Here is a 69498-nt window from a genome sequence, read left to right as displayed (position 1 = left end):
AGAACGGTCTCGTTGAAATGCCATTTGTAACCCTCCATGACCAGCTGATGTGCCCGGCAAATCATGTCGATGTCATTTGCTGCGTTGAACTGCGCTACCACATCGCTGCCAAATAAATAGCCAGCACCTCGAGGACTGACCCCCCAGCCTGTAGTGTCTAGGAAGAGCAAAGGAAGAGAATATCGACAACACGGGAACCCAAATGGCAGGCAAACGCTAGGAAAAGTAAACATCTGGTCTTGCAAGCTAATAGAAGAAAGCTGATCAGCTGACAAGGAGACACTGTGGAACAAGGGTCTTCAAACTTGGCCCTTTTTTATGACTTGTGGACTTCAAGTCCCAGAATTCCTCAGCCAGGCATGCTGGCTGAGGAATTCTGGGGGTTGAAGTCCACAAGTCATAAAAAGGGCCAAGTTTGAAGACCCCCCCTTCTGTAGAACACCTCATACCACCACCCATATTCCACCATACAAGTCTGTTTTCCCGTTTACAAAATCTTCTTCAACAATAATACTGCAATGGGAGATACAAAATGTCTGACTATCTGGAAGACTTCAAAGTTTTACCATTTGATTTGATTTGCTGATGACTGCAAATCCACGCAATGTTTATTATATCTGTCTTCCGCAATGTAGGGGCACAATGGCACAGCAGTTATAGATGCTGAGATTGTCAGCTGGAAAGCCGACAGCCTGGGGTTTGAGACCTGAGCGCCCCGTGATGGGGTGACTGCCCATTCCTGCCCCAGTTCCTGACAACCTAGCAGTTTGAAAGCATGCAAATGTGAGCACATAGGTACTACTTTGGTGGGAAGGTAACCGTGTTCTATACACCTAGGCACATAGGCATGCTGGCCACATGACCATGGAAACTCTCTTCAGCAACATTGGCTCGCTTGGCCAAGGAAGGGAGATGAGCAACGTGCCCTAGAGTTGGACATGGCTAGGCAGGGGAAACCTTTTACTTTACCGCAATGTGCTTGGGATATAATCTGCTGCGGTCTCTCTTCAACTACTTCAACCTCATCAGGGTATGTAGTAACACCAACTAGCTCTTTTCGTTCTACTATAATTTTGAGTCAGAATTACTAACACAATACTCCTCAACACTACTTTTGGCATGTGCAATTCCTATCAGATTCCACCAAACCTGTACACAACTTCAGCCATTACAGTGTCTACTATCAACCTAATATTTGCACAAACAGAAAAAAGAAAGACTCATAGCTGTACCTTCAGGGTCAGACCATAGAAGATCACACATGGGGCCATCATGAGGGACCTCTTGTTTGCGATCTATCGTTCGGATCTGGTCCAGCGTCTGGATGGATGGGGATAAGCCACCATGGACACAGAAAATCTGAACAGAAAAGACACACTTATACAATATACATCATGGATCTCCCTCCATCTTTAAACTGTCATTTTTTTTCTCTGATCACCTTACCCCAGAGACATAATATCTATGTGCCCCACTACCCCTTTACAGTCTCCGATATTCAGTTATGCAATTGATTAAAAACAATCGAGTGCTGGATTTGAATTAAGAGAAAACATTCATTTTGAATCAGCCCTATGCCACCAGTGATTAGCCCATAATTACATCTCCTGGCAAGTAAAATGTTGTCCCCCCCCCTCTATTTTTCAGACAGTAAGTCTTTCAAATTAGAATCTGATCTCCTTCAGATTCACAATTCATCATGATTCAAGAATTATACTTGCATACTCACCTTGCCATCAATAATGGCAGAGAGGCTGAGGTAGTCAAAAATCTCAGTGCAATAGCGCCACACAGTGACAGAGCCATATTTTCTCAAGCACTCATCATAAAACCCATAGACCTGGGTGATCTGCCTGCTTTCGTGATTGCCACGGATAAGGGTGATTCTGTCCGGGTAACGGACCTGTAAAAAGAAGTGGATCCATTTAGCTTAGCCTACAGATTTAAAGAGGTATTAGCCAAACTTGCATAATTGCCAACACGTATTGACTTTTAAATTAAAAAAGGGGGGAAAAATAATGCTAACTTATCAGGACTTTCCTTACTTTGAGTGCCAGCAGCAGCAAGAATGTTTCAACACTGTAGAAGCCTCGGTCAACAAAGTCTCCCATGAAAAGATAGTTGGTCTCAGGTACATCGCCACCCACCTGACGCATGAAGACACGGAACACACGAAACGGTTACTTCATAAAATTAGGGAGTCTACAGAAAACAAGCAAAAAGCAGCAGAAGGCAGCGTGGAAGTAGTGGGTTTCAGTACTCACCCTGAATAGCTCTTTAAGGTCATAGAACTGGCCATGGATATCCCCACAAACCTGGGGGGAAAAGCATCAAGGATAAAAAAAAATAAGTTTGCCTGACTGCCGATGTCACACCAGTCTAAGGTATTATGAAGCGTTCCCCCCAAACCCTTACTCACTGTTACTGGGGAATCTACTCGCTGGACATTACTTTCTTCCACCAAGATCTCTCTGTTGGAAGGAAAGGGGAGTTGTGTTATCTGGAATTGCTTTCACATCATCAGCTGCATGCTGCAGTATAAAAGCAGCTACTGCTCAGAAATCTACAAACACTTGCCTGGCCTTTGCACAGAGGGCTTTGACCTCACTCTCCTTGATGAGTTCACAGCGCCGTAGTTGTTCAATCTGACGGTCAAGGTCACTGATTTCAGCCATCTCTCCCCCCCTTGTAAAAATAGGAAATGTTGTCAGTTACATGTGTGGACAAACACATGGATAAATATGTTGCGCCCAGACTTTCTATGAGCACACACAGATTCTTCTTCAAAAGGATTCCAGACCAGAGCAAACCACAACTAAGCACTACAAGTAGTCCTCAACTTACGATCACAACTGAGCCCAGAATTTCTGTTGCTAAGGGAGACAATTGTTAGGTTTTGCCCCATTTTACGATCTTTCTTGCCACAGCTGTTAAACGAAACACTGCAGTTGTTAAAATTAATAACATGGCTGTTAAGTGAATCTGGCGTCCCCATTGACTGGGATACTGCAACTGTCAGAAATACATGCGAATTGCCAAATGCCTGAATTTTGATCATGTGACCACAGAGGGATGCTGCTACAGTTGTGTGAAAAATTGTCAAAAGTCACTTTTTTCAGTGCTGGTGTAACTTCGAACCGTCAGTAAATGAAAGCTTAAGTCAAGGACGACATGTATATTCTTAAGATTGTAATATTGATGAAAGCAAGGTGAAGCTAAAGAAATTCCCCATCCCCAAACAACTCCTAATAAACTACAGGAAAATCTCAGTTATGGGTATCTTTTCGTCTACAGTCTCCTCACTGGAAACTAACAAAAAAGAAACACCAAGACAGGCAGAATGAAATTGTGTTGAAGTATAGCCAGGAAGATAATAATAATAAATAATAATAATAAAAAACCTTTATTGTCAAAGTACAACATGTGTACATTGAGATTAGCTAAGCCTCCCCCCCCCGTGCTCTCTCCCCCCAACACACAGTGACAACAAACCCTCCATCCCACCACACTATGTGAACCGACTACACCACACACCGGCCTCCCAAGTCAATTCTGCATACAATTATGTCCCATTTAAAAGCCTAACAGCCCACGGATAAAAGCTATTTTTCAGCCTGTTGGTACGGCTGGCTATATTCCTATATCTCCTACCGGATGGTAGGAGAGTAAAAAGATACAGTCCAGGGTGTGAGTCATCCCTGAGAATCTTCCTCACTCTTCCAAGGCAACGATACTTTCACACTACAACCAAACCACTCAGGAAGCCCACGTAAACAAGGGATAAAATGCAAGACGATTTCTTCAAATCTTCCCAGTGGACTACAGCAAAGCTACACTTTTGGTAAAGAAATGGAAACACACCTTGTAGAGCCAAGCTAAGCAGTTTCTGGGATACCAATTACTGTACTGAAGTTAAAAAAAAAACCAGCTCATAGAATATATTCAACAGGTTCCTGCAAACTGCAGCACTTGTTCATTTTGTCCTTTGTGCAACACTAATAATACTGCTTGATCCAGCTCCCTTCGGTTCACAGCCTTCCAAAAACCCGGTGCTGTCAAGGTGAGTTGGCACACACAACCGCCCACCGCCACCGTCCCTAAGCCGATATGGCCCAAGCAAAAGAGCAATTCAACCTCCTTAGAAGAGAAGCACCAGAAATCGGGAGAGGAGGAAGCAAAGCTCACTGCACCAAGTTCATAAATTTCTCGGTGGAGAAAGCCACACAAACTTTTTAGGTGCCTTATCAAGGGAGGGTGTGGGGGGGGGGGAAGGGGAAGAAAAGAGAAAGTAAATGCGGGTGTGATGATATATCAAGACTCCCCCTCACCCCCACCCACCCCCACCCCTACCAGTGAAGCTCAGGGGCCGCCACAAAGAAGAGGGAGCCAAGCTCTTCTCCAAAGCACCTGAAGGCAGGACAAGAAGCAACGGATGGAAACTAGTCAAGGAGAGAAGCAACCTAGAACTAAGGAGAAACTTCCTGACAGTTAGAACAATTAACCGGTGGAACAACCTGCCTCCAGAAGCGGTGAATGCTCCAACACTGGAAGTTTTTAAGAAGAGACTGGACAGCCATTTGCCTGAAATGGTATAGGGCAGGGGTCGGCAACCTCGGCTCTTTTATGACTCGTGGACTTCAACTCCCAGAATTCCTGAGCCAGCTATGCTGGCTCAGGAATTCTGGGAGTTGAAGTCCACGAGTCATAAAAGAGCCGAGGTTGCCGACCCCTGGTATAGGGTTTCCTGCCTGAGCAGGGGCTTGGACTAGATGACCTCCAAGGTCCCTTCCAACATCATCATCATCATCATTATTATTAATTATTATTATTATTATTATTATTATTATTATTATTATTATTATTATTATTATTATTATTATTATTATTATTATTATTATTATTAAGCTGGCAGATCAATCAAGCCCAAGGCGTCAGAAGGAACCTCAACCCAATCTTTCCACCCACCCACCCCCGTGGGCCCAGGCTGTTGCTTCACACGACTTTTAACACAATACGGGGGAGGGGAGGGAAGAGGAAGCAGCATAAGGAAGGACCCCCTCCCTCCTTTACCGTAGCAAGCCCCCTCCCCCTCCCCCGACACGCCATATCCACCCCCTCCTCTTAACTTCCCGAGGCGACACCCATCGGAGAAGCCTCCCGGCCGCCTCCCTGCAATGAAACCGACCGACCGACCGGCCGACCGACCCTCCCCTGAGCCCCGCCAGAGCCCGCCGGGCTCCTCACCCGAGCCGGCAACCTCTGCCCTCTCCTCGCCCTCGGGGAGAAGAAGAAGAAGAAGAAGCTTGCCCCTTTTCGACATGACACCCTGGCTGGAGCGCGCCGGCCCCGCCGCCTCACAGCTTCCCCAACGAGGCATCGCTTCACCGGCAGCGCCCCTCCCCCCACACACACACCGCCTCGCCGGCCCTGCCGAACTCCTGTCTCTATGGCAACCAACTTTCCCCCGGCGGCCCCGTCACGAGGGTCGAAGGGAGGCAGAGAAGAGGGCTCCTCGCGCATGCGCGCGATAACCCCCACCCCACCCCCCGCGCGCGCGCGCGTACCTGGAGGGTCCGGGCAGCTACGGCGGAGACAGTAGCAGCTGCTCTGCGGCTCCCTCCGGCTCCCGGGCCCGAGCCTTTAACCCTCCCTCTTTCCGGCTCTCCACTCACTACTAAGACCAGCACGTCACTTCCGCTTCCTTCCCTTAGACGCCAGTGGGAGGAGGCGGAGCGACTTCGGCTCTTTAAAGCAAGGGGTCTTCAAACTTGGCCCTTTTATGACTTGTGGACTTCAACTCCCAGAATTCCTCAGCCAGCGTACGCTGGCTGAGGAATTCTGGGAGTTGAAGTCCACAAGTCATAAAAGGGCCAAGTTTGAAGACCCCCCTGCGAGTTTAAAGCGACTCGCCTGACTTGCGCGTGTGTGCACATATAGACGTGTATTTTATTGATAGGTGGCGGCTTAATGTTGTAAAGTAACGTGGAGAAGAAGATGTCTTCCTTCCAGGAAGGATTTTAAAAGAAGGGGGACACGGCGCCGGAAATGAGGAAACGGAATCGCGAAGAGTTTTTTAAGTACACTTTTTTTTAATGGTATGTGTACTGTAAAAAAACGTCCGGGTGCTTTTTCTGTTGTGCACTTCCCGTTCCTCTTCCTTTCCCCCCCCCAACTTCCTCGTATCATCCGGCAAGATATTATGCCGCTCAGGGTAAAGTCAAGAATGTCTTCCAGTTGAGTTTGACTTCCGGTTGATAAAGTTCGTGTAGTTTCTTGGCAACGGTATGGAAATGTTTCTTTGATTCCAATCTATTGCATTGCTTACTTGGTCAAGAATGTTTGGTGATCACAGGCGGCCAAGCATTTTCGGCCTGCAAAACTCCAAAGGACCACTAGATGGAGGCAAGAAGGCGATACAGAAAACCAGTCCTTTGCTGCCACCCAGAGGTCACCCCATATAAAAGTTAGGCTTCATCTGGAATGTTGCAGGCCATATATTTATTAATTTTTTATTTTAATTCCATTTATATCCCGCCCTTCTCCGAAGACTCAGGGCGGCTTACAAGCTTAGCAGTAGCCTTCATTCTATGTATATGCCTGCTTATTAGGGCTTTCACACACACCCCAAGCGGCATTATTACAAAGTCAGCTTAATTGCCCCCAACAATCTGGGTCTTCATTTTACCTACCTCGGAAGGATGGAAGGCTGAGTCAACCTTGAGCCTGGTGGGATGCGAACCTGCACTAATTGCAGGCAGCTGGTGTTACTTATGGGAACTCTGATATTATTACTGAAGAGAAACACAATTTTATATTTTTAATAAGGTGGAGGAGATTAGCATAGCCTCAATATGATGACAGTGTGCCACATCTAATTATGTGCTGCGTGTATATGTCTCACAACTTTTATTAGAGGATGATCCTGACTGGATAAAGATACTACAAATACATTTTATTTATTAGATTTTTATTCCACCTTTATTATTTTATAAATAAGGCAGTAAACGTACCTAATCTTCCTTCCTCCTATTTTATCCAGCACAACAACCCTGTGAGGTAGGTTGGGTTGAGAAAATGTGATTGGCCCAGTCACCTAGGTGATTTTTTTTCATTCCTAAGGTGGAACTAGCGCTCACTTTTTCTTGGTTGGCTGTCTTTATTTAAAGTTTATTTATTTAAACAAAAATGGTTTAATAGTTGAAATAGTACTAGGCCCATCTTGTTGGACCCAGCCTGAAGCTGTGGGTCTGGCATTTTCCCATGGGGAGAATTCAGCACCCTACCATCTTCTGGCCCCTCTGCTCTTTCCCATTCCTGCAGAAATCAGAGCAACCGCAGCCCTTTGTCCTCATTTCAGCAGATTTTGTTAAATTGAGCTGTATTTTTTTATATTGTGAGACCATGGTAAGGAAGGGCAAAGGCATTGACTGGAAGCTCTTATTGATGCTGCTCTATTGGCCAGGAAATAGGGAGGAGCACTACGTTGCAAGGATATTCATAAAATTGTTTGAAAATATGGCTAAAGATTTGGAGTGTGTGTGTGTGGGGGGGGAGCTAGTGATTTCAAAAGACTTTCCCTGTTGAGATTTAGCTGAAGAAGAGAACTATCCCTATCAGGGTGAACTTTACACAGGTGAGATATTCTCAAAATTGGCTCGGAATGACTGAGAATTATGGAAGTTGCAGCCCAATAATACGTCATGAAACTGTTAGCTGTATACATCCGACAGATGCACTCGCTCGATGTGCCTTGCCCAAACAGAACCTAAACTGGAAAGGTAGATTAAAATCTCTCTTAAGTACAGTACGCAAGTAAGGAAAGGCACCTCAGCCAAGAGCAGAGAGGAGCAGCTTAGAAACGTAAAAAAAATAACTTTCTATTCAGTTTAAACATGTTGGGTTTGGAATTAGTTCTTTCGTTAGGTAACATCATTTGACACATCTCTGTTGCATGCTTGCTCAGTAACTTTAGTATGTAGCATGTAATATTCCATATCATCCCATAATATTCTTAGTACGGATAGGATCTTGTTAATGCTCACCTTCATATTCAGAAGGTAGGATTCTCACAGTATGACGAGCTTGCAAGTAACTAAAATTCAAGTCCTTGTACCAATAGAAGAGTATCCTTGTCTTTGACAAGTTTGAACCAGTTCTTATCAGACTCTACATTCCTCATGGGGAGCTTGCTTTGCAACTTCAAAGACATCTTAAATCTATAGTAACATTAATCAAAGAATTTCCTAGTTACTAAAAACATTAATCAAACAGGCCCCCATCTGCTGCTGCATCAATACTGCAATGGAAATTGCAGATGAAAAATCAACTAAGAGGAATGACTCTTCAAAACAATTGGCAATGTGCGCATTGGTGCATTTGACATGTTGGACTAATAATTTCTGTTTCATGTTCTCATTTTTATGGGTGTGAGCGGGCATAGAAATGCAATAACTGGTCTTATAGAGGAGAAAAATGCAAAACAAATTTGCATGTAAAATACAGAAAAATGAAAAACTATGTCAGCAGTAGTACATTGCATTACTGAATTAAGTGTTCCTCTTTTTTTTTTTTGAACACACACTAATTTGCAGTGTACGGCTACTTTTTCTTCTGAGTGAGTTCACAGAAATTTGCTAGCACCTCTTTTTCCTAGTGGTGACTTCCAAGCTAAATACTAAATAGCATCCTACTTTCTTTCCATGTTTTGGGAAGTAAAAAAAAACTTCTTTCCTAGTGCGGAGCTTCCATCGTGCAAATGATTTCTAAGTAAGAACATTTTTATGAATGCCCCTGTTCTGTTTAAGTTCTATATACAATTTCTTTCAAAATCTTGATGTGGGACCAGGAAGATTGCAATTCAATAGACCAGTATGATTTATACTTTTGGCTACTCTATTAAAAATTGATGGATGGGTGTTTTTTTTTCCATTGGGCTAGTTTGTCAACATTAATTATGATTTTTTTTAACTGAAGAGTGAGGCAGCAGCTCTCCAAGATTAATTCCTTAAACACTACAGAACAATGATAGCTCATTGTTATCAATCATATTCACATAGCTAATCGTTTCTCAGATGCCAGAGAAAAAAATCCTTTGATATAGTTGAAGATAGGCCAAATCCTCTCTGGTGTAATTAACACATTCCTATATCCAATCTTTCAATCTAAAGGATTATAAGAGGTTTTTGAATTTCATCTGTAGTCTCAGAAAGGTGAGAAATTGATTTTTGTAGACTTACTCCAGGCCCAACTGGAGAATAGGAACAGTAAATCATATTGCCACTCTAGCCGTTTACAATAAATATTAATATTCTCCTTTGTTATTTAACCGTTGTGCTTAAATAACTAGCGTACCTTGACACATGCCTACCAAACTGATTACCATGCTATACCACTAATATAACACTCCAGTTTACCCCCTCCCCTTTTTCCGGTGTAAATTCTCAGTTGTGTTGACTATTCAGCATTTACTTTAGTATATAGGTAGTCCTTGACTTAACAAAAATTCATTTAGTGACTGTTCAAAGTTACAACAGCACTGGAAAAACTGACATGACTGTTTTTCACACTTACGACCATTGCAGCATCCCCAGGGTCACGTAATCAGAATTCAGACGCTTGGCAACTGTCTCATATTTATAATGGTTGCAGTGTCCCAGAGTCATGTGATCACTTTTTGCAACCTTTTGACAAGCAAAATCAATGGGGAAGCCAGATTCACTTAACAGTTGTATTACTAATTTAACTGCAGTGATTCACTTAATAACTCTGGCAAGAAAGGTTGTAAAATGGGGTAAAATTCACTGTCTCGCTTAGCAACGGAAACTTGGGGCTCAATTGTGGTCATAAGTCGAGGACTACCTGTACCAAATTGCTTTCCCTCTCTTACCCACAAATGTTATAGGTTTAACTAACTAATAGCCCCTGAACGGGTGGTTTAAGGCCCATAAAGCAGTTCTGCCCGTTGTAAAATGGCTACGGTGAAATGTCATAAAATTGTTGCACTCTCCATTTTCAATCTTCTGGCTTCCTGCTGGCTTCCCCAGAAAAGTCATTGGGGAAGCTGACAGGAAAGGTTGCTGGATTTGAACATCCATTTCCCCTCGCGCACTGCAGGATTTCTATGCAGGGAGAAAAATCTCTCATACTGGAGGAACCGACCTCAAATCTGATGAAAATGCTAACAAACGCCATTGTTCTCCCTGATGGGGACAGGGAGAGCATCTAAACTTCCTTGGTGTGGTGTGAGGCTGATGTCCTCTCCCTGGCACAGCTTAATGTCTGCAACTGGGAGACATTAGATTGTGGGCGTTGAGCAAAGCGGTCAGATGCTATCTCGCTTAACAATCGCTTCACTCAAGAACCAAGATTCCTGGCCCAACCCAATGCTGTCCTAAGTGGAGGACTAACTATTGAAAACATGTGGACAATAGATTGCACTTCAGCTCTTCCAGTCACCTTTCTGCTTTGAAATGTTACACTCTGCTTGAATTAACTAGTACGATCCAGACTAACTAGAACAGGAATGGAAAGTCTGCCCAAGTATAACAGGAAGTTATAGTCAGATTATTTATTTATTTATTTATTTATTTATTTAATTTATATACTGCCCTTCTCTCAAGAGACTCAGGGCGGTTAACAGGGCAGTACGTAAAAAACAAATACAAAAGTTAAAATTATTAAAACATGATTAAACAATGCCCATAGTACAAATTTAAAATTAAAGTCATAATAACAAACCCACCCCATCCCCTCAGGCCAGGCCTGCTTCCTTAAAGAGATGGGTTTTAAGGTCGTGCCGGAAGGAGCGGAGGTCGGGCGCCATCCGGAGCTCTACCAGAAGATGGTTCCATAAGTCCGGTGCACCCACAGAGAACGCTCTCCCCCTGGGGGCCACCAGTCGGCATTCTTTGACCGGCAGCACCCTGAGGAGGCCCTCTCTGTGGGAGCGTACTGGGCGGAGGGAAGTTGACGCCGGCTGCAGGTGCTCCCCAAGGTATTCTGGACCCATGCCATGGAGGGCTTTGTAGGTCATTACCAACACCTTGAACCTCACCCGGAAGACAACTGGCAACCAATGCAGCTCGCGGAGCAAAGGTGTAACACGGGAGTATCGGGAGACCCCCGACACAACTCTCGCGGCTGCATTCTCTGCCAGCTGGAGCCTCCGAGTGGTCTTCAAGGGTAGCCCCATGTAGAGAGCGTTGCAGTAATCAAGACGAGAGGTCACGAGCGCATGAGTGACCGTGCGCAAGGCATCCCGGTCTAGATAGGGCCGCAACTGGCGCACCAGGCGAACCTGGGCGAACGCCCCCCTAGTTACAGCTACAATATGGTCTTCTAAAGAGAGCTGTGAATCTAGGAGGACTCCCAAGTTGCGAGCCCTATCTACAGGAGGTAATGACTCACCCCCCATAATGAGGGGTGGGATATCCTGAATATCCCGGGATGCCGGTACGCACAGCCACTCCGTCTTGTCAGGGTTGAGACGAAGCCTGTTCCTCCCCATCCAGACCCGGACCGCCTCCAGGCACCGGGACATCACGTCGAGGGCATCACTGGGGTGGTTTGGGGTAGAAATGAAAAGTTGGGTATCATCAGCATACTGATGATACCCAACTCCAAAACCACGAATGATCTCACCCAGCGGTTTCATGTAGATGTTGAACAGAAGGGGCGAGAGGACCGACCCCTGAGGGACTCCACAAGCGAGAGGCCTCGTGGTCGACCTCTGCCTCCCCGTCAACACCGACTGCGAACGTCCCAGGAGATAGGAGGAGAACCACTGAAGAACCGTGCCTCCCACTCCCAATCCCCTGAGACGCCGCAGCAAGATACCATGGTCGATGGTATCGAAAGCCGCTGAGAGGTCTAATAGGACTAGAACAGAGGAGTATCCTCTGTCCCGAGCCCTCCAGAGATCATTCACCAGCGCGACCAATGCCGTCTCCGTGCTGTACCCAGGCCTGAAGCCCGATTGGTACGGGTCTAGATAATCCGCTTCATCCAGGACCAGAGGGAGCTGATGCGCCACCACACTCTCAACAACCTTCGCAAGAAAGCGAAGGTTGGAGACCGGACGAAAGTTATTCAAAACAGCCGGATCCAAGGTAGGCTTCTTGAGGAGAGGTCTCACCACCGCCTCCTTCAAGGCGGCGGGAAAACTGCCCTCACTCAAAGAAGCAGCTATAACCGCCTGGAACCAGCCTCGTGTCCCCTCCCGGGCTGCATAAACCAGCCAGGAAGGGCACGGGTCCAATAAACATGTGGTGGAGCTCAGCCTCCCCATGATCCTGTCCACTTCCTCCGGAGTCACAGGATCGAACTCCTCCCAGATGACATCGACAAGATCACTCGTGTCCTGATCGTCCGATACTGCCCAGTCGGAGTCCAAACCGGTCCGAATCCGAGCGATTTTGTCCGACAGATGTTGACTAAATTCCTCGGCACGCCCCTGCGAGGGATCCTCACTGACCTCCTGGTTGAGGAGGGAGCGGGTCACCCTAAACAGGGCGGCCGGGCGATTATCTGCGGACGCGATGAGGGCAGCGAAATAGTTAGATCTCGCTACCCTCATCGCAGCGAGATAAGACCTAATATGGGTTCTTAGTCGCAATCGGTCGGATTCAGATCGGGTGGACCTCCAGACGCTCTCTAGGCCCCGTCTCCGACGCTTCATCTCCCGGAGCTCCGCGGAAAACCATGGAGCCCATTGGGATCTGTGCCGGGTCAGGGGCCGCAAGGGTACAACTCGGTCAAGTGCCTCCGTGGCCGTCCTTTCCCAGGCCTCCACTAAGGCATCCGCCGAGCTGTGAGCTGGGGAGGCAGGTGGGGCCCCCAGCGCTGCCTGAAACCTCTCAGGGTCCATTAAGCGCCTGGGGCGGAACCATCTAGTTGGCTCAGCAACCCCACGGTGGGGAGTGGCAAAACGGAAGACCAGCCGCAGGAGATGATGATCGGTCCATGACAGGGGCATAACAATTGGGGAGCCCCCACCAAGATCATCTAACCACCGACCAGATAAGAAAACCAAGTCAAGGGTGTGGCCTCCCTCATGGGTTGGTCCATGAATTACCTGCGTCAGGTCCATGGCCGTCATGGAAGCCATGAACTCCCGAGCTAACTCAGATACTCCTCCCAGGGATGGTAGATTGAAGTCTCCCAAAACCATTAGTTTAGGAAACGCAATCACCAGCCCTGAGAGGATATCGAGAAGCTCAGGCAGGGCTGCTGCTACGCGACTAGGCGAAAGGTACGCGAGCAGCAAACCCAACTGCGCCCTAGGACCAAACCTCAATAAGAGAGATTCACACCCGACTATCTGAGGAACGGTGGCCTCCTGCGGACATAAGGTCTCCCTCATAACTACAGCCACTCCCCCACCCCTACCCTGAGTCCGAGGCCGGTGTAGCACCCGGAAGCCTGGTGGGCAGAGATCCACCAGGGGGATACCACCCTCTGGGCCCAACCAGGTTTCCGTAATGCAAGCCAGGTCCGCTTGCTCACCCTCGACTAAATCCCGGACGAGGGGAGCCTTATTAGCAACGGACCTGGCATTTAGGTACACCAGTCGGAGCTCAGGTGGCTGCGCATCCCCGCTCCCAGAGCCTTGGGTCGAAGGCAGAGGGTCGGAGCGCCTCACCGCTTGCAGATAGCGGAGAGGCCCTCCCGGAGGTCGATACGGCCCTCTGATCTTACACCTGCAGCCATTCCCTATCGTCGTGGGAATTGGCATTCCCACGACCCGCTCCAGAGCTCCAGAGATGACCGACCCCGGCTCCCTCTCAACGCGATCTCTACTAGGCCTGGTCTGAACAGCAGTTGGCAGAGTGCCCCCCCTCTCCAACCAACCACAACCCTCCCCCCTCCCTAACCCTACAAAAAATTTAGCTAAAAAAGTAATCAGGGGCCTCTTGTTAAATTTATATCTTAGGCCCCTGTTTCTGCCCGGCCATCTCTCAGGGTCCCAACAGTCGGACCCGTCATCAAGAGGTAAATTAAAAGGTAAGGCGGGTCGCTCCCAGGATGGGGGGGCACCTCTGAGAGCGAGTAAAACCGTGCTGGAATACCTCAAAGCCATGGTAAAATTGGGTAATACAGCAAAAAACAGACCCAGATCGAATAAATAAAAAGGGAGGATCTTAAAAATGGAAGGGGAGTATCCAGACTGCAAACCCAGCTCTTCTGCCACTAGAGCAGGGTAACCCCGGGACAATCCCCGTTCTCTCACAACGGTCAGAACCGGGGAGCAGCCTGAGATATACAGCCGGGGAGAGAGATACCGCCTAGAGCTCTCACCTCTAGGACGGAGAAGATGGAGCTCTTAACTCTTAACCACTCTCTCACAGTGGTTATACACCCGGCACCTTCCACAGCCCAGGGGGAAAGGAAAAAAGGAGGACAATAGGCGAAACCAGTCAGCGAGATGGATTAGGGTAAAAACCCATAAAGTCACGGAGTGGGGCTCAAGGATATGGTCCAGTGAACTATAATAGTCCATGCCTCCAGATGTCCAGGCATAATAGTCCATGCCTCCAGATGTCCAGGCATAAAAGTCCATACTCCACCCAGCCATAGTCACCGTACCAAGACGGTCGCGGCGCTCCAACCCCCTCACCGCCAACCGTCTCAGACGCCAACCAGGGCCGTCTCCACCACTCCAGCTTAAAACGCTGTTTTTCTCAATAAAAAAAAATTCATTAAGTTCTTTAATGTCCGTGCTATGTCTTGTCATCAGATTTAAAAACCAAAGTTCTCATCTCTGTCTGCCCCACCCTTTTTTGTCAGAATGCTGTCTGGCTCTATCTGAACAGGAAACGATGGGACCGAGGTCAGAATTCTTGCTTCCCAGGCAAAATGAAACGAGGCCAGGGGAAAGTACTGCAAACCATAAGCAGCAGCGTGACCTCACAAGGACCAGAGCAATCTCCCCATTTGTAAAAAAAAAAAAAAGCAAAAACAAAATTTGAAGAAATCGCCTTGCCTTTCTGTTCAATTGGGGTTTTTTGCTAGAGCAGAATAGGTTCAAAAGAATGTCAATTCCTCCCACTTTAATCCACAAAATAGGTGTTCTCCTATAACTGTATTTGAATCGCCTCCGAGAACTGCTTTGAATGTTAGAATTGTTAATACCAAAACATCTCTTTGAAACTTTCACACAACAGGGAAAAGAAAAAAAACCTAGATTTTTGATCGTGAGGGGCTAGATCAAGGGTAGGCAACTTTGGCTCTTTTATGACTCATGGACTTCAACTCCCAGAATTCCTCAACCAGCCATGCTGAGGGGAAAGGGAGAGGTTTCCAAGCTGAGCCATGCTGGCTCAGGAATTCTGGGAATTGAAGTCCACAAGTCATAAAAGAGCCAAGGTTGCCTGCCCCTGAACTACTGATTTACCAGAGCTGAAGGAAGCTCTTCTCTGGCAGAATTTAGGATTAGCCTTCCCCTAAATTCCCAGGTTGCTGGTTGAGAAGTGAGGGATTTCCTGACAGAAGAATTAATCAATGAACAGCTCGCCTCCGGGAGGAGTTGTGGGTGCTCGGTTGCTGGAGATTTTCCGGAAAAGATCTATTTGTCTGGGATAAGGACTCCTGCTTTTAAAAGGTCTACAAGATCCCTCCCAGCCCTATGATTCTGAGAAGTCTAAATTCAGTGTGCCTTGATTTATTAAGCTTGAAGCTTAGAAGCAGATGGCCAAAATGACTAATCACCCAAGCAGAAGGATCCGCCATTCCCATGCTACACTGTGCCTGCAGCACTGTTCCACAAGGACGTAAGGGGGAGTCCACTGGAGTAATGAAATTAGAGGATGGCAATAGCTTCAGAATTTCTTGGAACTCAAAACAAGAAGCCATTTCAAAACCTGAAATGAAATTCACCGGGCGGGGGGGGGGGGGCAGATAGAGAAATAACTACAATTTGGACCAGAATTTCCCTTAAGCAAGGCAGTTAAGTAAGTTGCATCTAATTTTATGACCTTTTTTGCTATGGCTGTTAAGTGAATCACTGCGTTAACCGAATCATGCAGTTAAGCGAATCTAGCTTCCCCTTATTGACTTTGTGTGCTGGAAGAAAGCTGGGAAGGTCAGAAATGGCAATCATATAACACACACACACAGACACAGAGATGCTGGTCAGAAATGGCGATCATCTCTCACTCATCTCTCTCTCTCTCTCACACACACACACACACACACACACAGAGCAACCTGGTAAATACATGCCAGTTGCCAAGCACTCAAGATTTTGATCATGTGATTGTGGGATACCATGACAGGTTGCATGCGTGAGGACAGGTTGCAACTCACTTTTTTCCGGTACCATTATAATTTCAAATTGTCATTAATCAAATAGTTCTAAATTGCCCTTCCATCTAATGGCAGGAGTATTTTTTTGTTGTTGTTGTTGTTAAGCAATCAACTTTGTTGAAGTTCTGCAGAGGGACAAGAAAAAGAGGCACTTGCAATGTTTAAATAGATTTTTATTTCAAGAGGTCTGCAAGTCAGACGTCCCTGCTCCGGAGACATTTTGATGTTTTGGCCGCAGACCCGGGAGTGTCGTTCACCAGAAGAAGCTGGATTTCACATACAAAGATGGGGATGTGTGAGAGAAGGGAGTAAGCCAGAACTTCTAGGTTTTTCACAGCAAGACAAAGATCTACACCTTTCTCTTTATGAGGGAAGCTGGCAAAAGGGACAGGTGAGGGTAAGGGAAGGAGGGGGACAGGGGAAAAACAGTCAGCAGACATCACAGTAGCCCAGGCACAATATAGCAACAAGAGAGCAGACAAGGTAACCAAGCCTCCGATTTTTAATAAGCGTGGTTGGAAACAAAGAGCGACTCGCTGGCAGCTGCTCCCGTTTGGCCAGATGAAACGTATTTACCTTGGCAGGCAAGGCTGTTGGCCTGTAAGGGGGAAAAAGTCATTGTGAGAGGAGTAGGACCGGTCAAAAGCAGAAATAGCACATCACTTCGCCTTCCCTGCCTTATTGAGCTCAGGGACAGCCACAGCAAGAACTGAGGGCACCTATCAAAGTCCTTTCTCTTGTTGAAGGAGACAAAAGAACTGCAGGGGAATCTCTTTCCCACAAAACCTCTTTTCTGACAGAATTGCTGGCAAATACAAGAGCTCTCCTCCCACTTTCAATCTCTTTTCCCCCAAAAGGCTCCTGGGTAGGTGTGGCCCACCAGCATGATATAGAAATAACACTCAGACTTATATACTGCCCCATAGTGCTTTACAGCACTCTCTGGGCTATTTATATCATCAGCATTCTCTGCATATTGCCCCTCAAGAGCCAGGATCGAACTCCAGGCTGTGAGCAGAGTTTGCCTGCAATGCTGCACCACTGCGCCACCAGGTGGTGGACTCTTGTGAAATGCAACATCGCAAACCATTCCCACTAAAATTGCTTCACCATTCTGCTTTTCCGCTTAATCTTCTTGCCTCATCTTAATTAAAAAGTATGTCTAACACACTATATGCTTCACTTTGGGGGAAACTGGCTTTTTTAACTCTTTCACGGATTACACATGTTCTTTTCCACAATCATAACCCCTTGTTAAACCCTGCTAGATGTAACCTACCAAAGCACGCTTGATGTATTCCTCCTGGGCGTTCTTCAAGTTTTCTTTCTTACCGCTCCAGGCCTTGAGGGCAGAAGCTTGGAGGGCACGGCCATAAGAGAAGGTCAGGGCCCATGGCTTGTGCAGAGGGCACTTATTGATGGCATTCAAATGGATGGAAGCCTCTTCCTCACTCTGACCTCCAGACAGGAAAGTGATGCCTGTGACCACAGAAAGAATGTGAGTAGGCCAGGCAGAACTAAGCATGGATTTAAGGTCTATGGAAAATAGCTTTAAGAAGGAGGAAGTGTCTGTATGGGGAAATTCAACATTGAGAAATCCAGGAGAAAAATTGAAGGATTCTTGCTTTCTTTTCTATCTTCACTCTACGCTGACCCTTCAAGAAAATGGTTCCAATTATATAGGTGGGGTGCACCTTGTCTACACTTACAAAATGGGGGAGCCCCCAAGGGGGGGAATTCTATAGGACTCCAGTAGCAAACATGGTATAAAATATCAATGATGTCACAGGTCAGTTTTCCCCAACTGGATGCGTAGGCTCTATAATTCCCAGAGTTGCAGTCCCCACAGACCCAAATAATTGAAGAACCCCAGAATGGAAAAAAAAAACCTAACATATTAATAACTTTTGTTATTATAAAATGCACAGAGAAGCCCAAATGCACACAAGTAATCTTCTACGGCTGTCCATGTGTCTACATGACCCACTTTGGGATTACAAGCAGGCAGAAAATTGGGGTGTTAGAAGTTTGATTTTTCTTACCAGGCACTGCTGGAGGGACGGTGCGGCGCAGGGCAGTCACGGTGGCAAAAGCAATTTCCTCAGGCGCGTATTTGGTAGTACAGGCATGGCCAGGTGTCACCATGTTTGGCTTGAGCAGGGTCCCCTCCAGGTAGACATGATGGTCACTTAAGGCCTTGTACACAGCAGCCAGAACCTGTCCAGAGAGTGAATCAAAGCAAGAAATAATAAGATTCCTATTGTCAAAAGAATTCTCGGTTGCATCGGGAGCCTCCTTTTCCAGTTACGAGGCATGCAAAAGGCTTTTCCGCCTAGACCCACTGTACCCTACTGAGGTCGGTTGAGGAGCCCCCTTCCCCGTCCTCACCTTCTCTGTCACATACTGGCAGCGTTTGAGGTCATGGTCACCATCGGGAAGGATTTCTGGTTCCACAATGGGAACAATTCCATTCTGCAGTTCAGGGAAAGGAGAGACATTATCATGATTAGAACCCCAAATTGATAATGCATTTTTTTTTTAAAAAAATCCCATTTCAGAAACCAGTGCAGCCCCTTTTCAGGTCACCTGCTGTATTCAACTTTGGAATAGTGCGCAGCACTGCACCAATTGCCAGATGCCTCCTAAGCACTTTTTTAAGGTGGTGGCATTAATCCTAAGAGGCTGAGGGCTTCGCCACCTGAAATATTTCCCTCTTCTTCACACAAACCCATTGGCCATTAAGAACTTCATGCTGTTCCTTTGTGTCTCCTCTGCTGGAGAGACCGCAGTCACATTGCTCTTGAGAAACTTGTCTGCCCATCACGTTATTTAGAAAATCACTAGCTTTTTAAACCATCACAAAAAGGGCCATGAAATTAGGTGATCAATCTGTTTTACAACTACCACAACCATGGAGCGAGAGTCTACTAAGTTGAGGACTACCTAGCTTTTAATTATACACCAATTTTCAAATTAACCGATTTTCATTTTCTTAGCTCCCTTAGCTCTTGCCCAAGCAAAAAGGTAGAATATAAATTTAATAAGTAAAGCAAATATGATTATTCCCTGTGGGTTCCCTTTTCCCTTCTTCACATTAAAATTATAGATAAATGGCATTTTTTTAAAAAGAGAAATCTGAAATGTGGGGTTTAGATTTTAACCCCTGCCATAAACGACCTCTATTTTCAGGGGGAAACAACCCAAAACTCTTATTCCTTTCCAATTTATCCATGCTGTCTGTGAAATTGCAAGCAGTGAAGCATAATATATTGGGGGACGTTTATTCAAGTATGCCCCAGGAAAAATTTACAGTCATGTACGTATCTAACTCCAGCCACTGGAAAAATAAGGACATTGAAAAAGGTCCTTGCAAAATTGCCCAGAACTATTTCTGTTGATAGACGACCACGAAACAGCCATTTGAGCACCGCCCTCTTGAGACATACTTGGCAGCTAAATGACATTAGGAGCTCTGCTCCACACAGCTGTATCGAGCTAACTGAAACCCAGCTTGTCTCCCAACCTAGCCAGCTAAGAATTTTTAAGGAGAGATCAAACTTTGGCTCTGTTCCATGAATTGCATTTGCTCCATTATGATGCTTTCTGTCCATTAAATATCAGTGGGTATATCGATCATCGCTGAGGCAAAAAAAGGGGGGGAGGGGAGGGGCAAAAAAGCCAACACAGTGCTAGACTGCATTAACAGAGGGATAGAATCAGGATCACGTGAAGGGTTAATACTTTACAATGCCACACTTGGAATACAGCATCCAGTTTTGGACACCATGATGTAAAAAAGATGTTGAGATTCTAGAAAGAGTGCAGAGAAGAGCAACAAAGATGATTAGGGGACTGGAGGCTAAAACATATAAGGAACGGCTGCTGGAATTGTGTATGTCTAGTTTAATGAAGAGAAGGATGATGGGTGATGTGATAGCAGTGTTCCAACATCTCAGGGGCTGCCCCAAAGAAGAGGGAGTCAATCTATTCTCCAAAGCGTCTGAAGGCAGGACAAGAAGCAACGGATGGAAACTAATCAAGGAGAGAAGCAACCTAGAACTAAGGAGAAACTTCCTGACAGAACAATTAATCAGTGGAACAACCTGTCTCCAGAAGCTGTGAATGCTCCAACACTGGAAGTTTTTTTTTAAGAAGAGACTGGACACTCAAATTTGTTTTGAAATGGTATAGGGTTTCCTGCCTGAGCAGGGGGCTGGACTAGATGATCTCCAAGGTCCCTTCCAATTGTATTATTATTGCTATCCAACGACAGCCAGAATTCCTCTCCTAATGCCGCTGTGCACTCACCTGCTGGCAGATGCTGGCATAACGAGCAAGCACATTGGCATTCTCAATGATGGCCAGGTGGGAAGGGGTGGTGGGAGTGATCTTCAAGACACAGCGCCACTTGGCAAAGTCAGCACCATCCTTCTTGTACTGGGCACAGCGTTCAGACAAGCCATCCAGACCTACAAAGTTAGGAAGAGATTATAAGAATAAACTTCTTGGAACGCCTCAACCTGAACCTTCCATTGCTACGTGAATCCAGGTTTCTAGTCCATAATGTCAGCCACCTCTCATAATCTGCTGACATATATTTGCTTACCCTGGGTGGTGGTCTCTCCATTAGTCCCGGCAAGAGGCACAACACCTTTGTCAACCTGCACAGAGGGAAGAACGGAGGAATATCTGTCAAACCAATGACTGATCGCTCCATTCTCATCAATACACCTTTAGTTTCCCATAGTGATTAGGGCAAAAATATAAACATTCCCTTTTCATCCCTATCAGCGGTCTGTGTCTTCCTCAGTCTTGGGTCCTCTACCAGACCTCTGGAAGTCTGAGGGTTCTGCGCAGAAACCTAGCTGCGCAGAAACTTAGCCTTCTTCCAGACAGAGAACTATGATGTTGTTCCTGGAATCTGTTGAAGTCACTTTCCCATCTTAGGAGTTGCAGTTCTGAATGCTCCTACCAGCACTGGAACCACTTCAGCCTTTACTTCTCACAGCTTCTCTAGTTCATCCTTCAGGTCCTGGTACTTCTCATATACGTACTTCTCAACTTAAAACTTGTGACATAGTGACCGTTCAAATTTACAACAGATCTACTTGGGGGCTTACGACCCCAGATTTCAAGTTCTGCGGTTATATGACCAAATTTAGGGTGCTTAGCACCAGCTGGACACACTTATGGCCATATTTACAGCTGTTTGCAGTGTCCTCCAGTCCTGTAACCCATTTTAGTTACTTCCGGTTTTCGGCAAAACCATGCCAACAGAGGACGATTGGTTTGCTTAAAGACAGCGGTGTCCGCTTAACTTTTGGAAAGTACACCAGCCCTTGAAATTCTAATCTATCAGATTAGCTGAATGTAGGAAACAATAGACGATCCAAATGAAAAAAATATAAAGGCACCACTCTGAATATTTTGTTACGGTTGTCAATCTCCTGTTTCAATAGCAAAACTTTGTAGCCACCATCTCTCTCCTCCCTTGTTGGTCCCCCCCCCATCAAGCACACTAAAGGGATTCCAGTGTTTAGTATCCCAAAAGCTTCCTGTTCATCATTAAACTGGAAAAAGAATTATGTTCAGTACAGTTAACCACAAAAGGTGCAAATCACCGAGGGAGGACATGGCATATCCTGTCTTCCTATACAGACAATATCTAGATATGTTACGAGAGACACTATTTAAAACCCACTTTATTCAACCCAATGGCCTCGTGTATCTTGGATCAGCTCCATCCAAAGAGTTCAATGGCGACAATGAATATTATTAGCATCCATCAGCATTTTTCTTATACGATTGAGTAAAAGAAAATCAGGCATGGGTGAAATCAAATGTTCCCGTCCCTTGCATTCTGTTCCAGATTTGTTCACACCATTCCATTCCCACCATTTTGGGTTTTGCAAACCCCTAATTAAAACCCAACGAGATGCTTACCTTGATGCCAACCAGGGCACCTTTGTCCTTAATGACCTTTGTGAAGAGATTCCCGTCATCAGCTTTTTGGTACATGGTCTCATGGAAGAGGATCACACCACCGATGCAAGGGTTGACACGGGCGTCTGCGGTGAAGAGCAGTTGCCTGTAGAAGCGGCGGTTTTCTTCGGTGTTTTCGGTGCCAATGGACTGCAGGCGTTTGGCAATGCTGCCTAAGGGGCAAAAAGACAAAGCAGAAATTTGTGTCAAATGCTCCATTTGAGACCTGCAGGCCTTTTAAAGTCCTGTCTCCACCCCCACCCCCCCTATTTTTACCCCACTGCCTTCCCAACCCCCCCCCAAACCTCCCCCCCCAGCCCAGAGCCTCTCAATGTGCCTCTTTGGCTCTTACCAGTAGACTCATCAGCTGCTAGGATGCCTTTGCCGGTTGCCACAATGCGGAGAGCATTTTCTGACAGCTCCTTCTTCTGCTCTGGAGTCAAGGCTGGGTATTGGTGAGGCATCTTGGATGACTAAACTGGAGAAGGCCAGGGAAGTGTTAACGGCTTGGCAACAAAGATCCTGTAGCAGAAGGGCGGATCAGCAGGGGGACCCAAGCGCTGTTCTGAATTCCCAGAAGCATAGCTTAAAACAAGAGTTTTAAGCCGCAAAATCATAACACAAAATACACCGGGGGAGGGGGGAAGATTTTCTGTGCTTTATCAATTCCTGCACTAGGTACATGCTCAGGAGAGCCTTAATCTTGTCCTTCTGAGACGTTACAGGTAGGTTGGAATGCAACCCTATCATTGTTAGCCAGCAGAAGCCCAGGTTAACAACCTTAGTGCGATACATCTGAAGGGTTAATTAGGGAAAGGAGGCTGCGAATATATTGCTAAGCACATTTGATTTGTGCTTAGATTGTAAGCCGCCCTGAGTCTTCGGAGAAGGGCGGGATATAAATGGGATTAAAATAAAAAAAAATAAAAATAAAATAAATATTCATCCTGAGCCATGATTTCAGCCCCCAACCACTGTGATGGTTTACATGATGAACCAGGTCTCCTTGTTCCTTCCCATTGCAACGCAGCCACACATCTATCTAACCCTGAACCACCAAACGTTTCTACAGAGACAGAGAATCATGTTACCACAGAGATTAGAGGATTTCCATTCAGGTTAAAAGGAGGCTTCTAATTTCCTGTCAAGGGAGCAAATTAACCCAGCCAAGGTCATTTCAAGGACAAGGAAATATTTTATTCTCATTTTCAGCTTCCCTAACCCCCCCCCCAATGTTTCTAGCACAGCCTCTCTTTCACCTAGCCTCATATCTTTCCTTCTGCAAACTACAGATTTTTTTAAAAAAAAAAAGAATAAGGAGGGGGGAAAAAAGCATTTAACTTCGAAAACTTGGCCGGGGCGCAAAAACCGGAACTTGGAAGAGTGGGAATTACCCTGGAAGGAAGAAAAAAAAAAGGCAAAAATCCCTGATTTCTCCGGCGGCAAGAGTTAAAAATGTGCTAAAGCCCATTGGTTTGTGCTTAAATTGTAAGCCGCCCTGAGTCTTCGGAGAAGGGCGGGATATAAAAATGGGATTAAAATATAAATAAATTAATAAATTAATAAATAAATAAAAATAAAAAGAGATGAAACTTCGCCACGTGACTTCGTCTCCTGCTCTCCCCCCCCCTCCCCAAAGCGGTTTCTTTTCCCTTCCCCTTCGGCAAATATTATTACCTCTCCAAAACAAGATTCTTGCATGCAGATAGATTAGATAGATGATAGATGATAGATAGATAGATGATAGATAGATAGATGATAGATAGATAGATGATAGATAGATGATAGATAGATAGATAGATAGATAGATAGATAGATAGATAGATAGATAGATAGATAGATAGATAGATAGATAGATAGATAGATAGATAAATGAAACGGAGATAAATTGGAACCGTCCCTCAACCTCGTAGCAATGTCCACTGTTCCCCTTCTCCTTCCCCCCCCCCCAACCGGCCACTTCCAAACCAAGATGGCTCACCGCTCTCCTCCTTCGGAAAAGTACTAACGCCTGCGCGCGAGGGAACAGCAGCAGCAGCTACAGACGGCGAGAGAGCCCGAAACCCGAGTGAGGAGCTCGAGTCGAACGCAGAGAGGCCCCCGCCGTTCCGAAATCGAACGTCACGTAACTTAGGCGGAAAAAGGGTGAGAAGTTGACTCATTAAGGCTCGGGGTGGGGGGGAGGGGAGAGACTTAAAGGGCCCGAGTCCTTTCTTCGCATCACGACAAAGTATTTAAAACACACACACACAGAGACGGAAACGAAGCGTAACGTGGGCGGAAGGCTTTGCTGAGTCGCGCCCGGGAAAAGGAAGGCCGGGGGTATAATTTCGCATGGCCTGATTGTGCAAAAAAACAAAACAAAAAAAAGGGGCTGCTACTTGAATAGTCTTGGAGCAGTAAAATTACACAATAAAATGTGGCATTCTGATGGCAATTGAAAGGCAAGGGAAATAGTTCATTGTTGTTAGCATATGGTTGTTTATGATTGTTTTTACTTTTCTACCTTGTATTTAGCTCTGGGAAGTCGGGGACGGGGAGGGGGGAAGGGGAGGGGGGGAGGGTTGGGTAGGGCTGGGAAGGGGGGAGGTGGGGAGGGGTTGTTAAAGATAAAATGTATTGAAAAACTTTTCAATTAAAAAAAAAGAAAGGCAAGGGAAAGGCCTGGCTTAGAATCTCCCTACATGGTAACGTTAAGGGCACTGTGGCAAGATAACAACGATCCTTTCTTTAATTACCCTGCCCTAATGGTATGGTAAAGGTAAAGGTAGGGACGCGGTGGCTCAGTGGGTTAGGACGCTGAGCTTGTCGATCAGAAGGTCGGCAGTTTGGCGGGTCGAATCCCAAGTGCTGCGTAGCAGAGTGAGCGCCTGTTACTCGTCCCAGCTTCTGCCCACCTAGCAGTTCGAAAGCACGTAAAAATGCAAGTAGAAAAATAGGGACCACTACGGTGGGAAGGTAACAGCGTTCCATGCGCCTTTGGCGTCTAGTCATGCCGGCCACATGACCACGGAGATGTCCTCGGACAAGCGCTGGCTCTTCGGCTATGAAACGGAGATGAGCACCGGCCCCTAGAGTCGGAAACGACTAGCACGCATGTGCGGGGGAACCTTTACCTTTTTAATGGTATGGAGATCTCTGTAGATGGGGACTGCAGCCAAGAAATTAAAAGACGCTTGCTCCTGGGGAGGATAAGCCATGACAAATCTAGACAGCACGCTAAAAAGCAGAGACGTCACCCTGTCAACAAAAGTGCGTATAGTCAAGGCTACGGTCTTCCAGGTTGCAATGTATGGCAGTGAAAGCTGGACCATAAGAAAGGCCGAGCGCCGAAGAATGGAGGCCTTTGAACTATGGTGCTGGAGAAGACTCCTGCGAGTCCCTTGGACTGCCAGGCGATCAAACCGATCAGTCCGAGAGGAGATCAACCCTGACTGCTCTTTAGAAGGCCAGATCCTGAAGCTGAAACTCAAATACTTTGGCCACCTAATGAGAAGGAAGGACTCACTGGAGAAGAGCCTAATGCTGGGAAAGGCTGAGGGCAAGAGAAGAAGGGGAGGACAGAGAATGAGGTGGCTGGATGGAGTCACTGAAGCAGCAGGCGTGAGCTTAAATGGACTCCAGAAGATGGTAGAGGACAGGAAGGCCTGGAGGAACGTTGTCCATGGGGTTGCGATGGGTCAGATACGACTTCGCAACTAACAACAACAAATGGTATGGAGGGCAGTTAAAGATCATGAAGGAATCAAAGCCAACTGCTGAAGTTACATCAAATTGGTGGCTCTGTAGGGTTCCCCCCACCCCTTTCTCCTTAACATCCTCTCCAACTTCAGTTTCACTAGTGACCTTTCAAGGGGAAACCTGATCACTCCTCCTTCAGCTCTTCTGTCCTTTTCTGAAGGACACATTACTATTTCTGGATCTCCCCCTACCCCACCCTGGGCCCATGAGCGCTGGATCTCAGCTACCAGAAAGAATGCCCTGGGCATATATGGACTGAAAGATAGCAAAATGCCATGGAAGTGATAAGAGGGAAGCAGGAGCGTGAAGAAAAGAGGCGTTAAATTAATAAACCGGGTAGAAAAATCCCAGAACTTTGGATGCCCGCCACATCTGCCCAAACCTTACAAGCTGAAGCACTGCGGTTGAGGTGGCTGAGTTTGGAATCACTACTAAGTGTTCCAAAGAGCCCCTAAGTAGGGGAACCTCTTGACACAAAACATAGCAAAGGCTGCCAGTGTAGATTCCTTGGCGGCAGCGGCTAGGGAAGAGGGGTGGGAGCCGACTGCCCCCAGTCCTGTTTGTTAACCTTCCTCTGGTATGGAAGAGCTGCAGTGGGAGTAGATGCTGGGTTAGACAAGCCTTTGGCCTAGTCCTGCATGCTTGTTTTTATCTTCAGGATCAACGTTATAGATAGGGGCATTATAGATGGAGGGATTCTTAACAGGACGTTTTTTTGGCTGGGGAATTCTGGGAGTTGAAATCCACCTGTCTTAAACTTGCTGAGTTTGAGAAGCACTGCTTTAGGGTAAGGAGTCAGTGGCTCAGCAGCTGGAGACCATAGAATTAGGCTTTTTCTTAATAAGATAAGCTTAAGTGGCATTGTCCTGTGCCAGTCCAGCAGTGTTAACTCCAAGAACCTAGGGCTGGCAAGTGAAGGAGTAGAGATACAGTAATTATTCCCAGGCTGTGTTCATACAACATAATGAACTAGCTTCCTGGGTTGCACCAACTCAACTCCTGGAGTTAATTATTAGTATGTGGTATGAAGACAATATATTAATTCCACAAAACATGATTACAATTCTATGACCATAGTCCATGACTGATCAACACAACCAATCTAATCTACCGAGCTTTAAATAATATTTTAAAAAGGAACGCATCTGAGTTTGTACAGTATCTTAATCTGAATCAGTTTCTCCACATGTTTAATGGTTGAAGAAATAGACCAAGTGAGTGGCAAAACACTTTCTGCTTACTCAAAAGCAAAAACAAACTTATTTGAAATTAAACCACCCATTTTAGGAGCCAGGTGTGCTGGGCAGGGAGATTTTGGTTGTACCTACACAAGTCTTAACTGCAATCCATTTCTTAATGACATGAACACAATCACACTCATGACTCTCAATGCATCTTCCCAGTTTGCTTACTGGAAGTTCACGGTGAAACATTCAGTAGAAAGGCCTACTAATTACTGAGTAAGGATCATGCATAAATGCAGAGTTTCCAGGCAGAATGTTAATATCAAGGAACAACTGTTGAGTAGTCTTGCAACAGAGTGCTGCCTATTCCTCATAAGCTCAGTTGTTAAAGGAAACAACAAATGGAAGATAATGCAAAGAGGCATTTGCCAAGTTGGAAAGCCGCACTCCTTGAGAGTTATCTGATGCCCCAGTGCCTAAGCCAGCATTTCTCAACTTTAGCAACTTTCAGATTGAGAGTTGAAGCTGACATATCTGATAATTGCTAAGGTTCAGAAATACTTGCCTCCAAGGCGAGAGAGGCACCCCTGTTTGATTTACGACAGGAGACAGGTGGCCAGGTCCCTCTGCTCTCAGTGTAACAGCATCTCATTAGTTTTGCCTGAATTTCCTAAGCCCTGCCTAAAACCAGGCTGAATCCACAGGGGCTTCTTTTGGGATGATTACGGTAACTGCTGAATCACAGGCTCTGTGCAGGATCTCACGTAGCAAGCAGTAGGGGACAGAGTGGGGAGCCCTCTCCTTCTCCCCCCCCCCACTTATAGTCCTTTCTATAGCCCTGTCAAAACTAAAGGATAATTTTTGAAGAACAGATGCAACTCTTGGAGACAACTGCTCCAGGGATGCTATCTTTAAATCTGAAAGATAATTATACTGCATGCAATGATTCTTATCCATTTTAGGGATTTCTGTAGATCAGACATGTAATATTGTAGATGCGAGACGGAGAGGCCAGCAATTAGGCAACCCACAATGCTGCAATATTTTCTGATCCGTTTCAGGATTTATGAAACCTAATAACTTGACTCACTGTTTCCAGTCCCCAAAGTTCCTTTCATAGCTTGGCTTAAGCAAGAGTGTGAACAGCTGAGTCCCCCGGTGCTTCAATAAGGGGGTGGGGTGGGAGGGTGGGAGCTCCAGAGTGAGCACACTAGGGGAGAGAAACAGATTTTCAATTCAATGCATTCATCTTCAGCTTCAAAAGAGCTTCTCTGGAGACTGATAAGAACATCAAATTCATAAAATCAAAGCAGTTTTATCATTTGGATGAAATGGACTCAGACACCAAAAATTAAGTTGTCTTGCAACAAACTATAGTACAGAGTTTTACTCCAAGATTGTGACAGGGACTCAAGGGTAACGGAATAAAACAGCTACCTGTGAAAGTTATTCAAAATTACTCCTGATTTTCATACCTCAGTAAAGCCAATAAAAGCAACCTGGATCATTTACAAGGATCTACTACAAAGTCCTTAACATAAAGATCTAACAAACCAATGGTTTAATTATTAAGCCAAAAATGTAGACAGCCTTTCTCACATTTTCATGAATCATTTTCACAAGTGATATAAAAATACATTTAGTCTGGAACATTAATGGATTTTAATGCAGGATAGAAAGCCATGGGCACATTTTTTAAAAAATGGAAATATTCATTGCATTTAATGGGTTGGACTGAGGCATGGACATACTTCGAGTGTGAAATCAATTATCTTTTATCTATTCCAATGGTGTATGTTCAGCCATATTTTTTTTTGCAAATGAGTTACAGATGCTCTACAAGGAGCAATACAAATTATTACACATGGAAACCATCCTACCATCCAGGCAGAAGGATGCAAGATGTTTAGGAGAAAGTGCAAAATAGCAGCATGGATATAAATTTGTTGACTTAGTTTGCAAGTGACACATTTACAGACAACAAGATTAGATATACCTCACAAGAATGCAGAGAAAACAACGAGACGCAAACATTCATGGTCTGCAAAGCAGGAAATTGTGTAAGCAGCGCTTCCTCAAGCTAGCAACCAGCAACTTGTACTTTTTGCAAGTCATACCAGTCAAAAGGAAGAAACAACTGTCTTATATTATGCATGGTGTGAGACGCTAACAATAAACTGCTGGGCCCAATCGGAGCAGAGAAACCCAATTCCAAACAGGACTGGAACTTAAATCTTCTCAAACAGACAGCACGCACCCGCACACACGCGCACACACACACACACACACACACAGAAACACAGGAACGCAAAAGTACTGTATCTAAAATCCCTGAAGAGAACGATGGATGATGAATGGCCTAGAAGAGGACTAAAAGGGAGCTACGGCTGTCAAAAAAATAACGGGGGAAAAAAAAAACCTCTCCATTTTAGGGCCCTGTTAAAAAAAAAGATAATCAAAATAAGAGATGGATAGTTTTGACCTGGGAAGAACTTACTTGCCCAGTGAATCTGCAGCTAACCTATTCAGTGATGCTATTTTTCCAGCCCAGCCATTGTGATTTAGCACCCTCCCCCAGGACCCCGACTGCAACCTACCCCCATCTCTCTACCCCCCCAACACCCCCCACCCCAGCTCATTCCTATGGAGAAAAAACGCCGACGCAAAGCTGGTTTCTCTCTTGCCAGTCTCTGCTCTCACCAACTTTGCTCTCCTCTAAAAACTATAATGTGAAATCCCGGCTCCCCGCCCCCCAATCTTTTGCCCTTCTCCCCCCCCCCTCAATACCGTGGGTACAGCAGGGGGCTCTGGCGAGACACGGCAGCTCCGGAGGGCGCTTGCTGACTGGCAAGAGGCAAAGACTGGAGGAGGGCTATAAAAAGAGGGAGCAGTCACTGGGCGGGGCCGGGCTAACCTTCTCCCCAAACCCTGACCTTTTGTCAGGCAGGCTAAATATAGGCCCCGGGACCTGAACAGGTGAAACCCGAGGCTCTTCTTGACATTCCCTGCAGAGCAAGGAAGAGTGAGAGGGTCACGGGGGGGGGGGGGGAGAGGGCCAGCCAACCCCCCCCCCCAACAACGGGGCATCTCTCAGTTGCAACACACTTTCTGTCCTTTGGACCCCTTCCTACTTGGACCCCTCTGAGCCCCCCCTCCCCCCATGCAGAGATATTTGGTTATAGCGGATACTCCCTCCCGTTCCAAGTTTTCCCCTTCTCCTCCTTGCCATCTGCAAAAAAAACCTTCCGCCTACGAAGGCACCACCCTCTCTTACCAAATCTCCGCTGGAATTAATTGCTGGATTTCGGTTTCTGCTCCTGGGCCCAGGATGCCAAGGTTGTCAATGCCATCTACTGTCCTCTGGGAGGAACAGCATTTTTAAACCACCGGAGAGTTAAATGGGTCAAGGCTGCCAACTGCAACACAAGAAGAAGGGCAGGCGGAAAGAATCAAAGAGAACAGTTTTCCCCTCTGTAGGCCCAAGGAATGGGAAAGCAAAAATGGGAAGACGAATCTTCACTGGCGGACAGGAAACTGAGCAGAGATTCACTTTTTGATTTCAGGATGGAGGATAAGGCTTTGTTTATTTATTAAATTTGTTTGCCACTGGATCTCGCCACAAGGTGACTCTGGTCAGCTTGCCTTACAACATTAAGCGTTGCTGGAAATATAGACTCTTCCAGATCTCTAGGCCCTTCCATAAAATTACGGCTTCTCCAGAGACATATTAAGCAACAGGCATGACCTGGTCTTATTTTTGGACATTGCTTGCTAATCCTTGCTCTGAATCTCTGAATGCATCAGTTTTCCCTCTCATCCATCAAATTTGCACCAGTGTGTCTTGGGGGCAAAGCTGCAGGGAACTGAAAAGTTTGCAGAGTCTTGTGTGTAGTTCTGATAAAGCTGTTGTGCAATTAAGACCACCCACATGACCACAGAGACGTCCTTGGACAAGCGCTGGCTCTTCAGCTTTGAAACGGAGATGAGCACCGGCCCCTAGAGTTGGAAACGACTAGCACGCATGTGCGGGGGAACCTTTACCTTTAATGTCATGTAGTATAAGTCATAAACTAATTTTATCAGAGTTTGCTCCTTGCACTAAGCGAACAATTTGTTTTCAGCATAGGACACTGTATGAATCCAGCACTTGTAATTAAAATCAGACTGGAATGGCTATCCAACAAGCTTTTGACAGTCTCCTTAAGTCAGAACTGGGACCAGAATTTCCCTCGCTAAATGAGGTGGTTGTTAAGTGAGTTATGCCCAATTTTACCGCCTTTTTCCCCACTGTTGTTAGGCGGATCACTGCAGTTGTTACTTGAATCATGCAGTCCTTAAGCAAGTCCATCTTCCCCCACTGACTTTGCTTTCAGAAGCTGCCTGGGAAAATTGCAAATGGTGATCACATGGTCACAGGTTACTCCAGGAGTCATGAAATATATGCTGGTTGCCAAACACCAGAATTTTGATCACAATGGGGATGCATTTCTTGTGTGAGTACTGGTTATAAGTCACTTTTTATCAGTGCTATGGTGTAACAGTTGCTAAATGGAATAGTTGTAAGTAGAGGATTAATGTATTAAAACAAACCATGCTTTTGCATGATCCCAGCTATTAACAAGAACTAGAAATCACACATACATATTCTTCCCCACCCTATAATTAAGAGAGAAGGAAATGGCTGCACTACAGTTGTTATAAGTCAGATGAATGGTTTTTAGCAAACATTTCATTAGCATGAGGTGGACAGAAATGCACCCTGCCAGAAGGAAGAAAAAAGCGTTCTCATTTTACATTACATAAGCAGATCTCCGGGTGAGGCAAGTGTAAACATGAGCAAGATATTTCCCTGTGGCTGGTCAATTTAGCCACAGAAAGGTTGTAGGGACTTCCATATGACCATCTAAAGAGTTTTCACCTTATCAATCTGTTGGATGAATAAATCATAACCTACAGGAGCTGTTGTGATAATCTGGTCATGTTTTAAATTGTCACAGGTATTTTTTACACAACTCACCAAGCCGGACTCCATAAATGGGGGATTTATACATCACACTAATCTCAAAGCAAACAAATATAGTTTAGTGCTATGTGCAAGTCATTGCGATTGGTAAATCATAGTGTATGATTTAGCACTGCATATTAACCCGAATGGGTGGAACAATGGAATAATATGATGAATAAACCCAACCTTTGATAACACTAAGCCTGCATTGTCTTAAGAATACTGTATCTAGATTAATAGGCCAAAATATCCTTGGCAACTTTGTGTTTCCAACACACAAAACTACCCTTTATTTATTTGCTGCAAAAATTTGCTGTAAAAAATTAACATAGCCACTTGGGTCTGGAAAGCTTTACAAAATTCTGGGATCTACAGTCAAAATCTGATGTAGAAAGATCTCAGAGTTGCATATTATTAAGGATCGAGCCAACAGTGGTGATCAAATGTTAAGAGTTATCCTGAAGATGATTAGGATCAGATTCATTCCCAGTTGTTCCAGTGAATTAGATTGTGGACAAAGAATAGAAATTAAGATATAAATGTTGGCTTAACATAAGAATAATGGCCAGAATGTTTTAAAAACTTTGAAAACCTTGAGGCCTTTGCCCAGAATGCTATGCTTCAAAGATTCTAATATACAGTATATTGTGTTTCCCCCAAAATAAAACCCATCTGGAAATAAGCTTTAGCATAATTTTTCAGGATGCTTGCAATATAAGCCCTACCCCCAATTAAGATCGTCAGCCAGCCCCATTTAGTACCATATTTTCCCCAAAATAAGACCTAACTGGAAAATAAGCTCTACTGCATTCTTTGGAGCAAAAATTAATATAAGACCTGGTCTTATTTTCGGGGAAACACGGTATATAATAGAAGTGGGTAACTTGTGGTTATCAGAATTACATACATCTCAGGAGCTTTTTATGACTTAGAATGAGGTTTTCTATCATTGTGAGTCAGAAAATACAGGGGTATTAAATCTACACCTGTACTGGGCCGTTGGGCCTCTGCTAAATATTAGAAGCCTATCTCAGCCACAAAAATTGCCTGCCACCTGCTTACATTTTTAAATACCTAGAAGAATTCAGAAAAAAACACACCTGCCTATCACATTAAATTGCCCCTATCCTCTAACGTGTATTTATGTATTATTTGTCTCTGGATTGTTTCAAAGTAATCGACTATTACAATGCACCATATCAGTCTAGCTTCTAAATATTAATTGTACATGACACAACCGTCCCCCAGCCATGTACACGGTGGTAATCACTGCAGTCATTCTGAGAATTGTGGTAGAGATTGGGAAGTTTTCCTCTAGGACACTGGATTTTGAATATACTAACTACACCATGTATATTGTCACAAAATGAATCAATATAGGAAAGCTGAGATCATATAGGGAGAAAAGAGCTAAGCAGAGGTCACAAGCCCCAGTACATTTGCTTATAATTTAGTAAGGAAAAATACTGCACCCGTGAGCCAGAGGAGCTGTTCCTACGCATGGAAAGGGAGGCTTGATGGAACAACAGGTGGAGATCAAGAGGCCCCAAACCACACCTGTGGTGCATACTGCTGCAATCTTCAGCCTATCTCCAGCAATGGGCTGTGATCCAGTTCCCCATGGCAACCTGCAAGGCCTGGGTTGTGATGCTAGTTACCATGGCAGCACTGTTACTTTTTGCCCAGATCCATCCTCCAGCCCCTCCCCAGAAGAAGTCCATGGCAGCTGAGAAATAATCAGCAGGAAACTTTAATTAACAAGGCAGTTTTTGGAACAGACATAAAGTTGAGCAGGGATCTTACAAGAAGTGGCAGAGTTCTGTTTTATCTGGTCAAAGCCAAGCATGGCCACTTCTCTCCAAGCAAGCAAGGCCCAAGGGAAAGAGGAAGGCAAGGGGGTTCCTCATGAAAGCTCAGAGCTTCTTCTGTCATAGGATGCAAATGAAGTAAATTCAAGGGCATATAATTGAAAATCACAAGGCCAAAGCAGTAAAAGTTCTTAGGAAGCAAAAGGGAACAAGCCCAGAAAAGTCAAAGTATATCAAATCAACTACAATAATAGCATTTAAGAATAATGTTATCAAGGAGCAGCTTTCCTAAGTCGAGGAGGTGAAGATGGCCACAGCGCCCATATTCCGCTGGATCATCACAAGAGTCTACTGAGGAGGTCATAATTTAACATTCACATCAAAAAGGTCAAGAAGTTCAAAGGGAATCCAGAATTCAGAGCATTGTGATCCGGTGAGGGTCAGCAGCAGTTCAGGTGTTCCCCTGGGTAATTCAGCTGGTTTCCTCCGAGTCTAGGACTTTGACGTGGGTGAAGGGGAAGTGTCCACGGCGCCCATTCAGCTCTCCCTCCCATTGGCCATTGACATTCATCTTGGTGACTGCAATGAGATCACCCACCTGTGGAATATCACAAGACACAAAGCCAAGATCAGAAGACTGCCCACCTTTCTATACTTTCCCAGTATCTCAACCTTTCCTAACTTCTGGGGGGGGGGGGGGAATTATAACTCCTGGAACATAGGGTCAAACAACTCCCACAACTGTTGGGTATCAAGCTGGTGAAAAATGACCTCGTTTCCCCAATACCTGACAGATGAAGCTTTTTATATTCTTTTAGTAGTCATCTCAAATGAGGAATAGGTTCCAGGCCAGCATATTTCCAATTTTCAAAGTACTGCCATGAAAGAACTGGATTGCTAGGAATGCCAGAATCCGAGCATGTTTAGTTTATTATTATTTTCAAGCTCCTTCCCCTGCATATCCCTCAGTCCTAGGAAATAGTTTGATAATTGCAATGGGCTCCTTAAGAGCATAGTCGGAAGTCTGTAGCCTGGATTCTTTCATCAGCAAACTCCTCTACTCAACATTTTGATGAATAATCATATCAGCATAATTTGTATTCTTCCCCCCCACACATATAACCTTTAAAGTAAAGAGGAGGCAGGCCATAATTCCGTGCCTCCTAGCAACAAAAGAAGCATTGCTCAACATTCATCATTAATCTATATCATCACCACTACCAGTGATAAATCCCCACTCACATACAGACATAATAACCAGATATTTATTCATCTCACCACCCTCCATGATCAAGATCATCCTGACCCTTTTAAAAACATTTATTTTTACTGTTTTGGTGACTTGCCTCAAAGGCCAATGCTGTTTTGTCACTGGCACCAGGCACCCTTCGTTGGACTGCTCTGGCTATTATGGGAGCGTGTCGGGGAGCGCCATGGCTGCTGGGATGAGCGTATGGACAAGGCTGGACATATGGCACGGGTATCATACCCACACGCCCATCGGCACGTTGAGCTGTCCACCACTGCTCTTCTGGCTTGGCCAAAACTCGCAAAGGCTCCCCTTTGGTGAAGGGAAGGTCTTCCTGGTCACGGCCAACAAAGTCATAGAGGGCACGGACCCACTCGCCAGCAGGAGGTGGCTGGGCAGAGGAAGGGGCTACAACGCGTCCCAAGGGTGCTACCAGGGTGGTAGTGTCCAGGTAATGCAGGCGGTAGAAGTCTAAAAGCGCTGGAAAACCATCAAATTCATGCTCCCCAATCCGTAGACGGCCAGGGAGGCTGTTTATGATGTAGTGTGACACCTGAAAGAGACAATGACAAAGAAGCATAAGCCTGCCGTCTCAAATCTTCATCAGTTTCATGATAGAACAACCAACCTTGCCCATCTAGGATGCATCCCTCTACGTAAGTGAACTTCAAATCCTAGAATGCCCCAGTGCCAAGTATTCTGGATACTAAAGTTCAAACACCTAAAAGTCACTCTTCTAAATCTATCAGCAACTCCCTGCTAACTCTCCACAAGCATATTTCTTTCCCCCCACCAGATATTAGGATTACACAAAAATCACCTTGGAGTTTTCACTGACGGAGAGGACGTAGTCACCAGGGCACGTAGTACTGTCCCGTACCAGAAAGGTCCCATGGCGGTGTCCCTGGAGACATGCAGCTGCTTCTTGACGACTCAGAGCACCCATATACCATTCATGAGCATCCCCAAAAGCAGACATGGCTTGAGGGAACATGGAAGGTGGAAAAAAACCACCACTCTCGTTGTTGAATGTTATTCCTACAAAAACCTGGTAAGTTTTGCTCCAGTATTTAACAGTGCTTTATGAAAGAAAGCTACCCTGCTGAGTGCTTGCCATTTCAGTAGTTTAGTAGGACCTTTAAATAATCGCAGGTATGATCCTGCAAGGGAACAGGATTTATTTTCTAGTTCCACCCCAAAATCTTTCAGCCTAAGGTCTACTATTCAAACTTGGTATCTCCCAAGAGTATCCACAGCTACTTTCCCACACACTTCCACACCACAGCAATATTTTCTCAGAAGAAAAGTAATATCTCAGGAATGCAAATAAAGTTTTTGCAGTCAAATGGTTATAATTAATGGGAAACAACTATTAAGTCTTTCGTGTTTCCCAGTTTGAACATAATGCAATAAGAGGGATACTTTCAACAATAACAAATCGCTTTATGGTTACAATCAATCAAAGAATTAACCAGCTACTCAAAGGTAGCTTACATAGGAAAAACATCAAGATACAATGCAATCATATGAGTAATATATTTACACAGGAATCAATATAGTGTCTAATATTCAGACAAAATTAAGAGAACAGATTGCATAAACTACAGAATCTCCACTCCTTTTAAATTAACATGAAGCATTATATGAGAAATCAGCACCACACAAAAAAAGTAATAATAATAACGGGGCGCTCTCCTTTTAAAGTCAAATTTGAAAAGCCTTAATTTTTCACAGACAAAGCTGGCATAGTTCACAGGCACCTAAACGGAGAGGATCATCTTCCACAGCACCACAAACCCCACAAAAGCCTTTAACCCACAAAAGCCTTGAACAGGACCTGCCACAGATGGACTCAGTCCTCTCTGCCCTGCATCCTCCTATTACTAGGTCGCCCTCTGGAGAAAACCACCGCACCCCAATTAACAGCTGCTGCTTCTGAGCTAATTAAAACTATTTCCCCAAGGCCTCTGGCACATCAGACATTGACCCGCCTTCTCTCCCCCACCCCCAAGCCCCACTGCAGCAGAGGAAAAAGAAGCCCTCGCGCCCCCCCTCCCTAAATGGGCAGCATCCCACACGAGACCATCTAGCTCTGCCTCCAAAGCCGGCCGCGCTACCCCTCCACCAGGCAAATAGACCCCGAACCCCCCATTTTATCTGCACCCGCCCGGCGATTTCTCTACCGCGGCATCGCAGCCCCTTAACTCCCCAATGCAACCGGCCAGCGCCTCTTTCGCCCGGGACATCCTCCGAATCAGCCGAGCGCCCTGCCGAGGCTCCCCCGCCGGGACCCCAGAATAAAGCCTCGGCTGCACATGTCTCCCCGCTTTCCCTGCGCTCCTGCCCGTGGACGCGGCGACCCCGTTCAACAGCCCGCGCCCTCCCCGGATCCCCCGCGCGGCCTGGCGCCCATCGCCTCGGCCCTGCCCTGCCCTGCCCTGCCCTCGGAAAGCCTGGGAGTCCTGGCGGGCAGCCGACCCGCCCCTGCCCGAAAACCGCTGCCCGCAATCCGGATTGCAGCTGCCGAAGGGCTGATGGGAAAGTGACGCACCCACCCTCCTCCCCCTCCCCTTTTTAAGCGGGGGTGGGGCAGCCATCTTGAGGGTTGGCAAGGGGGGGGTCTAGGGGAAGGGGCTGCCACCATCTTCACTGTGGGAATGGCCTTCCACGCCGAGGTGGAGGCTGCGGTCGAGCTGGTGCGGGGGGGGCGGTTTGTGGCTGCAAGGATGGGTGGATGGGAGGGGGATTTATTTATTTCTTTAGCGTATGCCATAGAATACATGGATAAAAAGATTAAAAGTATATAAATAAAGGGAGCATATAATACTGTGCTACACGTATGATGGAAATATGTAGTCAAATTTGTGAGCTCTGATGTATGAGGTATTCAAGAAGCTATATATATAAAAGCTATAGGTTATATATATTATATTTTATAACTAATATTGATATATATACATATGTGTGTGTGTATATATACACACATGGAACATATATATGTGTATATGTGTATATATGTATATATATATTTGTTTTCTGAGGTTATATATATACATATATAGGGACGTGGTGGCTCAGTGGGTTAGGACACTGAGCTTGTCGATCAGAAGGTCGGCAGTTTGGCGGGTCGAATCCTGAGTGCCGCGTAGCAGAGTGAGCGCCTGCTACTCGTCCTAGCTTCTGCCAACCTAGCAGTTCGAAAGCACGTAAAATTGCAAGTAGAAAAATAGGGACCACTACGGTGGGAAGGTAACAGCGTTCCGTGTGCCTTTGGCATCTAGTCATGCTGGCCACATGACCACGGAGACATCCTTGGATGAGCGCTGGATCTTCAGCTTTGAAACGGAGATGAGCACCGGCCCCTAGAGTTGGAAACGACTAGCACGCATGTGCGGAGGCGCTGGCTCTTCGGCTTTGAAACGGAGATGAGCACCGGCCCCTAGAGTCAGAAACTACTAGCACACGTTTACCTTTACATACATACATACATACATACATACATACATATAAATATAAATATATAAAATTTGTTGTGTGTTTTTTTGCTATTTATTTCTCTTCATCTCTGCTGGAGGGAGCCATCGATAGAGTTAGAATTAGTGGTATGATTATTAAGAGATGTTTCCAATAAGCATTGTACTAGATTATTGGAAATGTTCACAGATAAATGAAAATAGGTGGGGGGTTTTTAAACTGATATATATTAACATATCAGTCCACTCAACCATTGGTTTGCTGATTAAATGCCAATAAGAGCCTTGGTGGCACAGTGGTTAAAATGCAATATTGCAGACTAATTGTGCTGACTGCCAGCAGTTCGATCCTGACTGGCTCAAGGTTGATTCAGCCTTCCATCCTTCTGAGGTGGGTAAAATGAGGACCCAGTTTGCTGGGGGCAATCGGCTGACTTTGTAAATTAAAGCACTGTGAAGAGGTGTGTAAATCTAAGTGCTATTGCTATTGGTATTTAATTAACTTTATTGTCCCGTAGTGTCTGTAGGATGGGTCAGAAAACTAAAAACAGTGGCTATGGCTGCACACAGCCTTGTCCCCTTTGTTCATTCTATGGATGAACCCGGTAGAGTAAAAGGCCAAAGGTTTCAAGTTTGTGTCCCAGATGCCCACTGTTCAAAAGCTGGAATTAAGGATTTAAGAAATCCAGGGAAGCTAGCAGAGATTTTTTTCCCCACAGTGATCTATTTATTCCTAAAAAATAGGTAACAAATTTGAGCCAAGTCTCTTCTCTCCCTCTCCCCTTCCCCCTCCTCTCCTTTCCCTCTCCTCTTTCCCCTTTCCTTTCCTCTGGTCTGTTTTCTCTATACAAAGTCTGTGATTGTAAATCTTAGTGGGATTTTATTTTTTCTCCTATATTTCGACTGGAAATTCTCTTCAGATGCTATTTGTGATCTTCACATTTATTTATTTTTAACTTCACTTTCAAATGAGAGGGGGGGAAAAAGCTTTTTCAAACTTTTGTTGTGTGTGCAAGCCTTGTGAAATTTCTGTACACCTTGTGATATTGATCTGTCTCCCAAAGGAGGGAGGCTGATTTCCCTAGTATCACATTTCACTCTTCTCTGTGCTGTATATTTGATGGCATTTTTATCAGCTTTATTGTCCCTGCTAATTTACCAGGCAGGTTCGCAGGCTTTGGGACCCCCCCCCCTCTGTCTCACATATCAGGGTTAAAGGCAGGACATTTGATAACATCCCGTGGCAGTTGTAATTACATATAGCTGCACAAAGTCAAGATGGCAGGGCCAGAGTATATAGAACCAATTGACTTCTAGGAATGGAGTATTAAGACCTCTAATCATCACCCTACAGGGTCAGCCCTCTACCTAAATCTTATCTCTCTCTCTCTCATACACGTGATCTGTGGCTTCCCATCTTGTGAAATACAACTCCGGGTGACAGTAATAAGAAACACAATAAAACAATGAACAAGAAAAACTAGATGCCTAATTCAACAACTTATATTTATCCAGCTATTCCAAGTGCCTGGGGGAAAAGCCAATTCCTAACAGCTTTCCAAAAGTTTCAAGGGTGGGGGTAGGGAGGGGCGGCGGCAGCAGTGTTTTCAGATCTTAAAGAGAAGGGTGTTCCATAATCGCAATTCTTAACCACTTTCAGAATTTCTAACAAACTTAAACAATTTCTCTTTGTTATCACTGATTTTTGTCTTCATATTTTTTCTACTTATTCAATCAATAGTGAAGCAAACCATAGCTTACCTGTGGAATGAACATAACCATCTCAGTTTGCTTTAATTGCAGATCTTTGTCATCATAATAAAAAGTCATAATTCAGTGGGCTTTAACCTTGTTATAAGGTCATTTGACTAAGCAGAAATATTTAGGCCTAATTTGTGTCAGTCTGGGAGGCATATTATAGCAGCAATCTTTTAAGTCAGTTAAGATCAAAGGCCCTCACACCTTAATCCTCAATTGTTACATATTTACCCTGGTTTTGTTCATTGCCCTTCAAATTGTTTTGCCCTCAAGTCATTTGCAGATAATCTTTACTCAAAGAAGCACACAATTTCCCTTAGCTCCATATGTGTGTGTACATAAGTGAAAAGATGAAGGTATTTTGCTTGATATTTCTGTACTGATCTGAAAAAGGTACATGCGTGGGTTTGTGCATGTGCACATATATATAGTAGCTCATTTGATGCTGTATACTGATATTTTAAATCAAGAACCATGGCTTTGGAGAGCAACATTTGACCTATTGAAAGAATTCTGACTATGCTACAAAGACAGCAACCAAGATAGCATTTGCCTTAATTTGTTTACCTACGTGAGGAACAGCATTACGGTATGTAGTTACAGACATGTGAGCTGGGCTATCTGGATCCTTGCACAAATAGATTAATGGCCCTGGGCAGCTTGGCATAATAACACAAAGCTTCATTGGTGCAGAGGTTTTTCCTTCTGGCCATAACCAAAAAAGTTGGCCTACGTGCTACCTAAATGAGGCACCTCAGTTATCTTTCAGTGGAAGATAAATACTGAGCAAGATGAACTTTTAATAGCTGGTGTGTTATAAAGTACCAAACAGGGACTGGAGGGAGGGGGATATAGCTTGGCCGTCCTGCTCAGACAAGAATGTTAGTGGATGAACCCATATTCCTTTTCAACCTACCCTTCTTCTTAAATGCAGTTTTTAAGTTCCCTGGTAGGAAAATATGAGCTTAAAATATAAATTTCTTTAAAGTTGAAGGTTAAAAAAATGAATAGTTCACATACCCTGTTCAGGTTATGGCTTGTTTATCTATAGTTCGAATAAACTAGAGCTCTGCATCATAATGAAACGTTAAGCCAGCTTACAAACCATTGTGGTGTTATGTATTGATCACACAACATAGTAACTCAAACTGGCCCCATGATGGCTTGGCATAATGTGCAGATTCAGTCAAGATGTACTCGTGGGAGTTCACAAAGATTTTGAATTGGACAACTATTTGTCTGAAATGGTATAAGGTATACTTGAGCAGGGGGTTGGACTAGAAGACCTCCAACGTCCCTTCCCAACTGTATTATTATTCCAGTTATTTCTGTGTACATTTCTGCTGCCTTGGCTTCCAAGATGCCAGTTCAGTTGCAGAACCTGCACAAATCAATAATTTCAAAATTGTAGAGTGCTTATTTATGCCACAAGCAAAATTCACTTGAGTTTCCAGATTGTAACTAATAAAGCGATTTAGGTAAAGAAGACTTTTTTGTGACCATGGAAGCAGAGAAAAATGCATTGGTTGAACAATAGTTGAATAAAATTGAATAATCAGATCTGAATAATCAGAATTGAATAATCACATTTAGTCCCATATTTATCAACCAAAGTGCATATGAGCACCCAAGCACTTCCATAAAATTGGCATCCAAGCTCTTCACTGTTTGCATTTATACGTGTCTACTGTACATCTACATCCACATTGTTTTTTTTACTAGCCTTTTAATGCATATACAAAAATTAGACAAGGATAGACAATTCAATTTATTATAAATGCAGCAGTTCATATAAAACATGGTATCAATCATCAAAAAAATCGGTGTTTTGAAGGAGAAAAAGCTATAAAAAGAAGTGCAAAATTTCAAATCTCTTGGCAACAGAAAAGTTAATTTTGCCAATGTCAGCAACAATTTGTTGTATTAACCATCACTTGCAGTCGCCGACATTTTTCCATTCACCCAGATAAAAAATCTCTTTTTATTTAGAAAGCTAAGATCCCTTAACGCAATTTGATCTCAAAACAAATACAGTTGATATTCTGGCAGTCTGGGGGCTGGTATGTACAGGCACAATCACAAAGTGGACACAGGCGTGGAAAGGAGCAACTTGCTGGTTCCAATCCCTGTTGGGAAGAGAAAAATCATACGTTGTTAAGCCACAAAATGTTCTCCATCAAAATCTATTAATCCCTTCAAACTGAAGGCCTGGAGCAATATTCCAGAGTGATTAGCATAAAGCTGCTGGAATTGTGATCTGTGTTTAAGGAAGAGATAATAGGCAGCATCAAGGAAGTCACTCTGAATGCTGAAATTCATTTTCTTTCAGAGTTTGTATCTAACCGAAGACCGAGACAAACTGAACTATGAATTTAACTGACTGTTCCTGAGTGAAGAAATATAAGCAGTTCTCAACTTATGACTGGCTGCTTAGTGATTGTTCAAAGTTATCACAGACCTCCCCAGGGCTAATGACCTGGTTCCGAAGTTTCAATGGCTGTTCCCCACCCCACCCCACCCCATCATGTGATTGCATGTCAGGCACTCAGAAACCAGCTGACATTACCGTTTGCAGCATCCTGCAGTCACATAAACATGTTTTAGGGCATTTTTGCTGAAACTCGACATTTACTTCTGGCGTTCAGCAAAAATGGCCCATAGCAAACAATGGGTTTGCTTTACAGCCATGGTGTTTGCTTAACAACCGCCACAATAAAGTGTAAAATTGGGTTGGTCACATGGGTGTCCTGATTTACAACTATCATGACTTACAACCACAGTGGACCGGCACCACTGTGATTGTAAATTGAGGATTACCTGTATTGCATTCATTCTTAAGTATGACATCATGGTTCCTACTCCACCATGTATTGACTTTATGCTTTTCAGCTCAAAATGTAAAATATAACTTAAATCATTCAATTTATCAAATCTGATTGTTACTCTTTGAGGAGAAAAACTCTAAAAATATTTAATTTTTCTTGGCTTTGAGATGACATCGCATGCTTAAAACAGACATTGTCTCTTGTCTGTTTTATGGAGGGTTGTTCCTGATTTTGTTTAATCAATCATACTTTTAAATGCTAGCAGGCAACTCTAAATTGGCAGTTGCAGCAGTCTCTCATTTGCTGTCATTAGGTGAATCTTGTGCAGTTACAGCATCTTGTGGTGCCATAGCTGCCATTTGCAACCTCCTACCAGCTTCCTCATTGACTTTGCCAATCAGAAGCCAGCAGTGAAGGTTGGAACTGGCAATCACGTTACTGCAGGATGCTACAATGTTGTAATTACAAATCAGTTGCCAAGTGCCTGAATCGTAATCACATGACCACAGGACACTGCAATGGTTGCAACCAGGAGGACCTATTGCAAGTGCCCCTTCTTCAGCGCTGTTGAACTTTGAATGGTTGCTAACTGAGTGGTCCTTCAATGAGGACTATCTGTATAGCCAAATAACGCTGCTCCCCAGTCTAAATCCAACACCAACCTTGCCCTTTGACCCAAATCTAGAAAAAAAAACAAAATGTTCAAGGTTTCAATTCTACTGACCCACAGCCATCTGGAATAATTTTGCAAAACTTAAAGGACACAATGTGTTTATTTTAGGTTGGACCAAAATATATATTTTCCATTTCACAGACACCTCTTGCATTTGCGAAAGGCTGAAGGTTTTTCCGTAGGCATTCAACAGAGTCCTAACAACTGATTATCTAAACCAGCTACCTTCTTACTCTAGAAAAATAGGGCATTGAGAAAACTTACGTTAGCACAAGAACAACAGTGATCTAGACAACGGGTTGGAGTGGGAAGGGCACAGTCACATGATTCGGCACACGCCATACAGCATTCACACATAGTTGGCCAAGACCGCTTCTCACAGGAACAGCAATTGGCACAAAAACCTCTGGCCTGAGCAGCAGTATTAAAAAGCAAAACAGGATATGGCTTAATTACAAAATAACTACAAGCAACTCCACCTGTATTGAGTCTCACTGGTCAAAGCCCCTATATAATTTATTTCTTAGATTTACATATTGCAAGGACAGGTAGCCCTTGATTTATGACCACAATTGAGCCCAAAGTTTCTGTTGCTAAGTGAGACAATTGAGTTTTGCCCCATTTTTAGTTAGGTGAACCACTGCAATTGTTCAGTTGCTAACACAGTTCTTAAGTAAATCTGGCTTCCCCATTGACTTTGTTCATCCAAAGGTCACAAAAGGTGATCACATGATCCCGGGACACTGCAACCGTCATAAATATGAACCAGTTGCACAGCGTCTGAATTTTGATCATGTGGCCCTGGGGACGCTGCAACGGTTGCAAGTCTGAAAAATGGACATAAGCCACTCTTTTCAGTACCAGTCATTAAAGAAATGGTTGTAAATCAAGGACTACCTGTAATCCATAAGTGTCTAAGCAGCAACAATGCATGTTGGCAATCTTTGGAGAAAAAGCTAAGGTAAGACTAAATAAGGTAATAGTGGAAAATAGATCTGACTATATGGAATAACCAATGCAATCTGTGTGAATGAGAGAATCCAGTCAGGATTTCATAAGATTAGTGCCTAAATGAATTATTTTTGCTCATTTTCCAATGGAGAACTGTTCTCTTAATATACTGCTGAAATAACAGCAGTATTAATATGGAAAATAGTTTAAATCTTATTTATCCTGTCATCTCTAAATCCCCAACTGCTGACTATCACTTCTCCCAGTTACCAGTAGGCACTGTCTGAGGACCAGGACCAGAATGAGGAGCAGCAGGTAGGAACCAACAACCAAGAAAACGATGGCAGGGAGGGGCAGGAACAAGGTGGCAGCAAAGGGGAGATCTGGTGGAGGATTCAGCGGTGGAGTCTGTAAGATGGAAAAAGTCAAAGGTAGGTTGACAGCAGGAGGGGTGAGGAGTAAGGAGGCATAAATGGGAGTTGCATGCAAGACCACTTAGGTTCAATATCAATTTTTTATTTATTTTTTATTTAATGTGTGTATCTCGCCTTTACTATTTTTATAAATAACTCAAGGTGGTGAATATATCCAGTACACCATCCTCCTCCTGTTCTCTCCACTACAGCCCTATGACTAGGTTGAACTGAGAGAGGAACTGGCCCAAGGTCACCCAGCAAGCTTTCATGGTGAAGATGTGATTTGAACTCGTGGTCGTCTGCTTTCTAGCCTGATGCCTTAACCACTAGACTAAATTGGCTTGTCTGGTAAACCTAAACTAAACGTTAACAAATCAAACAGCACTGACTGGAAGTCTTTATACCAAATGTATAGCTCCTCTAGTTATCAAAACTTTGGAAGTCAGGTCATCTTTTAGATTAATGCTCCTGCTATACAGCATTTGCTATACAGCAAATGCAAGTAGAAAAATAGGGACCACTATGGTGGGAAGGTAACAGCGTTCCGTGCGCCTTTGGCGTCTAGTCATGCCGGCCACATGACCACGGAGACGTCCTCGGACAAACGCTGGCTCTTCGGCTTTGAGACGGAGATGAGCACCGGCCCCTAGAGTCGGAAACGACTAGCACGCATGTGCAGGGGAACCTTTACCTTTACCTATACAGCAAATACAACCAAGTAACATATAGCACATAGTATGACATGCTTACCGCATTTTGTGCTATATGTTACATATATGACAGTTATAAAATGCTTAACACTGAGATTATTTCACAACTGTCAGCGTTCAAAATATTTGGGTTTGAACTCTGGGCTTCTAAGATAACTGATCTGTAGGTATATTTATGAAGTCCAGTACCATTCCGATGGAGACCCAGGAGAGGGGAATTATTGAACAGCCTGCATCTAACACCCATCTAAGATGGGTGCTGCACTTACTGCCATTCCTCAGTTGGGAAATGAGTCTGGAGGCTCCATAGATGTCAAACAGTCTTAAGAGAAAGAGAATATTGTCAGTAAATTGCATCACATAAGCATAATGGCATTGATCAAAAACCAGTCAGGACTTAATCTAAGTTCCTGTTTCCATATAAATACATACCTATGCATACTTTTCAAGCAGCATACATTTAAAGAAAGCCAAGTCTTGTTCAAGAGCCGATCTTAGGCCCTCGTCTTTTTTTTCCTAACTTCTACATGCACCACAGATTTTCAGATCAGAATTTGTAATGAAAATGTAAACTATTTTTCAGATTGCAGGATATGAATTCAATAGTTAATAGCCTTGGTGGAGCAGTGGGCTAATGCCTCCTTAAGTAACACCAGCTGCCTGCAATTATTGCAGGTTATTGCAGGTTCGCATCCCACCAGGCTCAAGGTTGACTCAGCCTTCCATCCTTCCGAGGCAGGTAAAATGAGGACCCAGATTGTTGGGGGCAATAAGCTGACTTTGTAATAATGCCGCTTGGGGGGGGGGGGGCGAAAGCCCTAATAAGCAGGCATATACATAGAATGAAGGCTATTGCTAAGCACATTTGATTTGTGCTTAGATTGTAAGCCGCCCTGAGTCTTCGGAGAAGGGCGGGTTATAAATGGGATTAAAATAAAAATAAAATAAAAAAATCTCTGTTGGGCCTTCTGCACAATTTCCTGCCTCAAATTGCTTCCCTTGATTGCGAATATTACATAAAAAAAATTCTCACCCCTAGACTAGAGAATTCAGACTTAGCCACATTTAAGCTATGTGGACTTCAAGTCCCAGAATTCCTCAGCCAGTAAGGTAATAGCTGGCTGGGGAATTCTGGGAGCTGAAGTCTATGCAATCTTAAAAATTGTCAGGTTTGCAAAACACCGCGTGAGAAAAGTACGAAGGCATCCTTAATCCGACCTTCCTCTCTCAAGCCCCACAACTCGTTAAATCATTTCCCATTAGCATTCACCCTATGGACGTCGCTCATCTTCCAGCACAGGGGTCTTCAAACTTGGCCCTTTTATGACTTGTGGACTTCAACTCCCAGAATTCCTCAGCCAGCAAAGCTGGCTGAGGAATTCTGGGAGTTGAAGTCCACAAGTCATAAAAGGGCCAAGTTTGAAGACCCCTGTTCCAGCAAGTTGCTTAGTTAATATGTAAATAAGCGTCGAGATTACAGTATGCGCTTCGCGAACCAACCAATAACCCGGCGAGTCCTTCGGGGAAAAGGCGGTATATAAATCTAATAAAATCAAAATTCAATTCAATTCATTCTAGGAAGTCAACCCAATGTCCGTTTTCACAGTTCTCGGGTTCTCCTCCCGCCAGGAATAATACTTCAGGTCAAATGCTTCCCGAATTTCTCTGGGTCGCTCCTTCTCTCGGCCTAACTTCACATGGTCGTTGTGGAGAAAAGGATCGACTAAATAAACAAACAAACAAACAAACAAACCCTGGGATCTAAAATCAAAATCGCGTTCTTCCGTCGCCAAGGGAACTAGTTCCGCTCCGACGATGTGGCAGGCTCCTACGGGTTCCCATCGCGACCAAAATTCCTGAAGCCGTCTGGGCTCGCGGAAGACTCAAGGGAACCAGTGACGTCATCGAGAAACGCTTTCCCCTATCAGTTCTGGATCATCCGCCAATCTGAAGCAGAAGCCCCCCTCCTCCACGTTCTGGCAGAAATACGGCAACTGCCCCCCCAACTGACGTCATCGGGGAGAGGCAGGCGGAGGATTTTTCCATCGATATAAAAAGGGGGGGAACGACAATATTTCAATGTTTATGGGGAATCCAAGCCTTTCCTATTCCATCAGCAGCATAAATTATACGCTAATTTCTTATATTGCTAATAGCCCAGGGCAAAGGATTGTTGTTTCTTTCCCGTTTAATCTGTACAGAGCTCATCGGCTCGTTTCTTTTACAAACCCACCCAGCAACAAGTCCGCTCTTCGGCGGGCCCTTCGATCATTATGACAACCAATCATAAACCCGGAATGATGAGACGGGATGGGAAAAATTCAAAAGACGTGTTCCAATTGGAAGTTCGTAGCGGCCTCCGGCGTCCGTTCTCCCGCATGCCGGACCTGCGCATTTGCCTCGTTCTAAAGAAGCGCTCCAGCTCTACGGTACTGCGCAAGCGCAAGCGCTCAGCGCTGGTGGAATAGAAGATTTAGTCTTTCAATGGTGGAGGGAGAGCCGCTGTCAGATTTCATTCTGTTTTCTACCTTTCCCTTTCTTGTAGGTTTATACATGTAATTGCTCAGGCTACACCGGCCTTAACTTTTGCGCTGTTGACTCTCATGTTTAACCAGTCTATTATAACATACAGGGTCTTAACATCATTGTTTTTTTACTACTTAGATCAAGACTGTAACTAGCAAAAAAATAAATAAATCCAAAGCCCTAACATGGAAACCCTTTCCAATGTTTTATATATATATGTGTGAAACCATTTTAAGGTGAAAATGGTTTCCTGGGTGAGCTTCCTGCGTTTTGAAGGTTGCAAAGGTTTGCATTTGTTACTAAAAGCCTCAAAGTGCCTCTGGTCACTATAGAAATCGTGGTCTACCTACCATGCTTTGCATAGTAAGAACTTTTATCTACTATGCAAGAGTTTTCTGTATGATTGCATTATCGACTTGATAACTCATATATGGAAGGAAACTCTTAAAATGGGTATAAATCAACAAGTACATTTTTAATAATATGTTTAGTATTAAATATTTAATATTTACTTTGTATTATCAACATTAATATTCTTAAATATCATATTTGATCATTTGCTTTGTTGATTTTATTGACGTTTGATGACTGCGAGCTGCCCTGACTGGTGGAGGCATGCACGTTTAAGCCATTATGATTATTAATTTATCCTATACAAAGGGAAAGCCGGTTTGTCTTCCAGATGGCCCGTTAAATCATCCTCTGTGCCCAGAAGGAGAAGTAACAAAGAAAGGCAAGGGAAATAAAATGGGATGGAGACCCCACTCCTCTTTAAGACACCCGATCCAGTGGGACTTTTAACTCTTCCTTTTCCTGTCTCTACCTTGAAGAGCGGCTACCATATCACGCATGCGCAAAAAGCGCCTTCCCCGACTGCTCTCGTTGCGGCACCTTTGTCGTTGCTATGGGAACGGCAAACTTTCAAGGTGGCGGCCACAGGGTATTCCGGGGACTCGAGAGAGGCTCGTGGCAGGTGGGCGGGAGGGTAGAGAGGACCGGGCTTTTCATTGGCCAGCATGTTTAAGGGGCCCCCCCGAAGATGCTCCGCAGGAATTCAAATATGCCAATCATCACTCGTTAATTAGCCCCCCAGCTGGCGGAAGCGGGGAGGAGGCGGGGCTCACTATGTAAATTTATTTAGTCTGAAGGGAGGAGAGATGCTCTCCCCGGTCCTTAAAAGCCATTAAGTACCGGCACATCTGGCTATGACGTCACTGAAAGTGTTTAGCTTGTTGTGTTGCATTAACCGTACTTTTCTGGAAGATTTTTTTTTAATTTTTATTTTAAATCCATTTATATCCCGCCCTTCTCCGAAGACTCAGGGCGGCTTACAAGCTTAGCAGTAGCCTTCATTCTATGTATATGCCTGCTTATTAGGGCTTTCACACACACACACCTAAGCGGCATTATTACAAAGTCAGCTTAATTGCCCCCAACAATCTGGGTCCTCATTTTACCTACCTCGGAAGGATGGAAGGCTGAGTCAACCTTGAGCCTGGTGGGATGCGAACCTGCATTCCTTGAAGCATGATTCCGACTTTAACAAACAAATGTATTTATCTATTCTAAGAGGGTTCAACTTTTCTATAATTTTTGTGTTTTCTACTGTCCCATAGTAGACTAACGTATTAACCATTTGTTTATTAAAACAATGTTGTTCAAGGTTACAGATATGAAGATAAACTAATTCAAACGAAGAAAAACTGAAGGGTAAAGAAAAAAAGTGCAAAGAGATAGAAAAAAAATAAAAGTAAAAAAGAAAAGATATATAAAAATGACTTCCCCTCCAGATACTGTAAGTACAAACAGTGGCAGCAAACTAATACTTTTTCTTTTGTTTCAATTTTAAAAATGATCTCATATCTCATTCCTTATCAATGATCAAATTATAAAAACTCAATTTTAATCAGCAAAAAGCAATGATGAGCTATTAGAAATAATAACTTATTTTAACTTTAGTCCATTTTGTATTCCATGTTATCCCTTCCTCTAAAGAAAAGCAGAAGAAATCCCTCCCCATTTATTCACAGATCCTTAAAGCCTTATCATTCAGCCCTGGTCGTTAATAGGAAACAGAAACCACAACACATATATTTTAACCCTGGTCAGATAAGTTCACTTATCTTCCATTTATTTTTTAAAAGCATAATCTTTAACCCTATCAAATGATATCCCACAAATTGATTTCTTATCACTTTCTCTATCTCCTTTCAGGAACAGCTTCAGTAGTTCAACACATCCTGTTTATAAAACCAAATAAGGCTTTCAAAATCATTCTTCTGGTTTGTTACAGTATTTGTACGTCCTCTTTAATTATTAAGACATTAGCTGGTTTCAAATGTAAACTCATTATACTGTAGCATCCCTTTAAATATCAGTCTTGCTCTTTGGTATAAATCCATTTTCAAACCCACAGCATCTTTTTCCATATCCATTTTCAATCAGCCCCAATCTCTGTTTTGTCCAGTAAAATCTGTCCTCCTATATCCTCTGATAAATCCATTTTTATTATATCAGACAATCTTATAACCAATTTCTGAGGACATTGTTCCCAAACAAACTTAATTTCTTCAACAGTCAAATAGTAATGCTCCATTGTGTTTAACATTCTCCTCCCCTTTAATTGTAATACTTTGTTCCCTCTGTCAGCCTTCAAAGTTCCCACATTATATGTTTATTTTCCAATCAGCAAATTTTTCCCATGGGAGGATTTCTTAACAGTTAATTTCAAAACCTTCATGTATTCTTTTATAATATTTTAAACACCCCACGGGAAATATTTTCCCAAGTCAACCTAGCTCTTTAACTTTCAGAAGTCAACATTCTAGTTCCCCTTTTGCTGTTTTTAAAAATAAATAAAGTTTTTCTAATCCTCAAACTTATATAAAACTTCTTTCATCAAGGGTAGAAATAAACTTGCCCTTCAGAAGATTCTTAACATCTTGAAAATCAATAACAAGAAATTCCTAAAGTAGTGGGCCAACCCAGTGCCTGTCTGAAGGCACTGAATCTGGGCTTAGGCAAGACCAGACCTGGGCATTTTATGCCCCCCCAGGCATTTGGCTGACCCAGTCTGGCCCACATGAGGTCAATCAGAAATTAGAAATCAAATGTATATTGGTGTGTGTATGTGTGTGTGTGTGTGTAGCAGAAGAAGCTAAGTTGGGTCTGGCTCCTTGAATTGGTTGGTGGTCACAGAAGGATGAGAGGAGAAAGTTCTCTTCTGCACCTGTGCAGCATTCACCCCTCACCTGGAGCAGCCTAAGGAGTTGAGCCGATGGAATTTGAGGACACCAAATCAATTTACATTGGTTCCAACCATCACAAAAGTTCCAGTTTCTCATGTGGCCCCTTGGGAACATTAATTGCCCACCCTGGGCAAGATTATTTTCCCCTGCCTCTTAGAGTGCTCAAACCCACTGGAGATTGCTATTTTGCAATCTCTTTGGGGGTAGACGCTGTATGGACCAAGCCTGTGGATGGTCCTAGACCTAGTCCTGTCCTTGATCTGGAGTTTCAAGGAGCTCTTCCATTCGCCGGCTCCTCTTTTTGCTGAGATCATTGGTTCTGTGAGAATAGTCGGCCACTGCTTCCCCAGATGTTATGCATTAACAATTTCTATTGCATTTAATTGTTTATTTAAAGATTTATAAGGCTGGCCAAGTCAGTGTCAGTGTAAAAGCTTCAAGAGTGATTTTATCCGTAAGTACTCATCTTCAGTGGGAAACTCCTCCCCAGAGTTGGAATAAATCAAGGTTTTATATAAAATGCAATTCAGTTTCAAATAGATATAGGTCCTTGGTGGTGCAGTGGTTAACAATACAGTGCTGGGGACAAACTGTATACCCACAGCCAGGAGTTTGATCCTGACTGGTTGAAACTTGACTCAGCTTTCCATCCTTCTGAAGTTGGTAAAATGAGAAGCCAGATTGTTGGGGGCAATATGCTGATGCTGTAAACTGCCCAGAGTGCCGTTACCAATTTGTGCTACATTACTTTGGGTGGTCACAAGAGAGCAGTAAACAGAGGCTAACCACAACCCCTTTGCTGACATCTAGTAATCATCAAGAGATTTGCAGCCCAGATATCGTTATCCTAGGGCAGTCATCAGATTGAAATCTAGGCTCTATGATACAGCAGAAGATACGCTACGACAGGCACATTACAACTATTAAAGGTATGTTGGGACAACACTTAGAAATCATGGCATATCTCCCATCCCCTCGCAAATATTCAAATGTTCATAGGCTCCACCAATGGCAATCCTTTCAGGCTGGGAAATCTGGAAGTTGTAATCCAATATATTGGGGAGCACTGGGCTGCAGCATATTAGATGATAGAATTTCCATTCTAGGATTAGTATTTAATTTTCCATTGAGGATAAAACATTTGAACAGTTGCTTCTCTGATCATGTGCCATAAAGTCATTGTTGACTCTTAGTGACCACATACAGTGGATTGTCTCCGTGATGATCTGCCTTCGGGTCTCCCAACATCATATCCATGGCTATCCTCTTCTCTTTCCTTTCACCTTTCCCAGCGTTAGAGAGCTAGATCTTCACACAATCTGTCCAGAATAATTTGAGCCACATTATTTGTGCCTCAACACTTACTGGGTTGATTTGTTCAGTGATCCATTTGTTTATTTTCTTGGCTGCCTGTGCTATTCTCGAGTCTTCGACACTAAAATTCAAAAGCACCAATATGCTTCCTAACCTGATTCTTCAAAATCCAATTTTCACTTCCAGAAGCTGTCATACCCTGTTTCCCCAAAAATGAGACTGGGTCTTATATTAATTTTTGCTCCAAAAGATGCATTAGAGCTTATTTTCTGGTTAGGTCTTATTTTCAGGGCAATATAGTACTAAATGCGTCCGTCTGGTTGACAATCTTAACTGGGGCTTATTTTGGGGGTGGGGCTTACAGTATATGAGCATCCTGAAAAAAATCATGCTAGGGCTTATTATCCAGTTGGTCTTATTTTTTGGGAAACACGGTAGAACACACCATTGATTCTGTGATTCTGATTTTTGTAGCTATAGACATCACAGCATTTGAATATCTTTTCCAAGGCCTTCAATGGGCGTTTTAGCATTGCTGGTTTGCAATGTACTGTATTTCACGAATTCTTGTTTCTTGTGATAGTTGATCCTAAAAGGCAAAAGCTATCCACTACCTCAATATCTTAATTGTCAAGTCTAAGGCTGGTTATTGTAGCTGTTGTCATTAATTTGGTTTTCTTTATATTTATTTTAGTCCCGTGTTTTTTTTTTAATTATGTCCCTAGACTTTTATTAATCGTTTGCAGATTGTTTGCCTTTTCAGCTAATTCTGTCTCGTGCATTATCAAAATAATTAAGAACTCATTATTATTAGAAAGTTAGTTTGATATAGTAGTTAAGGCACGGGTGTCAAACTCGCTGGGTCATGTGACGTGTTGCAACATATCGTGACTTTTTTTTTTTTGCATTGCCGGAGCTGGGGTGGGCACGGCCTCCGTATGATACAGCCAGCCCTGGGGGCCGGCAGTTTAACACCCCTGAGTTAAGGCATCAGGCAAGAAACTGGGAGACTGAGAGTTGTAGTCCAGTCCTGCCATAAGTATGAAACCAGCTGGTTGACCTTGGGCCAGTCACTCTTGGCTCTAGGAAGCAGGCAATGGCAAACCACTTCCAAAAACTTTGCAAAGAAAACTGCAGGGACATGTCCAGGCAGTTGCCAGGAGGCATAAACTAACACGAAGGCATATATACACATATTATTAGTAACAAACTGTCCTGCCCTTAAAATCCATTAACACACAAGAGAATTAAAAACATAAATCATTGCTTCCCTGGTGAATTGTTAGACCTCTTAAAGAAATGTAATCTTTAACAGTGAATTGTTGGTAAAGCTTACTAAATATGTGAAATCTGTCAATTATGTATAAGTAATTCATTATCCAGCTGACTGGATTTGTCTCTCTGTGTGTGTGTGTGTGTGCGTGTGCATGTGTGTGTGAGAGAGATTTCTCCATATTTCTTTTTGCTTTCTGTAACTCTTACAGCTGCTTGAGCTGAAATGGAGACAGAAATTGATAACATAAATACATACTTAATGTTTATATTTCAATAAATTAAGAATTAATGGCTTAAAGGCATAATCAAGGGAGGCATTTTATACAAATTCCGTGGGCATATCTGTGTCTTGGAAAATTGGCTCTTTTTGCCCTGTCTGGATGATATTCAAAACTCAACTAAATCCTCCAGGACACTAAATTGATTGCATGTTGTGCTAAAATAAGACTAATCTTTTGCAATCCAGAGTTGCAACTCTACTTTTAACGCTAGTCGCATTCACATAATAACTAAACCATTTGCAAATCATGGTTAGTTGGTTGAACCGTGGGTGGCTGCCTAATGCACCAAACAATAGGCCACAACTGTTCACATGCAAGCCAAAGCAAAGTAAATCACATTATGGCTGCATGAACCAGGTCACTGTATACAAACTGTAGGGTAAATTGATATAGTATCTCCTACCCATTTTCTTTGTAATTCTTATCCCTTGTTATTTTTCCAATCTGAAGCAACAAGCTTCATTTCAGCTTAGGTCAACAGTAATAAGTTAGTATTAGGAAAAGAATTTTCTGCTGTAAAGAGAAGGCATCCCAGATCAAGTGCAAGGTCTGAATTAAAGATAAAAAATAAATACAACTACCTAGGATGTGGATCAGAGAATAGGGAATTTATTCAGGAGATATGGTGAATGTAGCTTGGGCTATGTATTTACATACTACACATAATTTCTGCATCTCTCTTGCCCAAAGTAAATCAATTCCAGTACCATTATTTTCAAAACAATTGATTTCGGCTGCAATTCTATATCGACACATCTAGAGCAAGTCCATCCATGTGAAATGTGCTTAGCCAGATAGCACTGAAAATAACTTATTCAAATTAATGAGATTTAAAGATTGGCAGTTTTCACTGCTTTGTGTTTTATTACGATTAAAAAACTGCTGTTTACTTGTCCCTTATTCCACATTCCCTACACAAACACTTATTTGGTTAAGTATTTTGTCACATTCTTCCTTCCAGAAGCTTATCCTCGTGTGTGTGTGTGTGTGTGTGTGTGTGTGTGTGTGTGTGTGCGTGCCATGCCCTCCCCCAGTTTAGAATCACACTAACCCTAGGAGGTAGGCTGAGCAAAGACTTGCCCAAGTAATCCTTATCACTGTGTTTTGAAATGCCATTGAATTAGCTTGTGCTATTCTGATCACTCTTAGGCAATGCATTATTTCACTGTCACAACACAAGTCATTTCTTCCACTAAATTAATCAACCAAATGTTCCGACTTGATTGCTTCATTAACTATAAAAGTAAAACTCTTCTATGTTATGCATGTTTCAATGGTGTCTTAATTAGCCCCTCAGGGAAGCATCTTGATAACATGAAGTACCCTCCATGAAGGAGGACCTATGGAATAACATGGATTTCATTTCTCACCTTTCCTGGGTTCACTAGGATGGCAGAGGAACTGGTGAGTAAACAGCTAAGCTCTTAGTATGTACACATTCCTTCTCCATCGGTTTCACAGAGGCAGTAAACAGGGGAAGAAGCTGGCTGGGTTTACATACGGGTAAATACATGTTTGTCTGTTAGCCCCGGCTTGCCTAATCAGTGTATTAAATAAGTCACAATTGGACGGGTTCACTAACACGCTGAGCTGTTAATTGTGTTTCTAGAAACCACAGTGCCCAACGAAGTTAACAAAAGTCAAAAGAGATGACATTATAGATTAGTACACACATTACGCAAACCCAACTGATCTCTTACCTGGAACGGTGAAGAGTTTCAATCCACAGTAGGAGGGGAAAGGAAGAAAAGATCTCCTCCCAGATACAGTGGTTAGTTATCTTACCTCTGCTTAATGACAGTGGGGGGAGGGGGGTCCACCAGCTTCTCAGATGATCAACTCTGCTCTTAAATGTTTGCATCAACAAGGAGGTCTTAATCTTTCATCAAATCCCTGTTCAAGTACTCCTTGTTTGGGTCCTAGGTTTGGAGAGACCCCCCAAAAAATTTGCTGTGTAATTTATGAGACAATCCTTCAGATATTTGCCTGTTAGGCATACTTCCAAGATAACTGCACACAAATCCCTTCATATTTTTTCTTATATTTAGGCAGTATTGTTTATACCTCGTCCAGGTGGTATGCTACCCCCAAAGTCTAATAACAAATTCCACAGTTCTTGATAGGCCTCTGATCTGATCCAGCAAGACCGTCCCCATTATGTATTTAATCAACCAACATTTTTTATTATACACATATTCATACGTTTAGTCAACGCCATCACAACCTCACTTTGTTTATAATGAACTGGTTATTTAAAGACAAAAAAGGCCATTTCCTTTGCTGGGACTGTGGCAAGGACAAGGTATGCTTAGTCTGTAACCGGTAAAATCTCTGAAGTATTTCAGAAACAGCAAACTGGTACTAGTCTTGGGTTGCTGTTTTTTTAAAAAAAAAAACATATCAGAGATTTATTGCTTCCCGCAGTAAAAGATGTCAAAGTGGAACTAATAGCGCCTGATAAATTGGATCTCCGTGCATTTATGCCTGAAAAAAGCTTGAGCAGCCAATGGAACAGTTGCACTGTCCTCAAAAAGTGGGAAGTTGAGGGTGTGTCATTAATAAGCCGACGAAACCCACCTTACCAAACTGATGCTCAAAGATTCTTGTGGGTTTCGGAGGAAAGGCAAGAAGACCAGTGTTGCTTCGACCAAAATTGGTTGCCTTAACCATTGAATCCTGTCCTTTGCTTTGACAGTTCTCCTACTTCTTCCTTCTGGGTTTGGCTGCTTACCCCAGTCTCTACTATGTCCTGCGTTGGATCCTGGTGCACGTCTGGAAAATGGAATTCTGCTTTGCCGTCTATGTAACTGCCAGGTGGGAGACTCGCTGGAAACCTAGACCTACCACAGGCTAAAAGACACGGGGAAAAAATCACTCACATCCACCCAGCTAGCCCAACCACTTCTGCCCATCCCTGTTTTCAGAAAACCAGCATGCTACAATGCTCGTAGTCAGCCGTAAGGTGTCACTGCTGATTTAGTTACTTCCTCCTGGCGGCCAATTTCTCTTTTACCTATCAAAGGTTGTCTCAGGGTCACCTCTTAGCAGGTGGAAGATTATCCCTTAATGCATTAGGAGGGGAATGGGTTAGCTGCCCCATTGTCTCCACAAACTGAGCTGAGATTATAGGCTTAGCTAAATTTCCAGCGATCCTGCCAGAGAAGGGAAGAGGGAGAGCTCCAGGAAGTTAGGCTTCGGTGTTGCGAGGGTTAAATGATGAGGCCTGACTAGCTGCTTTGGAAAAGGGGGAGCAATGCTCAGCCCGCTCTCAGACGGAAAGAAGCAACGGATTAACTTAGCGGAGTCTGCCGAGGGATGTTAAGGGCAGCAAAATCTGCCTCTCCAGCTTCATCCCTCTGAGATGTCCTAAGCCTCCAGCTTAGACCTCCAATCCTGAGTCAGATCCATCCTACCCGGCTTCGTCCCCCACCGGGCAGGTTCCCCACAATCCTTCTCCACCCATACATAGATCTCGTCTTCCCTCTCCCACCATGCCTTGCAACCTGGGCCCTGAGCTTCTTTAGCTGTGATTATTCAACACTGAGCTGTGCTACCCTGCTCTTCTTTCTGCCGGTCCATCTGCACAGCGCAGTCCACTGTCTCTTTAAGTTGTTCCTGCACTGTGCTGACAGCTGCTCCCCCTCCCTCCCTCACTCCCTCCTTCCCCCGACTGAGTCTCTCTCTGTGTCTGTCACAGCAGCTCTGCTAGGGACCAACCCTCTCACCGCCATCCCCCCTTCCCTCTCCATCCCCCCTTGCCCCCTGGGGGACCATGAGCCTTCCTCGTGGACACCCGGAGGGATCCCAGCCCCAGTGACCCTCCCCGTCCTCCGCTCTGCCCTCCTTCCTCCTTCCTCCTCCTCCTCCTCCTCCTCCTCCTCCCCCCATCACCCCAACCCTGCAGCCTGAGCGAGATGTTTCACGCCTTGGTAGCAGGGACCATTGTCTTTCCTGGCCTCTTCCTGTTGTCCAAGAACGGCCTCAAGTGGCTACCGGGCCTGCGATGGGAGGAAGCTGACGCGGTCATCGTCTCAGCCAGGTAACCAGGGATGCAGGAGGGGATGCCAGCAGGATTTAGCAGTCCAGAGGGTGGGCAGGCAGGAGAGCAGGCCGAAGGCCTCAAGGATGAGCTGATAGGCACCTGGAATTTCTGTAGGCATGTTAGTTTGATGTGGGGGGGGGGTTAAGGAAAAAGGGGGAACTGTGGGTCCTGGGGAGATGGGATGTGAAGGGAGAGGTTTTTTTGGAGGGGGAGTGGTGTCCTCATCCCTACCAAGCTTTCCTGATGGCTTCAGAAGGAGAGGCTAAAGCTGGAAGCCAATCCTTAGGCTCACAGGGAATAGAGTAGGGTGCGTTGAGTTTCCAACTCTCTTGGACCCGTGAGGAATCTCTATCAATAGAAAAGCATCCAGGATTTTCTGGAAGAAGCATTGTATTGAGGCTGTCAGCCAGCGGATATGTTCCTAGGACCCCCACAGTGGGAATGGGACCATCATAGGGAAAGCAACCCACACAGAGTCAAAAGGGCGTCATTCCCGCCTCTCGATAACCCAACAGTAGTGATAACTCATGAAAGTCAAGTCTTAGCAGGGTGTTATGAGCCTGGGATAGAGGTGTCACCAAACGGGTTATCGGAGTCACTGTTTGTTAAGCTGTGAGTTAAAGTACCCACAGCTCTGCACTCCAAAATGGAAATTCATTGAAAAAAGGAGTCTTTCAGGAGGCTGGGTGTTTTGTTGGGATACATAAAGAGATGCTTTTAAAAAAAGGGGGGGGGATTTAGTGAAAGCCCCAGGTATGTCTTCTAAGATGGGGTTGGGGGACACTGAGTTGCCCTAATCACTTAGGATGTTTTCTTTAAAGCATGAAAGCCTCTCTGTTGATTGATTTCTGGAATCACTTGAGAATGTAGCTGGGTCAATGGGCAGCTGAACCGTTTAGCCATTGCTACTTATCTCCAAATGTATCCAACCAATGGCAGTTGTTATGGGATGGTGGAAGGTGGGTGGGTTGGAATTAAAGCTGTCGGTCAAGGCTGGCAGAGTTCTGGAGCAATGTAATAGTCTAGGCTGGCTCCCAGAGTATCAGATTGGGATCGAGAACTACAGTTTGGGCCTCATAACTTCAGACCTAAAATGGAAACAGGGTTCTAGAATCCAAGAGAAGAGGAAGGAGAAACCAGAGTTACTTAAACTTCTTACCATTTCTCCTATCACAGACTTGTCTCCTCAGTGCAGGCCATTATGGCTTCCACGGTTGGCTACATCATCTCCTCATCCTGCAAGCACATTATCGATGACCAGTAAGTCAGCATTTATGGTGTAATGCCAGGGCAGCCCTATGGTGCAGTAATCTCATTCCTACCCCAACCCCATCTCTACCTTATTTTCTGAGTGCAGCCCAGACAGCATCTTGGCAAGGTCACACTACTGAGAAACTTGATACCTGCGCCAGGAGTGGCACCAAATTTAGAACAGGATGACAGTGACATGTTCCAAGCAGATGTACCGCAATGAGTAGGCTGGATCAGGAAGCTGGGAGCAGGGCAGAGAGTTTGGGGCCACCAGCGGGAGTGCTACGGTGTAGGGTCAGGCTCTGGTTTCTGGACCCAGAAAGAGCGTGTTCAGGATGCTGTTCCAAACTGAGGTGTTTCAAAGATTATGGGGATGGTGGAGAAAAGGTGCTTTGCATATAAGGATTGCACCCACCACGAAACTAGTAGAGGTGTTAGAGTAAGACAAAAGTAGCAGGATGGCAGAAGCCAAGCCTTGCTGAACTTGCACAATACAGTGCTGTCCATGGTGCTGCAAAAAAACAAAAAACTGGGCCTCGGAGTTGGTAACTTCCCTTTTCAGCACCATGGACAGCCCCCGCTCAAACTACAGCGAGTCGTCCCATTCTCATCCTAAATCCTCATATAATGTATGGGAGAGTTGATTTCTACAATATGTGCTGGAAATAAGCTCCAGGATCAGATTTGTCAGTCCCTCTGGCTTCTGGGAGGACTGCCAGCCCTCAGTTTCTGCAGAATCCAATTTGGCAGTAGGGCAGTTCTGCAGGACAAGAAAGACTGGAAACGTAGCACAAGTCCACACTGGGGGGTTCTGAGGACAGAACAGGGTAGAGATGAAGGTTTGGGGTGGCTGTAAGTTATGGCAGGGGGTGTAAGTTGAATCTATTTCTATCGTGTCCTTCCTTTTTTTCCACAACGATAGTTTAGCTTCTCATTAATGAATTTAGTTGGGATTAATTCCCTCCCTGGGTGATGTTAGATAGGCATGTGGGAGCAGCAGAGGGAATTAGACCAAAGGAACAGCTGTTTCCGTTGCTGATTTGCATTCTGTGTATGTGTAATTAAGTTTTATTGGGCAGCCAGTGAGGAGGAACTCCAGGGCCTTTAGGAGAGGAGGAGGTTAAACCAGAGGGAAGTTGGATTGTTGGGTCCTCTGCCATGAGCTCCGATTGGATATGCACAGAAGGAGGGAGCTATGAGATAAGACCTCTCTTAAGGATGTGAAAACTGCCTCGGCGTTTTTATTTTCACAAAAATATCACGGTGCCCCTTCCACAGCAAACCTCCTTCTGGGAAGTAACGTGAGGTTTCATTGGCAATATTTCAACGCTTTTGAAGTATCCTCTTCATTGACCCTTGTGACTAGATAAATCAAGAAAGAACACTTCCTATGTAGGTCCTTCCGCATGGAAATCAAATACTGCTGTACCCGTCCTCAAAGCATACAGCCCAATCCTCCTAAATGTGCTTCAGACCCAAATGCCCTACTTTTCCTTAGGTCTGGACTCCACAAGGACGTTTGAGCTTAGCATCCTGCATTGCACTGCTGCTTTGGCATTTGGCCTAATCACCTTGCATGGAGCAGAGACTATCGTCAGCAGAAATGTTTGGGAGAGGGGGGGAGATAGCAAAGAGAGCTAGCTGAGCAAGGGATACGATGGTTAAGAAGTTGGGTCCCATCTGTAAAGAAACCCTGTTTTATTTATCTCTATTTCAGTTGCTCCTTAGCGTTTTCAAAAATTAGTCTGGACCAGGAAATTCAGGGGGGGGTTAAAGTAGAACGAAATTAGTAGAAATTAGTCTGGACCAGGAAATTCAGGGGGGGGGGGTTTAAAGTAGAACGAGACTAAGGCCAATGTTCCAAATTTACATGAATCTCAGTGCCTATAGAGTTGTTGGGTTTCTAAGCCAAGTTGAACGGATGGGTCTCAGCCAGATACTAGCAAGCTAAAACATCCTGTTCATAAAAGCCAGAGGGAGTAATATGGAACCGATAAGTAAGGAGGAATTGCTAAGATTATACCTGTCCTAGATGCAGCAGTGTCTGGAGTATCTTAGAAATAAGGTTGTCAGCAAGTAGAAAGCGGGGGAAGAGAACTGGAGAGAGGCCACATTTGCTCCAGGAGCAGAAGGATGTGATCAGGATCAGAGAGTGGGAGTGGGAGCAAGAGTGGAGAGAGAGAGAGAGAGAGAGAGAGAGAGAGAGAGAGAGAGAGAGAGAGAGAGAGAGCAGGACGATGTGAGCAAGGCAGAATCTATGTTACCATTGTCCTTGGGAGTGAAGCACATCAGCATGTCATCAATTCCTCATTGATTGTGGCCTTGAGTCTGTTCCAGAGGGGTGGAGTGTGTCCTACTCTTCCATCCCCTTTGCTTGTGGCTCAAGTTATCTGCAGGGATTACTGTGTCTGTTAGCTGCTTATATTCCTTTACCCCTTTTTCACCTCCTGCAGGCACTGGCTGACTTCCAACTACACCCAATTTGCCGTCCCCTACTTCATCTACGACATCTACGCTATGTTCTTGTGCCACTGGCACAGGTACCAGGTCAAAGGGCACGAGTCGAGATGCGTCGAGAGCCAGACGCTGCACACCGCCATCCGTGCCTACTTGCACAAGGAATTACTGATGGTGATTCACCATCTTTTCATGGTGCTGGTTTGCTTCCCTGTGTCTGTGGTGAGTGGGACCAAGGGGGCACCCGTGCGCACAGATGAGGATGGGAAGGGAAAGGATGGGCTGTTGACCCACGCGGCAGAAGTTGCATATAAGGTGGCTGTGCTTTAGAAGATGCTGCCCCACCCAACCAGGTCTGCCATGTTTATCCCTTTCCCCCCTTCAGCTGTGGCGTCAAGGCAAAGGTGACTTCTTTCTGGGTTGCATGTTGATGGCTGAACTCAGCACCCCCTTTGTCTGCCTGGGCAAGGTTCTCATCCTGGTGAGTATGATCTGCTACTGAGCTCCTCTCTTAGGGGAGCGGGCTAAGAGAAAGGTTCAGATTGGTTTTTACCTTGGAGTACATTACAGGTAGTCCTTGACTAATAGCCACAGGTAGCCCTCAACACACGACCGCAGTTGAGGCCAAAATTTGTGTGGCTAAGTGAGAAGTTTGTGCAGTGAGTTTTGCCCCATTTTACTACTTTTCTTGACCCGTTTGCTAAGTGAATCACTGCAGTTGCTAAATTAGCAACACGGGTTTGTTCAGTGATATCTGACATTGCTTGTCAGAAGGTCACAAAAGGCCATCACATGTCTCCGGGACACAGCAACCGTCATAAATGTGAGTCAATTGTCAAGGGTCCCAATGTAAATCACGTGACCAGGAGGATGCTACAATAGTTGTAAGAGTGGAAAAAAAGGTCATAAGTCACTTTTTTCAATTCCTGGGAGTCTACCTCTGTGAAGATCTTACCTGGAAAGTCAATACAACCCAGGTGGCCAGAAAGGCCCAACAGAGACTCCACTTCCTCAGGGTCTTGTGGAAGAACAGGGTAGAACAATGGCTAATGACCTTCTTTTACCGGTCTACTATAGAGAGTGTCCTCTCACACTGTATTGTGGTTTGGTATGCTGGCCTGACAGCCACGGATAGAAAGATACTACAGAGGGTGGTGAGCACAGCACAAAACATCGTGGGCTGTCCCCTGACACCACTGGATGACCTCACCAGGGCTCACTGCCTTGGAAGAGTGAAGAAAATTCTCAGGGACGACTCACATCCTGGTCGGTACCTCTTTACTCTCCTACCATCGGGTAGGAGATACAGGAGTATAGCCAGCCACACCAACAGGCTGAAGAACAGCTTCTATCCATGGGCTGTCAGGCTCCTGAATGGTAAATAACTTAATGTATGATTGACTTGCGAGGCCGGTGTGTTGTGCAATTAGCTCACATGGTGTAACAAGATGGTGGGTTTGTCGTCACTGTGAGTTGTGGTGGTGGGGGACATGAAGGGAGGCTCAGCCCATCTCACTGTATACGTGTCGTACTTTGATAATAAAGGTTCATTCATTCATTCATTCATTCATTCATTCATGCAACTTGGAACAGTCACTAAACGGACTGTTGTAAGTCAAGGACTACCTGCATTGACTTAGCGACCATCCAGAGTTACTGCTGCCCTGAAAAAATTACTACAGTCCTATGATCAAAATTTGGGCCCTTGGTATTTATGATAGTCGCGGAGTCCTGGAGTCACGTGGTCGCCATTCGCAACCTTCCCAGCTGGCTTCCGATAAGTAAAGTCAAGGGGGGGGGGAAACCAGATTCCTTTAATGGGTGTGTGACTCACTTAACAACCACCTTGCTTTTGAAAAGAAATTCTGGTCCCCATTGTGGTCATAAGTCGAGGACTATCCGTATAGGTTTTATATATTTGTCGTTGGGTTTGTTGACATTTTATACACTATTATAATTTATGAAGAAGGGACGCGGTGGCTCAGTGGGTTAGGACACTGAGCTTGTCGATCAGAAGGTCGGCAGTTTGGTGGATCAAATCCCGAGTGCCGCGTAACAGAGTGAGCGCCTGTTACTCGTCCCAGCTTCTGCCCACCTAGCAGTTCGAAAGCACGTAAAAATGCAAGTAGAAAAATAGGGACCACTACGGTGGGAAGGTAACAGCGTTCCGTGCTAGTCATGCCGGCCACATGACCACGGAGCCGTCCTCGGACAAGCGCTGGCTCTTCGGCTTTGAAACGGAGATGAGCACCGGCCCCTAGAGTCGGAAACGACTAGCACGCATGTGCGGGGGAACCTTTACCTTTACCTATAATTTATGAGATGCCCAGAGTTGCTAGGGTAAGATGGGAGACCTAATGGGAAGGCAGAAGAGGCTCACCCCTGGTGCTACAGAGAGAAGTGGAAGTGTTAGCCAACCTGAGCTGAATTTGCCTTTCAACTCTCTTCCCCCCCCTCTCTCCACAGTACAAGCAACAGCACACTCTTCTCCACAAGGTGAATGGCATGGCCATGCTACTCACATTCTTCTGCTGCCGAATCCTGCTCTTTCCATATATGTACTGGGTATATGGGCAGTATGCTGGCTTGCCCTTCTACCGTGTACCCTTCTCCATCCCTGCCGAGTACAACTTGGGATCGGCCATCCTGATGGCTCCCCAAATATATTGGTTTGGCCTCATCTGCCGCGGAGCGTTCCGTGTCTTCCGTGCCCGGGGTACCACCAAGGAACAAGTCGTGCGAAACGGGCACAGGATGGATAGCCAGGCGCTGGACTAATGGCTCTCTTGCCCCCTCCCACAGCTGCAAACGGACAAGACGCCTTTTTTCCCCTATGACTTTATTTATTGGGGGGATGGGAGGGAGTGGGGAAGCTGGCTCCTAGGCCAAAAGGGAAACGGGAGGGTCTGGGAAGGGGGTGGGGGTGTCTCAAAGGAAGTCTTTAGAGGGCACAAAACCAAAGTATTCCTTGGTTTGCTATGTGGAAATCCTTTGCCAAAGGAAACCCTCTAAATTTGCAATGCTGTCAATATTTTGAAATGTCTATGAGTTGGGCAGGGTTTGAACCAGAGTGTAGTCCTAAACCAATGGGAATACTGAGGTTATCTATGTTGGGAGATAGTCAGGCCAGTGGGGCACAAGTAGATCAAGAGTCAACCGGATGTGGGCCTGTAGAGAAAAACCAGGTTTCTAATGCATCAGGACTCTGCCAAGCTGAAGAACGCATAGTGGCTATTGCTTGCTAGACTATGCTTAGATGACCTAAGATTTTTCTGAGCATGGCTAGCCAAGGAGAGACCCATGTGGCTTGCATGGGGGTGATACTATTACCTGAAAGCAGGGGTTATACCGTTGGATAGCAAGATTAAGTCAAATTCCCCCCCCCATCCTATTTTCTTTAGAGTTGCAGAATCTCTATCACCTGTAAACACGATGGAGAAATAATACTGGGTTTGGCTTGCCCTCACCCCAGGCAGCAATAGGGGACCTATCAGCAGAATTAGTTATATTTGTAGGATAACCAATAAGGAAACACTTATCATTTTTTTTGGATGCTAGTAACATACATGGTCTTCAGTATTGCTGGAATGTCACCTACCCAGGATATTTAATTCATTCATATGTGGGTGTGGGTGTGAGCACACACCCACCCACAAACACACCCACACATTTATCCTCTGTAGCAAGATGATCAGAGGGGTGCTGCTTAAAAAACACATGCCCTCCTCCCCATAGCAATAACCAAGCAGGGGGAAAGACATATTCTTCTCCTCTTGACACTTTCCTCTGTTCAGCACAGAATTCCTTCACGGCTCACTCCTAGACTCTTCTTCACTTCATAGGGCAGGAATCTAGCTGTAAATAAAGAGCAAGGGGGGGGGAATGTACTTATAACCCAAGGTCTGCCAAGTATTAAAGGAGCCTTTATCTACTGTCAGCAGAGGGGCTGTGTGTGTCATTTATTAATTCCAAATCCCCAGCCCCTTGTGTATTGCCGAGCCCTGCACGGTATTCGGATCACTCTTTCCCTAAAACCATGGAGGACCACGTAGCTTGTCTTTACAGCTCGCCCTCTTTAATCGTCTTTTATTTCTTTACTGATTTGTATCCCGCCTTTTATCATTTTTACAAACAACACAAGGTGGCAAACGTATCCAGCACGCCTTCCTCCTCCTCCTCGTTTTCCCCCCGCAACGATATTGTGAGGTGGGTTCAGCTGAGAAAGAGGGACTGGCCCAGCCGCCTTTGATGCCTTAAGATGGAACTAGAACTCACTGTCTCCTGGTGTTTGGCCCAAAAGTCACCTGGCCAGCTTTCATGGCTAAGGTGGGACTTGAATTCAGAGTCTCCCGCTTTCTAGCCTGGCGCGTTATCTCTTCATCGGTGAATACCTTGCAAATGCGTACAGATTCAAAGGCCTTTAACTTAACAGGAAGGACCGGGGTAGGGGGGGGAAGAGCACAGGGCAAGCCGTTCGGCTCAGGAAACTCTAGTCCTCTTCTCTAGTTGTGTTGTTTACGGAAAAGCCTGGAATGAGGAAGGAGGGGAAATCAGATCCGGGAGGAAATGGGAATGAGGAAATGGGCCCAAAATGTGGGCTCTGGAGAGCACCAGGGAAAAAGGGTTCCAGCCGAGGCCTAAAAGACGTGGGCCGGGGCAACACTTACGCTTGGACAATCTGGAAAACAAAGAACAGCAGGATGAGGAGAATGGATCCCACCAGGATGTAGCGCAGCAGCTGAGGGAAAGCGCCTGGAAGACAAGAAAGGAGGCTTCTCGTGGGACCCCACAACTCCAGCAGAGACTGAGGAAGCCCACTGCTCAGAAATAAACTGGGAGGGTTGTTTACCGGCTTAGGATCTAACAAGCAGGAATCCTGCAAAAAAAAAAAAAAAGGCCAGGGCAGGGATTTGGAGGCATAATCTGTTGTGTCAAGCAAGTGACCTTCCCTTGGACTTCTTTTTCTCACAAACAGGTTTAGAAGCCCCAACATGGAGGAGAGGGGGAGAGGGAGGAATGAAAGCTGTAACAAGGGAAGATATATCACACGCGTGGGCAGCGTATGCTTCTTTTTAGCCCCATGCTATAGTTTTCAAATGTCCCCTGTTGCCTGATTTCAGTCTTCCCGGAGGGGATTCTGGCAATCCCTAGAACGGTGTTTCTCAACCTTATCAACTTTAAGATGGGTGGACTTCAACGCCCAGAATTCCCCAGCCAGCCAGGGAATTCTGGGAGTTGAAGTCCACCCAATCTTCAAGGTGTCCGAGGTTGAGAAACGCTGCCTTAGAGGTGAATACAAACTGACATCTCACTTGGAGCCATAAATTCGGGCTTTTCTCCAATAAACTTATAGACAGCTATGATCTTCTCTTTGTCGGAGTCAGGGTAGTCAAACCAGAGTGCCTCATGGGAGGAGGACTCCGTTGTCTCATTGGTGTCTTCTACTTTTTCTGCCGGTGCTGTGGGCCAAAGAAATAAGAAGCAGATCCATCAGAGAACACAGGAAAGCATTCTTGATGCCAAAGGGAAGTTAACACTTCTTAAAATTGGTTTCATATTATTACTGATCAAGGACAAAGTATCTTCGTTCCCTTACTTTTATATCTGTTTTCAGAGCTGGTGGATAATGACTTTATTCTTCAAACATAACCATCCTTACATTCAGTCATAACTTTTCTATCTATCCTTCTCTCTTTTAACATTTTATGGAAGGTCTCTTTTAAGCATTCAATTCCCATCAATTGTGTGATCAATTAACTGTTCCCCAGGTCTTTGTTTATAAAATGAACAAACTTTTTTCTGACTGCATTGCATATAGCCAGGAACTAATGAAAGAAGTGCTGGAGTTTATCACAATATTTTTTTCTGTACGACTATACGTGGATAGCGCTATGATAGTAGGCTCTTGAAATTTCCCAAGTCATTTCAACATCTTTTGTAGTTTAAAAAGGCATTAATCACTTTTATTTATTTTATTAAATTTATATACCACCCTATTCCCGTAGGACTCAGGGCGGTTTACAGGGAGAGTTAAAAACAAACATACAAAATCAGATTAAAATTAATTAAATCAAGTCCCCAATTTAAACTAAAACCCAATAAAATTAAAACCCCTCAGCCTGGGCCAAACAGCTCGAAGAGCCAAGTTTTCAGGTCCCGGTGAAATGAGCGAAGGTCGGGGGCAGTCCTAAGTTCCATTGGGAGTTGGTTCCATAGGGCCGGCGCGCCCACAAAGAACGCTCTTCCCCTGGGAATAACCCGCCAGCATTCCTTAACCGGCGGTATCCTGAGAAGGCCCTCCCTGTGGGAGCGCACAGGATGAAGGGAGCTTGATGCTGGCAGCAGGTGTTCCCTCAGATAACCCGGACCCAAGCCATTTAGGGCTTTATAGGTCATCACCAGCACCTTGAATCTCACCCGAAGGGCAACCGGAAGCCAATGCAGCTCGCGGAGTAGAGGTGTTACATGGGAGTATTGGGAAACCCCCATCACAACTCGCACGGCTGCATTCTGCACCAGTTGAAGCCTCCGAGTAGTCCTCAAGGGCAGCTCCATGTAGAGAGCGTTGCAGCAGTCTAAACGGGAGGTCACGAGCACGAGTGACTGTGCGTAGGGCATCTCGGTCCAGATAGGGTCGCAACTGGCGCACCAGGCGAACACTTTTAAATAGTGTTAACACAGAACTAGAATCAACTTTGGTCTGTCATTGATGTTAGCCTTGTCACACTATGCTGGAGAATACCTAAAGACAATTCTGAGATAAAAGCCGCATCCATGTAGAGTTGTGGAATTATATTGTGAACAGATTTTTTTTCCCCAGTTGCACACAGGCTCTAAAGAAGCTGCTGAAATTTATGCCGAAAACTTCAAAGAGTGGATTCATTAACAATAAAATAATCTCGACTTCACCTTTTTAGAGCCTGGGTTCATGCCTCATATGGATGATTTGGTTCTAGTTTGGTAGGTTGAATGAGATTTGTGTTATTTTGCTGGACCATAGTTGAACAAACCAGGGCTTGGCGTTATA

At 44.6% G+C, this 69498-nt stretch overlaps 5 protein-coding genes across 11 annotated transcripts in view; 1 reads left to right on the top strand and 4 right to left on the bottom strand.

Moving 5' to 3' along the window:
• The window catches only part of PPP4C (protein phosphatase 4 catalytic subunit), a 7497-nt gene extending 1834 nt beyond the window's left edge, over nucleotides 1–5663 (bottom strand). Inside the window, exons 1-8 of the mRNA XM_083378100.1 lie at nucleotides 5565–5663; nucleotides 2574–2686; nucleotides 2420–2467; nucleotides 2265–2315; nucleotides 2046–2147; nucleotides 1730–1903; nucleotides 1233–1359; nucleotides 1–157 (exon numbers count right to left, since the gene is read on the bottom strand). The exon at nucleotides 1–157 is cut by the window's left edge and continues 33 nt beyond it. Of these exons, the coding sequence (XP_083234226.1) occupies nucleotides 1–157; nucleotides 1233–1359; nucleotides 1730–1903; nucleotides 2046–2147; nucleotides 2265–2315; nucleotides 2420–2467; nucleotides 2574–2675 (761 nt within the window). The 5' untranslated portion in view covers nucleotides 2676–2686; nucleotides 5565–5663. The remainder of the gene's footprint in view (nucleotides 158–1232; nucleotides 1360–1729; nucleotides 1904–2045; nucleotides 2148–2264; nucleotides 2316–2419; nucleotides 2468–2573; nucleotides 2687–5564) is intronic.
• A 10791-nt stretch (nucleotides 5664–16454) lies between these two features.
• Nucleotides 16455–30216, bottom strand: ALDOA (aldolase, fructose-bisphosphate A). Of its 2 annotated transcripts, none has more exons than XM_083377289.1 (9): nucleotides 29997–30216; nucleotides 22637–22762; nucleotides 22246–22457; nucleotides 20909–20963; nucleotides 20611–20771; nucleotides 18691–18774; nucleotides 18345–18519; nucleotides 17582–17781; nucleotides 16455–16900 (listed from the first exon to the last, which is right to left on the bottom strand). In XM_083377289.1, the coding sequence occupies exons 2-9, from the start codon at nucleotides 22746–22748 to the stop codon at nucleotides 16805–16807; spliced, it is 1095 nt and encodes a 364-aa protein (XP_083233415.1). In that variant the 5' UTR covers nucleotides 22749–22762; nucleotides 29997–30216; the 3' UTR covers nucleotides 16455–16804. The 2 variants fall into 2 exon arrangements, with proteins under 2 accessions (XP_083233415.1, XP_083233416.1); XM_083377290.1 differs by lacking the exon at nucleotides 29997–30216 and adding an exon at nucleotides 24266–24352.
• Nucleotides 30217–33960: 3744 nt separating this feature from the next.
• Nucleotides 33961–37295, bottom strand: LOC310648741 (crk-like protein). Its single transcript, XM_083376760.1, has 3 exons — nucleotides 36092–37295; nucleotides 35369–35824; nucleotides 33961–34620 (listed from the first exon to the last, which is right to left on the bottom strand). The coding sequence occupies exons 1-3, from the start codon at nucleotides 36263–36265 to the stop codon at nucleotides 34495–34497; spliced, it is 756 nt and encodes a 251-aa protein (XP_083232886.1). The 5' UTR covers nucleotides 36266–37295; the 3' UTR covers nucleotides 33961–34494.
• A 4962-nt stretch (nucleotides 37296–42257) lies between these two features.
• Nucleotides 42258–56547, bottom strand: LOC310649585 (uncharacterized protein). Of its 6 annotated transcripts, XM_083378119.1 has the most exons (6): nucleotides 47518–48478; nucleotides 47348–47374; nucleotides 46347–46399; nucleotides 45222–45359; nucleotides 44265–44411; nucleotides 42258–42628 (listed from the first exon to the last, which is right to left on the bottom strand). In XM_083378119.1, exons 3-6 carry the CDS (start codon nucleotides 46350–46352, stop codon nucleotides 42506–42508), a joined length of 414 nt encoding a protein of 137 aa, XP_083234245.1. In that variant the 5' UTR covers nucleotides 46353–46399; nucleotides 47348–47374; nucleotides 47518–48478; the 3' UTR covers nucleotides 42258–42505. The 6 variants fall into 6 exon arrangements, 4 of the variants coding, with proteins under 4 accessions (XP_083234245.1, XP_083234248.1, XP_083234246.1 ...); XM_083378122.1 differs by lacking the exons at nucleotides 47348–47374; nucleotides 47518–48478 and adding an exon at nucleotides 56507–56547; XM_083378120.1 differs by lacking the exon at nucleotides 47348–47374 and having other exon boundaries at nucleotides 47831–48477.
• Nucleotides 56548–58654: 2107 nt separating this feature from the next.
• TLCD3B (TLC domain containing 3B) lies at nucleotides 58655–65359 on the top strand. The gene is made up of 5 exons (XM_083378118.1): nucleotides 58655–58760; nucleotides 59940–60023; nucleotides 62468–62693; nucleotides 62857–62952; nucleotides 64938–65359. Exons 2-5 carry the CDS (start codon nucleotides 59965–59967, stop codon nucleotides 65247–65249), a joined length of 693 nt encoding a protein of 230 aa, XP_083234244.1. The 5' UTR covers nucleotides 58655–58760; nucleotides 59940–59964; the 3' UTR covers nucleotides 65250–65359.
• Nucleotides 65360–69498: the final 4139 nt, after the last annotated feature.

This window comes from Vipera ursinii (genome assembly GCF_947247035.1).
Source record: "Vipera ursinii genome assembly, chromosome: Z".
NCBI classification, from domain to species: Eukaryota; Metazoa; Chordata; class Lepidosauria; order Squamata; family Viperidae; genus Vipera; species Vipera ursinii.
This window is presented reverse-complemented; position numbering and strand designations above follow the sequence as displayed.

Bases quoted from the DNA above. Each gene is read 5' to 3' on its own strand.
- TLCD3B (XM_083378118.1), top strand. From the start codon at position 59,965: ATGGCTTCCACGGTTGGCTACATCATCTCCTCATCCTGCAAGCACATT. The intron at 60,024-62,467 runs GTAAGTCAGCAT...CACCTCCTGCAG, and splicing joins AAGCACATTATCGATGACCA to GCACTGGCTGACTTCCAACT. The intron at 62,694-62,856 runs GTGAGTGGGACC...TCCCCCCTTCAG, and splicing joins TTTGCTTCCCTGTGTCTGTG to CTGTGGCGTCAAGGCAAAGG.
- ALDOA (XM_083377289.1), bottom strand. From the start codon at position 22,748: ATGCCTCACCAATACCCAGCCTTGACTCCAGAGCAGAAGAAGGAGCTG. The intron at 18,775-20,610 runs GTGAGTGCACAG...CCTGAACTGCAG, and splicing joins ATGCCAGCATCTGCCAGCAG to AATGGAATTGTTCCCATTGT. The intron at 16,901-17,581 runs GTAGGTTACATC...TCCCCCTTACAG, and splicing joins AATACATCAAGCGTGCTTTG to GCCAACAGCCTTGCCTGCCA.
- LOC310649585 (XM_083378122.1), bottom strand. The intron at 44,412-45,221 runs GTAACTGGGAGA...ACTGCTGCTCAG, and splicing joins TCCTCAGACAGTGCCTACTG to GCCAGAGGTTTTTGTGCCAA. The intron at 42,629-44,264 runs GTAAGTTTTCTC...TCTTCCCAACAG, and splicing joins ACTGTTGTTCTTGTGCTAAC to GGATTGGAACCAGCAAGTTG.
- LOC310648741 (XM_083376760.1), bottom strand. From the start codon at position 36,265: ATGTTCCCTCAAGCCATGTCTGCTTTTGGGGATGCTCATGAATGGTAT. The intron at 35,825-36,091 runs GTGATTTTTGTG...TGTCTCTTTCAG, and splicing joins CCGTCAGTGAAAACTCCAAG to GTGTCACACTACATCATAAA. The intron at 34,621-35,368 runs GCAAGTCACCAA...GATATTCCACAG, and splicing joins AAACAGCATTGGCCTTTGAG to GTGGGTGATCTCATTGCAGT.